Source organism: Haliotis rufescens, unplaced genomic scaffold, assembly GCF_023055435.1.
Source record: "Haliotis rufescens isolate VD_foot unplaced genomic scaffold, xgHalRufe1.0.p SCAF_30, whole genome shotgun sequence".
In the NCBI taxonomy this organism is placed as follows: Eukaryota; Metazoa; Mollusca; class Gastropoda; order Lepetellida; family Haliotidae; genus Haliotis; species Haliotis rufescens.
The window spans coordinates 5,349,117-5,405,784 of NW_025964002.1; the positions used below are offsets into that span (position 1 = coordinate 5,349,117).

The 56,668-nt window shown below is 41.1% G+C and overlaps 2 protein-coding genes across 2 annotated transcripts; both read left to right on the plus strand.

Moving 5' to 3' along the window:
- The first annotated feature begins 6,188 nt into the window (after positions 1-6,188).
- On the plus strand, positions 6,189-26,325 carry LOC125371741. The gene is made up of 4 exons (XM_048380469.1): positions 6,189-6,296; positions 14,367-14,810; positions 17,252-17,296; positions 25,472-26,325. The coding sequence occupies exons 1-4, from the start codon at positions 6,236-6,238 to the stop codon at positions 25,822-25,824; spliced, it is 903 nt and encodes a 300-aa protein (XP_048236426.1). The 5' UTR covers positions 6,189-6,235; the 3' UTR covers positions 25,825-26,325.
- A 9,671-nt stretch (positions 26,326-35,996) lies between these two features.
- Positions 35,997-50,403, plus strand: LOC124143294. Its single transcript, XM_046512209.2, has 4 exons — positions 35,997-36,115; positions 45,400-45,843; positions 48,338-48,382; positions 49,844-50,403. The coding sequence occupies exons 1-4, from the start codon at positions 36,055-36,057 to the stop codon at positions 50,134-50,136; spliced, it is 843 nt and encodes a 280-aa protein (XP_046368165.1). The 5' UTR covers positions 35,997-36,054; the 3' UTR covers positions 50,137-50,403.
- The last annotated feature ends 6,265 nt before the right edge of the window (positions 50,404-56,668 follow it).

The window sequence follows — 56,668 nt, forward strand, 5'->3', positions numbered from 1 at the left end:
GACTTGGCTTTTTGGGGGGCTGGTGATTCCGGATGCTTCCATTGTTCAGACTGAATTTTGGTTTCTGGTTGAAAGTGATGAATCCAGGTCTCATCCATGGTTACAAATCGGGCCAAAAACTCATCGGGATCTGCTTCAAAACGGCATAAATTGTCAGGGGACGTCAGGAATCTGACAAGTTTCTGATCCGCTGTCAAGAGCTTTGGCACCCATCTTGCAGAACCTTTTGTCATTCCCAACTCGTTGGTGATAATGTGCTTAAACCTCTCATGAGAGATGCCCACAACACTGGCAATATGTCGAGTGGTCAATCGTCGATCAGCCATCACCATGTCATGCACCCGGGTAATGTTATCCGGAATGGTTGCTGTTGAAGGCATTCCTGGACGCGGGTCATTGTCAAGGCTCTCTCTGCCACGCTTGAATTCCGCAGCCAACTTCTTTACAGTGGAAAAGGAAGGGGCATCATCCCCTAAAGTGGGGACCATGTCAGCATGTATCTGTGTTGGAGTTAGCCCTTTCAGTTGCAGGTACTTGATGACTGCCCTATAGCCAGTTTTGTCCAGTTCTGGTGATTTCAATGGGTAGGATAACAAGATGGTCTGGTACAAAGACAATAATATCACTACAGTTGCAGTTCTTATGTCTATGATTCATTAAATCATTGTACTTGTTGGTGGCAAAAGTTTGTTTCAATCCGATTGAGATATCCCACTTAGGCTAAGAACTTTTCAGCCAGCCCTCGTACATTGCTGCAGGGTCGATTCGTATCAGCGACAAGTACATGCCGGATAGGAAGGTGAGGTGAGGTGAGGTGAAAAATATTTGCCAAAACATGGGCCAAAAAAGAAGGGGAAACTTTTGAATGTCTTTCAGATGGGGTTAAGTCAGTGCGTGGTGTTGTCATTGGTAGAATGCACAGACTTAAAACAGAACTAGGGGGCGGTCGGGTAGCCTAGTGGTTAAAGCGTTCGCTCGTCACGCCGAAGACCCGGGTTCAATTCCCGACGTGGGTACAATGTGTGAAACCCATTTCTGGTGTCCCCCGCCGTGATATTGCTGGAATATTGCTAAAAGCGGCGTGAAGCCATACTCACTCACTAAAACGGAACTAGAAAAAAAACATGCTGCCCCAGCCAGCTGTCAACCAAAGTCTGGCTGCCCTACATGAAAAGCTTGTAGTTGTTCCCACTGAGAAGGCCTTAAATGACATAACCATTATATGTAAGCATTACAACATGAATTGTTTGTTCAAAGAACTTGGTATAAATGACATATGAAATAATGACACAAATAAGGCAAGTATGTTGACTGAGGAAGAAATCTCCCCAAACCATGCATCAACGTTTGACTTGACTCTAAAATCTGAAAACATGTCCACGCCTCTTTTGTACTGGATTACAAAGCTTCATAAAAATCCGTACAAAAGTGAGAGACTTATTACTGAGTTCAGCAAATGCACCACCAAATTTCTGTCTCAAAGATGAGCCAAAATCATTAACACAATCAAGGAGGGGTGTCCTTCATAGTCACAGAAGTGAGACAAGTGGAATTAATACCACGTGGGTTCTCAAAATACTCAAACGGTTTGCTTGACTTTTTGCAATCTCAGAAAAGAACCAAATCCCATTCTGTCAAAACATTTGATTTTTCAACTTTGTACAACACTATCCCACATGACAAAATTAAGGGAAATCTTCATTTCTTGATCCATGGGGCATTTGTTACAAAACGTGGTGACCACAGATACAGTTACGTTTCTATATTCAGAGGTCCAGGACAATTTGTGAAAAATGAAAGCAAATGCCATCCGAAGTTTACTGAGAAAACAATATGTGAAATGATGGACTTCCTCATTGATAACATCTATATAAACTTTGGGTTTAAGACATTTAGGCAAGAAGTAGGCATCCCCATATGCACCAATTGTGCTCCCCTTCTTGCGCATCTGTTCCTTCATGCAATTGAATCGGAATTTCAGCTCGGACTGGCAAAGTCAAAACAAGGTCATTTGGCCAAGAAGTTTAACTGAAGCTTCTTGTATATCGATGATCTGTTATCGTTCAATAACAATCAAATAGCCAATTGTCTTTCAATGATTTATCCAACTGAACTAGAATTAAAGGAGGCCAGTGATACCTCCTCATCTGTTTCATATCTACATCTATGCGTAAAGATTCATTGTGACCAAACACACTCCACAAGACTGACAAGGGGGATTACTTCAACTATCCAATAGTCTACTTTCCCTTCATGTCGAGCAATATTCCAGCAGCTCCAACTTTTGAGATGTAAAAGAGCGTCACACGACTCTTGCTCAGAAGTTACTTGATCAAGAATACAACATTCAAGGCCTAAGTTAAGCTTTCAAAAACCGTGGAGAAGATTTCCAAAATTGACGCATCAGTGCCAAAAATTATGTCCGATGCAATTCCCATTTTTGACTTGTACCATATGTTCCCGGTTTTTTCCAGGTGAACAATTGACTTGCCTGTGTATGTGTCTGTGACGGGTGGCACCGATGGGGCATGATACGCTCACATTTACGCTCACATCACATTTTGACAGTGATTCATAAACACGTGTTCATCATAAAGTCGGAATCGTACTATCGACTCTGCTTTATGCAGAGATTTCTATTGTCTATGGAAAGGGTTTTGTCGCTTTATTTGAATATGTTTATGAAAGTAATTACGTCATAAATCGAACCAATCAAAACCGTCATTAGTCCTGAAGAAAGCCTTTGAAAAAATAATATCAGGATTCTTACCAAAGTAATGCTAACCACATGACACTTACTTTTGTACGCAATCCTATATGTGCAAATCTTCATAAAACAATACATGACGTGTTTAAAGAGATATACTCTTTGGAACAGGATTGAGCAGGAGCCCAAATGTAACCATGATGAGATAAATACATTTAATTTAAATTTATGATACGGCAGTAAGTTCAGCTATAGCTAGTCTGATTTGAAACACTGAACGGTTCGTCGGTTCTTCTTGCTGAGGTGAAACATGTCTGAATGTCCGAATGGGCGTTACCTAGTTGGATACATGAACGCATTGTTTGGCTTGGTTAGCCAGTCAGATGCCAGGGAATCACTTGCAGCTTATTTATCAAACAATTTGAACAGTCAACAGACGTGTTGCCTTGGAAATCCTCAAATAGCCTATGCCTGATACAAGGTTTTCTCGAATGAGCTTATGAATGATGAGGAAAATGAACCCAACCCTCATTTCGAGCGTTTGACTTGCATGCGTATTTTAGCGATATCCAATCCATATCACAGGTGGGGGGTACGAGAGATTTCCAAATTTGACGAATCAGTGATTAAGATGGTTTCCCATCCAGTTCCCTATTTTGACTTGTAACATTATATTTCCGTCTTGTTTGTTTCTGGTGAAAGATTGACGTGATTTTGCATGTGTTTGTGACGGATGCCACCTGTTGGGCAGGATACGCTCACCCTTGTCGCGAACATCTTGTATCATCACTATTTGATAGTGGTCCATATACACGCGCATGAGTCGGATCGTGCACTCCATTCAGCTTTCAGCAGATATTTCTTTTGAATATGGAAAGGGTTTTATATCTTTTATTCGCGCACAGACATTGATCACTTCACCGTTAACCACGGCTGCTACACTTCGTTTTGTATGCAGTCTCTACCTATCACTTAAAACTACAAAATAGTATTGCTGGAATATAGTATGCGCAATGAACGCTTGTTACAGGCCGAACATTCTGCGGGTTGGGGGTTTGGGGCTTGCGTCTAAGAAGATAAATCTATTCCTGAAATACTTTAAAAAATAGTTTCACTGGACACGGTTGATGGTCTGAAACATTATTCATTGTTGGTTAACCAAAACAGAATATCAATGTTCGGTCTTCTTTGTCTGATGACCGTAAATACTTAAACACTCTTCTATATTAAAAAAACTCCAAATACGGTCAATCAGCATTGTGTCGAACTTACGGTTGTCTCAAAGTAAATGCTTGGTCCCATCGCTGAATGTATGCCAAGTTCATTTTTGGTTGTGTCGAACCTTGGATAACTCGAATTATTTACGTATGTCCCTTCAACGTCGACACAACGGTGTTTGACTGTATTAGTAACCCCTGAAACCCTTAAATATACATGCCTCCTTGGGGAGAGGTTATTCTCATGAATAGCATTGTTGAATACGTTCATGAGAGATTTGCATCTACATAAGCGGCATTTCGTAAAATAAAAGGTGACAGAGTTGGAATGCATGTACACTGTTATAAGCAGAGGAACCTCACCAGTTCAAAGGGTACCATATATGTTCAAATCTTCCAAAAGCACTACAAATGCTTTTACTCTTGGAACATTACCTAATCATATTTTAGCTCTTGCCAATATGTCACTCTGTAACTGGTCTCAAGTGTCCCAAAATCTCAATGCATCCAAATTGTGCATCGATTAACGAGCATGAGATATATATTCAAGCAAAACATGGTGAAACAATGTGTTTGTTGCACAAAAGCAATTGTTGGAAGTATCGCCAGGGGGCAACTAATTTTAAGTGAAATCAAAACCAATGTTATGTGGGCGCGAAACGGTCGCATTTGGGGGCATGTCCTTCAGAAACTTATAAGAATTAGATGCTCTTAAACGATATTTCCTGCATTTTGGGACCGTTTATGTCAGATTTTATATGATACAAATATTAGTAATTTATGGATTATTTTTTTTTATTAGTTTATATATATTTTACGTCTTTCATTCAAGAAGCAAAGGGGCGGTCGGGTAGCCTAGTGGTTAAAGCGTTCGCTCGTCACGCCGAAGACCCGGGTTCGAATCCCGACATGGGTACAATGTGTGAAACCCATTTCTGGTGTCCCCCGCCGTGATATTGCTGGACTATTGCTAAAAGCGGCGTAAAACCATACTCACTCACTCACCCAAGAAGCAAAGAAACATCTATGAAGACAACTGAAATTTGAACATTAAAACCAATCAATAATATTACTTTTAGGTGTTTTGACATGTTCATTCGTAGTATGTGATGGTTATTTATATTTTAATATATTAATGCAAACGATTAAATTTGATGATTAACGCCAAAGATTGTCGAGTATTTCCTAGCCATTTGGAACACAATTCAAGACTCCTTTCTTACACGCTGGTTGTATGGAACAATTACTGCTTAGACGCGTTCGTGGATGATAGCATGTCGATATTTGAAGAATACTGAGAACAGAGATCAGAATGGCTGTAGGGCATTATGTTGCTTGTTAACAGCATGGAAGTGCGGTAGTGATATTTTTAATTGGCTATTAAGGCTGAACGAACGCAAGCTCCAGAAAAGAACCACTTTGAGAACAAATGTGTTGTTGCGTTACATTTAAGCCAAACTGAAAAAAGAAATTGTTGTATTATTCTGTCTGTATTGTTTTACAAAGCAGAAGTGAAAACGCTAGGGGTCTGTTTTATTGACTTCTTTGTTATAAACTGTTCCCACGGTTCTTTGTGTCTAATCCCATATCAAGCTATGTGCCACGATCAGCATTAACGCATTATCTCTCACATAATATTTGCACTTATTAGTAGGCGCATCTTCAAACAATAGTGTATGGGATCTATACGCCTGTCTGTGTCTTGTGCATGCGTGGGGTGTATTTATTATACCATCCAACTATGATTTGTTTTGTTTGTTTGCTGTTTTAGACAACGCTCGGCATTATTTCAGTATTCAGCATTATTTCAATCGATTATTGGTCAAACAAACAAACCAGTGGTCGATAGTATGAGTAACGTCCCAGGCTGTAAGGGTACGGTGATATAAAATCAACCACGCCACGGAACCGGATCGCCCGATGCTATGTAGGCGTTTCTCACTAATACTTACCTGAAGTTATATCGAAACATCAGACACCATGTATAGCAATTAAAAAGATACGCATGCTCGTTGGCTAGTGTTGAACTGATTTGATACAACAATAATGTATCGAAGTCAATTAACAAGATGATTGAAGCTAATAATCAATGACAAGATCAATGACGTCAACAATATTCGTCACGCAGCATAAGTTATGAAAGGACTCAGTGTTATGTTGTGAATGTTAATAAATCGATCATTCATCAAAGCAATGTTATTGTTTTGTTATAATTAGTTTCGTGATTTATCATGTAGCGACTCACAGACAAGTAAGGAAGCTTTTCCAAGATTTGGAGGTGTGTACACTGCGTTTGTCATCGTTTGTAAACATGAAGACTACGGCAAGCGTGTCGACCCTTCTTGTGATGTTCGTGAACGCTGTTGCGGCAGGTGAATTGTATTTTAATACTTTTATATGTGTCTTTGGTTTATTTGTTGTTTAAAGCAACACTCTGCAACATTCCCGCGTTCTGACAGAGGTCTGTAATATTGAAGCTATGGATGTATATACACAGTGTCATAACATTCGGCCATGGGAGCCGTGCCAAGTTACACTTGTCAGAGGAGTGACTGTAATGATAAAAAGTACGAGAATCTGTACTTTACTGAGAAAGTGTTATCCCAAATATAATATTTGTTGCATTTGACAACTTTCTAAATGACATTGTGTGTTCATAGCTCTCGGCCATGGGAGCCGTGCCAACTTACACTTGTCAGAGGGGTACACAAAGTACGTGATCTAGACTATCAGTTGTCGGACTTTCATTTTTATGGAAGCCTCGGTGGCTTAGTGTGTTAGATCACTGACTTTGTGTGCTGGCGATAAGGTGCCTCGCTCTGGGACTGTGGGTTCGAGTCCCGTATAGGGATAAACCCAACAAAGTAATAGAATATGTACTTTACTATGAAAGTGTTATTCCAAATATAACGTTTGTTACGTTTGACCCCTTTCTAAATGGCATTGTACGTTCATACCTTTCGGCCATGGGAGCCGTGCTTATTTATACTTATCAGAGGGGTACACAAAGTACGTGATCTAGACTACCAGTTGTTGGACTTTCATTTTTGTGGAAGCCTCGGTGGCTGAGTGGGTTAGATCGCTGACTTTGTTAGCTGGCAAAAGGTGCCTCACTCTGGGAGTGTGGGTTCAAATCTTGTCTGGGACTCAACCACAAAAGGTACGAGAATCTGCACTTTTCTAAGAAAGTGTTATCCCAAATATAACATTTGTTACATTTGACCACTCTCTAAATGGCAATGACATTCATCCCCTGGAAGATGCATAAAACGTGGACCACTCTTTATTACCAGAAGGTTTGAGAACGTTTCAGTTGCTTTTTGGACACTTTGTCATCTGTTCTCAAACAGCTGTTTGTTTGGGAGCTTGACTTTAAGCCTGACATGGGAAAGCCGGAGGAGGGCAATCGCCAATCGGCCTCATTGAAGCTGGATGGAGCATGCCACGAGTTGCCAGACACTTTGGTGTCCATCATTCCAAAATGTACAGGCTTCGGGAACTTCATCAGACCATCAGTACAGATTATCTTCCAGGAAGCGGCCGACAGCAAGTGACGTCAGATCGGTGCATGGTGACGTCACACCAACACGAAACAATAAGCCCATAAATGTATGCTCGTTAGCAAAGAAGGGAATATTCGGAAATAAGAGGTGACTACAGATATACAAAAGGTATCCAGCGATGGTAATTTGTGGGTATGAACAAGGAAGGACCAGGTGTAACATGACACTCGCCAGAACAGGCTGGTGGTGTATTGTAAGGGTACAAACTTGATCAGTAAAGCGTCCTGACCCCACGTCTGGTCAAACATTCGTTCACACGGCGTTGTATGGTCCGATTCAATGTCCCAATGACTATTTGAGGGAGTCTTGTCCACTCCTCTTCAGGGCCTGGCCCAGTTCGGCTAACATGGCGGGTGGTGTTTGATATCGGCATACACGTCTCCTGAGCATGTCCCATGTATGGAGGAATGTGTCAATTTCCTAACGATGGTACAACACGTGGTTGCTGAGCTTGCAGATTAGCTGGTCAGTAGCTGGACCTACAGTTGCCTGGATTTGTTTTGTTCACCTAGGGCGCTCTCTGCAGGACAGATCCTTAACATTTTGTGTCTGCATGAAAGTCTGAAAATCACAGACTGAGACACATTGAACATATTGACATCCATCACCTTGAAGACGATGCCTGCATTCTGATATATGATATCAAATACTGACGAATGCTGACGTGTTACTAATGAAAATCAGCAATACTAACGGTTCAGGGTAATTTGACGACCTTTCATGAAGAATCACGATCAAGAATGCTTGTGTTGGGGCGTGAGGGTTTGATTTCGAAACCGTTCCATTTCAGGCAGTCGTTTATTAAAGCAGTCAATATTTATTCTGACGACCTAACATAACATGTATATTTTATGATCCCTTACTTGTGTTTGAGTATACATAACCTGTTATATTAGGAACAGAATTATACACGATAAATGAATCACAGATTCCCCATACGTTACTCCATGACGGGCTGGAAGCAACGTTGCTACATTAGCAAATGTATTGTCAAATACACTAAAGCAACAAAACAAGTAAGATTTTTTATGTATAATTTATAAGTGCCCAAACCAGGCCAAGATTTCTTTTGTCACCTGCTAATCCAAATCAAAGATAATGAAAAATATCCTGTACAATGCATTTTTATTTTTGTTCATCAAAATCAAAATTCCTAATCCAAAAAATACCTACGGCACTCAAAGCACTCAATTGTAAGAATCCGACTAAATTATATGCAAGTTTTTATTAATCACTATCAAATAGTGTGTTCGCGAAAAGGTGAGAGTATCCTGCACCACCAGTGGCTACGTCACAAATACTTGCCAAGGCAAGTCAATTGTTCACCTGATAATACGAGAGAACATTTGGTACAAGTCAAAAAAGGGAATTGCATCGAACATCATTTTTTTCACTGATGCCTCAAATTTGGAAACTTGGAATATAATGTAAAATGCCAGGTCAAGACGTTGCCAAAGACACACAAACGCTATACACGTGTCATTTGTGTTTGTTTGTTTGTTATTTGACGGCGCACTAACCTGATGGCAGCTTGCGTGTACTGTTGATTAACAATGTGTATGTGTGTTCTTGGGCTGATCGAAATCCCACTTTACGCACCCTGCCTCCCAGAAGACAGCACTCATTGTATTGAAGACCCCGTCAATGATATGCCATCACCACTGAAGCTTTCCCCTTATGAAAATGTAATCTCTTCACCACATTTAGCTCGGACGAATAGGCATTTCCCCTTAAGGTTCAGTACATTAAGCTTAACTCTAATCACTACAGAAACAGACAGACATAAAGTGGTAAACAATAGACAACAGAGGTGGGTTTCATTGCTAACATTTTCAGTACAAAATCATGTATTTAGAAAATACATGTTTGGAATGAATGAGATAGTTCTGAAAGACGTTGTATTCGTTACACTTGTTTACAAAATACATGTATGCAGTTTATAAATCTAATATTGATAGTGCGTGTATATTTACAAAGGTAACACAAGGACAGACAGCGTATCATCTGTTTTTGGCGATCGCATATAATTACGTGTTTCTAAACAACTCTATTGTGCTTGACATTTGGATATATCTTGTAGATTAAAACCTGTCACTCGAAATCCATAGGCTACCTCGGCCATTTTAGGGAAACATTACAATTATTGCAATTGCAAGTTTCATAAGTTCATGTGACTATACAATTACACAACGCATTTTAGTGGCAGTCGTGACGCGTACATTAGTATGCCATATTTCCTGTATTTCCATATTTAGTGTAATCGGGTATGATCAGGGTTGTATGAACGATTTGCCCCCGGACCTTGCGTGTTACATTTACAGTTACATATATACAACAACACTGGGGAGGACAGTTACATATATACAATGACACTGGGGAGGACAGTTACATATATGTCATGACACTTGGGAGAACAGTTACATATATACCACAACACTGGGGAGGACAGTTACATATATACCACAACACTGGAGAGGACAGTTACATATATACCACAACACTGGGGAGGGCAGTTACATATATACCACAACACTGGGGAGGACAATTACATATATACCAAAACACTGGGGAGGACAGTTACATATATACCACAACACTGGGGAGAACAGTTACATATATACCACAACACTGGGGAGGACAATTACATATATACCACAACACTGGGGAGGACAGTTACATATATACCACAACACTGGGGAGGACAGTTACATATATACCACAACACTGGGGAGAACAGTTACATATATACCACAACACTGGGGAGGACAGTTACATATATACCACAACACTGGGGAGGACAGTTACATATATACCACAACACTGGTGAGGACAGTTACATATATACCACAACACTGGGGAGAACAGTTGCATATATACCACAACACTGGCGTGGACAGTTACATATATACCACAACACTGGTGAGGACAGTTACATATATACCACAACACCGGGGAGGACAGTTACATATATACCACAACACTGGTGAGGACAGTTACATATATACCACAACACTGGGGAGGACAATTACATACGTACAACACTGGGGAGGACAGTTACATGTATACCACAACACCGGGGAGGACAGTTACATATATACCACGTCACTGGGGAGGACAATTACATACGTACAACACTGGGGAGGACAGTTACATATATACAACAACACTTGGGAGGACAGTCACATATATACAACAACACTTGGGGGGACAGTTACATACGTACAACACTGGGGAGGGCAGTTACATATATACCACAACACTGGGGTGGACAGTTACATATATACCACGTCACGGAGTAGGACAGTTACATATGTACAACACTTGGGAGGACAATGACATATATGCCACGTCACTGGGGAGGACAGTTACATATATACCACGTCACTGGGGAGGACCGTTACATATATACCACGTCACTGGGGAGGACAGTTACATATATACCACAACACTGGGGAGGACAGTTACAAATATACCACAACACTGGGGTGGACGGTTACATATATTCCACAACACTGGGGTGGACAGTTACATATATACCACGTCACGGAGGAGGACAGTTACATATATACCACGACACTGGGGAGGACAATTACATACGTACAACACTGGGGAGAACAGTTACATATATACCACGTCACGGAGGAGGATAGTTACATACGTACAACACTTGGGAGGGCAGTTACATATGGTTCTTAAAGTGAAACTCAACACTAGTCTCTGAGAAAATGGCATCATGCGTCAATATCTCGTGTGTCCGCCATGTGCATTGATGACTGCGGTTGATGAAGGCGGTTGATGAAGGCGGTTGATGAAGGCCATGTAGCCCACACTCTGAGGAACGCCTGACGCAGTTCAACTGCAGTTGTCGGCCTTGGTCGGACGTCATTCAGCCGTCTTTGAATCTCGTCCCAGGTGTTCAATGGGATTTATATCGAACAGGGCAGGCCACTGCATGGTTCTGATGCCATTCTGCTGGTGGAAGTCTCTTGTTGCTCTCGCAGTGTGGGCACGGGCGTCACAATGCTGAAATTCGTGGTAGGTCTCAAGACTTGATCAGTGTACCGAGCTGCTGTGACACCATTGCCTCTCCCTGGACCGATGTTCTGGAAGGCCACAAAGCCGACCCTCTGTGCAAGACCAATTCCACCCCACACCATGAGGCTCGGACCACACCACGAGTCTCTCTCAACAACACAAGCATCCGAATAACGTTCCCCACGGTGTCGCCAGACTCTCTCTCTCTCTCTCTCTCTCTGCCATCTGCTGTTGAGATACAGTAATGGCACTCCTCTGAGAAGGGGACTCTTCTCCACTGCTGGTGGCGCCAAAGCTGGTGCTGTGTTGCCCACTGAAGACGGTCCCGGCGATGACGTGGTGTCAGAAGGGGTCCTCGGTGTGGCCTAGGACAGTGGAGGTGTCTGTTCGTCAATCGTCGACGCATAGTGTCCGCACTAATGTGTCGCTGGTGTGTCCCTATTGTCTGTCGCGCAGTTTCCGCAGCGATCTTGAAAAACTTGTCGCACAATCTGACGATCCTGACGTCAAGTGGCGACCCTTGGTCTTCCACTACGTCGTCGGTCATCCGTATTTTTGGTGGTCTGGTACCTTTGTTGGAGCCTTATATGGTACTTACTCGTACGTGGACTTGAAATGCATTGGCTACTTGCCGGGCGGTTTGTCCAGCTTGAAATCGTTCAAGGGCTTGGTGTTGCTGATTTCTTGTCAATCTAGGCATGTGGTAGCAATTCAATAACGAATGAATGTTAACCGACCTGGGTAGATTTTTATAGGGCAAGAAATGGGAGAACGCACGTGCATAGGGTTACCATGGCCGCTGCCCTGATGCGTTAAGGCGATCGGTTTTATTGTCATCTGCAATGTCATTTTATCATCAAATCTATTTTTTCTGGACAAGGTAATGTTAAATTTATAAACTTTGACAAAAATTACCCAGATATTTAAATGACAACTTTTCATGCAATGTTACTTTTGCGGTTTATTATATTACTTTATTCATTCATCAGTGTGTACTTGACAGTGAACATATTACTTTTTTCATTCATCAGTGTGTATTTGATAGAGAACATATTCCTTTATTCATTCATCAGGGAGTGTTTGACAGTGAACATATTACTGTATTCATCCATCAGTGAATGTTTTATAGAAAACATATGCTTTATTCATTCATCAGTGAGTGTTTGAGAGAGAACGTATTACTTCATTTATTCATTAGTGTGCGTTTGATAGAGAACATATTACTGTATTCATTCATCAGTGAATGTTTTATAGAAAACATATACTTTATTCATTCATCGGTGAGTGTTTGACAGCAAACATATTACTTTATTCATCAGTGTGTTTTTGACAGTGAACATATTACCATATTCATTCATCAGTGCGTCTTTGACAATGAACATATTATTTTTTCATTTATCAGTGTGTATTTGATGGAGAACATATTACAACATCCATCCATCAGTGTCTGTTTGATAGAGAACTACTGCCTAATTATTCATTCATCTGTGTATGTTTGATAGAGAACATAGTACTTCATCAATTCATCAGTGTGTGTTTGACAGTGAACATATTATTTCATCCATTCATCAGTGTCTGTTTGATAGAGAACATAGTACTTTATTCAATCATCAGTCTGTATTTAAAAGTGAACATATGTATTTATTCATTCATCAGTCTGTATTTGAAAGTGAACATATGTCTTTATTCAATCATCAGTGTATGTGTGTGTCTTTGATTGAGAAAATGTTACTTTATTCATTCACCAGTGTGTGTTTGATACAGAACATATTACTTCATGCATTCATCAGTGTCCTTTTTCACTATTTCTTTATACTATAAACTTTGAGTATCCAAAGGAATAATGAAAGCACATTTGCAATCCTATATAGATGCACTATTGCTGGAGATATTGATGACCATGTCCCCTCTTCGTTTTCATATATGTTTGACAAAATATTCGTGTTGTCGTGCAAGTTGTCTGGGTTTTTTTCACAGTTTAAGGTAGTTATGACAACAGCTTGAGGGACCTGCTGAAGAAAATGCTGATGTTAAAAGTTTTTCATGCCGTCTTATATATACTGCAGGTGGGAAATCACCACGACGCAGGGTCACTGAATGTGTATATCACATCACATCAGTCCTGTCCTCAAAGCACTACATTGACTTCCAATCTCTTTTCGTATAACTATAAGATATGTATCATCACTCACGACTGCCTCAACAATAGCGACTATCCAGACTATCTCAAAGATCGTATATCCCTGTACTCTCCAGAGCGCGCTCTCCGATCCTCTGGTGGAACTCTACTGTATCAGCCTCTGTCTACTTCTGCTATGTCTGACCGTGCCTTTTCCTTTTGCAGTCCACAGTTATGGAACTCTTTGCCTTTGAATCTGAGAAACTCTGCTTCTAAGGAAACGTTTAAGTCTCTCCTCAAAACCCACTTCTTCACTTCAACTTTTCAATAGATCTCCTGATTGTTGGCATATGTACATAGACATTACTTTTTAACTTTGTCACAGCGCCAGTGAGCAACTGTCGATGGATATAAGGCGCTTTATAAATCAATTATTATTATTATTATTATCCGCGTCATTCGACAATGTAGGACTGGGCTTAATGTGACATATACTGATAATAATCTAAAGCACACGTTTGTGGCAAAGAATTCGATGCAGCTTGGGTGCTACATTCGAGGGTTCGAAATCACATACCGGAAGATTATCTTTAAATTGTATTTTTATGAGCAGTTGTTTAGTGTAATTGTCGCGATATAGATGTGCATACAAAAATGCGACAACGAATATACAAGAACGTATTGTGCGTTAGATCACTAAAACATATTTCTTTTTTTATATTTAGCGCAGCTCAACACAGCAATAAAAAACAACTATGCAGATCCATACGGTCTCAACATCATCGGCCACTGGTCAGCAAAGGTTGAACTGAAGGGATGTAAGAACATACAGTTTGGGCTGTGGGGGCCGACCAAGTCAACATCCAATGGCTACAACATCGATCTGAATAAAGACACCGGTGGACAGTATTTCTCGGCAGTCAGGAAAATATGCTCTGGTTGCCCAGGGACACCAGAGTCTCAGGTGAACCAGGGAGGTTCCTTCTTCACGTGCGACTCGACCTTTCACCCCTACTGGGTCAGCTGGGACCAGTGCACCATCAGGATGGGCAAGGGGACAGTCATCGGTGGCCAGCAGATCATCAGTTGGTCGGACGCTGATATCATTGAGGTCAAGTACATTAGTGTCGGGGCATCGGACGGATCAAATGTAGTCTCCATGCGCTTTGGTGAGTGGTGGTGATTAGAAATAATGCTGGGCAGCTGACAGCAAATAGCACTACGAAACTGTCACCGTTCACATTTGTACAAACTCGTATTTATCCCCCAAGTTGCAACTGTGTCTGTAGTAAAGTCTCCCTTTGATAGATTATGCGTTGAGCTCTATTCCCTATTTAGACTTGTACCATATGTTCCAATGTTTTTTTCAAGTGATAAATTTGACTTGACTTTGCATGTGTTTGTGACGGATGCCACCTGTGGGGCAGGATACGCTCATCTTTTCGCGAACACCTGGTATCATCACTATTTGATTCATAAACACATGCTCATGCATTGAAAAGAAAAAAATCGACATTGAAAATGACAGTCATACTGCATCCGATATTGGCCTGACAGTTGCCCCAATTGAGGTAGAGTAGCAATAACAAGCTTTCAACGTAATGGCCAAAGGGCACACACATCTAAAATAGTTCACAATAATAGAGTGTATGACCACCCCTGGTACAAGACACGCAAAAACTCTCCGGCGCACAGAAAAAGTCAGTAGTGTGATGACGTCACGCGGGATACGCTGCCCTTCTTTTTGGAGGGTCTGGATCAGATCTTGTCGGTAAGCTTGAGGATGTGGTCGTTATCGACCATGACGATCTATGACATCCCAGAGGTGTTGTATGGGGAAATGTCTGTGGAGCGTGCAGGCCACGGCAACACGTTGACGTAATACGATTCGGCTCTACGGGGTCTGGCGTTGTCAGGGGAATATAACGGGAGAATAGTGCGTCTAGGGTGAGAATAAAGGCCAGCAGCAACCAAGCAGATATAAAGAGAACTCGACACGTGTTGTTAAGTTTACCAAACCAGCGTTCATGAGAAAAGATAACGTGCACTAGTGTGTTATTTCATTCATTACCTACGTTCATATTTATCAAAATGTAACAACTCATAACAGACCGCTTGTCAAAATTGGGCTACGTTAACATTTCTATGCATCATTAAAGTGTTCTCGCTTGTTTCGGAAACACGAGGTATCATCGCTAAATGGCAGCGTTTTATTCCTATGATACGGTTATAAATTAACTGTGCATCCTCCGCAACCATATCTAAAATGTAATTTATGGATAATACTAAATCTTTTTTGCTCAAAATGTAAATGTAACTTTTTTCATTTTTTTTCTTGATTTCACTTTTAGATTGCCATTGCACTGAAAGCTGAAGCTTCTTATCAGCATTACCCGCCATTTTGTTAAAAAGTTCATATATGTGAAGATAATAGTGGAGCTCAACACATATGTTTCGGTTTTGTACGATGTTTTAAATTTCAACATTTTGTCTCGGAATTACGATATGGTGTCCGGAATATTCAGTTCGAACGATCTCATTCACGAACTCTTTGGGAAACAGTGCCATAGAATATACTTCGTTGTGGACACTTATGGCACATTCGTGTCTACAAATATCTTCGATAAGCCTCGTGTTTTGTCAGCGAAGTCAAGGTTATTCAACAAGAAAAGCAAGTCAACCGTATACGACACACGGACAAGATAGCTCTTCATTCCCGTGGGTCACAACTTCTCTTTTATTAAATTGAGGTTGCGACTTTCAACCTCGACACTCTTGTTCGACACAAGGGTGACAATTAATTAGTGGCGACTAGCAACAAAGGTCGCCCTTTGGTTTAGTGTTCGGACAAGATGGGTATTTTGCAGTGATCTGAACTTATATGTTCAGAGTAGATGGGAATTTAGGTGATGATCTCGGATCTCAAGATTGTAACACGGGAGAAGGGACGTCCTCATAATTAATTTCATTTTATCATTTAACTGAAGCATTTATCCATGACATAAGCTTATGACATAAAAACATGTATGTCATACCCCAATGACATAAGTATGCAAATTAGATATGCAAATTAGGTAACCGGAAGTGGGACTTTTTGCGCCGGTGCACGTGAGAAGGTGTTTACAAACAACATTGATACCTTTGATGTTGGAGACATTATTTCAATTATTCTGCAAAAGTCTGTTCAAGTATTTTGTTTAAAATAATCCGAGGAACTTTTTTTCTCAGCGAAGGAATATGCCATAAAGGAGTTAGGAGGTTGTTTATTTTGGTTTACACGGCTATGGAAAACATGTATCACTACGCACGATCTATACGTAAGATTTCGACAAGTTGCTGATGTTAATGTTTAATGCAATTATTCCTTAATTGGGAAGCAAAAATGTGAAAATGATAAATAGAATTCATCACGAGTGTTTTTTAATATGGGAAATATCAACCTCGTCCCGTTAATCGGTATTTGCCTCGCCAAAGGCTCGGCAAATACCGATTAACTAAGACTCGGTTGATATTTCCCATATTAAAAAACACTCGTGATGAATCCTCTATATAAAACACGTTGCATGCTTTTGTCTATATCCGTCACTGTTTCAGTTTTTCACTCTTTCAGACCAAACGACTAACAATGCAACTGTCGACACCGTTCAAAACTGCGGTAAGTATCAACAATTAGTTCTGTAACCAAAGTGGTAATCTCATTAGTTTTTATACATCTACAAAATACGCGATGAGGGACAAAGTTGCTTCCCTTGGTCACGCCTGAAACCTTGGATTCGAATCCCGGTTTGTATTAAGGCAACATGTTGCCGTTATTGACTTGCAGGAAGTTTTGGGTTGATGTTTAACGCCGCACTCAGCAATATTCCAGCTATATGACGGCGGTCTGTAAATAATCGAGTCTGGACCCGAAAATCCAGTGATTGATATCATGAGCATCGATCCACGCAATTGGGATCGATGACATGCATCAACCAAGTCAGCGAGCCTGACCACCCGATCCCGTTAGTCGCCTTTTACGAGAAGCATGGGTTGCTGAAGACCTATTCTACCCCGGATCTTCACGCGTCTTGCAGAATGTGGCGGACGATACGCGTTGCAGATATAATCGTGGTGTCAAGTTGAAACAAGATCTGTCAAACTATATCGTCGATGTATCGCTCAGCAAAAAAAATCCGTCTTTTCCTGATCACGTCCAAATACCCCGGCGCAAATCATTTCGTTGCCACCTCCGAATTGTAGGTCTCCTCGCATTACTTCGAGCTATGCGTTCTGCGATACTACCATCTACTCTGAAGAGCTGAAATCTGCTCTCACGCGAAGACAAGACTATCTGCCAGGTCCTGTTCTACCATTTTTATGTAGTGCGGTACCACCTGACTTATTGGCGTTGATGTTGACGTGACAACGTCATGATCATTCCCCCGAATACCACGGTGGCTCAGTCGTCGGGATCCTGTGCAGAGACTGACAGAAGAAGTTCTTTCTTAAATGAAGAATGCGCAAATTGCGTCTTCGTTGGGTGTGGTGACACGTGTTCTACCTGTCCTTGTTATGTCCAGTGTCTGTTCTGTCTTAAGGTCCCTGTCTTCCCTATCTGACCGGTTGCTGTCTTACCGGTCTGCTGGTTTCGTGCCAGTGTCCTGGTTATTGTTGCACGAGTGCAACCAAAGAGTCTAGCGACGGTGTCATGTCTAGCTCCTAACTGCAGCATACCAATGGTACACTCTCTGTTCTGCCGAAGGGCAGTCGGGTAGCCTAGTTGTTGAATCGTTTTCACGTCACGCCGAAGACCCGGGTTCGATTCCCCAAATGGTACAATGTGTGGAGCCAATTTCTGGTGTCCTCTGCCGTGATATTGCTGGAATATTGCTCAAAGCGGCCTTTAAACTATACTCACTCACTCACTCACTCACTCACTCAAAATGTAACAAATGGTTTCATTTGGGTTTACACTTTCTTGGTAAAGTATAAATTATATCTAACGCATTAATATCTGAGCCTCAGTGGGAGGCTGAGTCGGTTAGATCACTGACTTTGTGTGCTGGCGATTAGGCGCCTCACACTGAGATAAGATTTAACGTCACATCGGCAGTATTTCAGCGAGAAGGACATTAATAATACATAGATTTAGACTAAATAAAACGCTGTCAACGATGGACAGTTCAATAACTAGAATATCACAGATTCGATCCAAAACTAGTTTAGAATATATAAAAGCCATAAGTATCAGTGAACAACACATTATAAAAATAGGCTAGAGATCGTCAGAAACTAATGGGAGATCACCACACCAGGGACCATGGGGACTTACAGTGCCTTTGCTTCCTGCATGGACCCTGTCTGGATTTATATCATCCCTTCAGTCACTGGCGATAGTTTACCAGTTAAGCCTAAGATTAACATGACAAAAATGCTACGTTTTAAAAGTCTGGTATGCATAAAAATACTTCGAATGATTTGGAGGGGACACGGGTGGCCCAGTCGTCTAAGGCGCCGCGATTCGCTGATTGTGAGTTCGAGTCCCGGTTCGCCCTGATTATGTTTCTAGGTTTGTCAGCACCGTACCCGTGCTCGCGGGTTTCATCGAAGTGATAAACGTCTGAGACCTGCATCACTTCGGGCTCCCACATTAAGCTGACACGCCGCGATATAACTGGAATACTGTTAAAAGCGGCGTTAAACACAACTCACTCACTCACTCGAATGATTTGGGACTTACATACCCTCTTAGGGGGACAATAATTTTACGCTACTTCAATCCCCCTCGAGGGCAAGCCACTCACAATATAAGTTATTAATAAGCACTACTAATTAATAAAATAATACATTCAGTACATCAGAATTTATGGACAAGTTCGATTTATTTTAAAAAGCATAATGTTAAATGAGAATTAACATCAGTAAAAAGGTCCTTAACTGTTTTGACACTAAAATATTTATCCCTTGTGATGGAAAAATCAAGCAGGACATGCTTGACGGTGATTCTTTCATCACAAGGGATACAAAACGGAGGATCCTGACCTTTTAATAAATATTCCTGTGTATATCTCGAATGGCCAATACGACATCGTCGCATAATGACCTCTGACAGCCCAAGTAGGTGTAACCGATATTTGGTTTAATTTGATGTAATTTATTGATATCTACACCGTACTTGGGTGTCCCACTTCTTTTGCATCAGATCACGGATGTAATATCTAATAACAGGTTTATAATCAGTGTATGGGATAAGAAGTGGTGTCACAGATTTGTTGAGTGCTGCTTTTGCAGCAGCATCGGCCATTGTGTTACCAATGATACCAACATGGCTTGGTAACTAACAAAAGACGATGTCATAATCGCCACTAGCAAGATCATTAAATAATTCAAGAATTTGGATTAAAAGTGGATGTTTGTATGATATATTTTCATTCGCCTGAAGGCACGAAAGAGAATCTGAAAAATTCATGAATTGTTTGTGTTTATATTTGTTTTTGATATATTTTAGTGCGGTAAAAATGGCCTTTGCTTCTGCTGTAAAGATGGAACTGTTATCTGTTAATCGCGAAGATATTGTCCTGGATCCAATGACAGTGGCACTAGCAACAGCACCACCATCCTTGGAACCACCAGTAAACATAGATTTATAAGTGTCAGGAGTGTTTCTTAATTGATTGTGTTCTTGTTGGTAAATTAGTTGATTAGTGTCTGATTTCTTTAATTTGGTTAATGTGGTCTTACCATTTGCTAAGGAGGTGATGAAAACAGTTGAGAGGGAGCAATTTCGTGCAATTTGATATAAGAAGCAAACATGGCAGACTGGATTCTTATTCCGAAGGGTGGAACAAGAGATGATTTTTTATTGTAAATATCTTGGTAAAGAGGATTAAAGACGCAATTAAAAGCTGGATTTGACAGATTAGAATATAATTTAGTGACATATTGTAAAGATAATTTCAGACGGCGTTGTTTAAGAGAAGGTTCATCCGCTTCTAAAGGTTAGGATGCGCGCGCATAACCGTCACCAGGTTAATGCAGCGGTTGCGTCAAACAGGTCGGACAGCAGACAGGCCGAGAACCGGGAGACCACGGGTGACCACGCCTCTTGAAGACCGCCACTTCCGGGTACTTCACCTTCGGAACCGCTTCGTAACGGCGACGTTAACGGCACGGACGGCACTGGGACACGTGATACATCGACAAACCGTGTACAGGAGACTGCGGGCACATGGTATCCGAGCACGTCGCCCCTACCGCGGAGCGTTCCTGACACCTTAACACCGACTTAACGGACAGATATGGGCCAGGCGACTTCGACGGTGGCAACGGTGGAACTGGGCACGTGTCATGTTCTCTGACGAAAGCAGATTTTGCATCTTCAGGAACGACGGCCGGCAGCGTGTGTACCGAAGAGTAGGTGAACGTTTGGCACCGAACTGCATCCATCAAGTCAGGCCATATGGAGGCGGAGGTTTTATGGTTTGGGGTGGAATCTGCGGTGACGTCAAAACGAGACTCGTCGTTATTCGAGGAAACCTGAATGCGCAGCGTTATCGTGATGACATCTTACAACCAGTTATGGTGCCATTCATCCAACAACAGCCTAATGGTATCATTTTCCAGCACGATAATGCGAGGCCTCACACGGCAAGGCTGACCCAGAACTTCCTAGCAAACGCCAACATTGACGTTTTACTATGGCCGGCATGTACACCGGACAAGAACCCAATCGAACACATGTGGGACATTCTCGGCCGCAAAGTCAGGAATCGCCCTGTGCCTCCAGTTAACCTCCAGGAATTGGAACAATGCCTCCTCCATGAATGGCAACGCATCCCCCCCAACGTCATCAGACGTCTGACGTCATGAGCCCGTAGACGTGTACTAGCGTGTATTGACGCTCACGGTGGACATACCCGGTACTAACGTGACTTTGAGACGTGTGTTGTGACATTTTCCACACTTGACTCATCAACTGTGTTCAAATGGACGCCCCGCGTCTTTACATGTCTGTCCTCATGATTGTAAAGGATTTATTACAATGAATTTTTTACACATACTGTGAAAACATTACTCACAAGTCATATACCAATTTGCAATGTCTGTATCGTTTAGTTTTTTTGTAATGGCCTTTTAAACACGTGGTATCGTTTCTTTTGGACATTAGTTTACATACAGACTGTGAATTGGAAACGTTCTAAATGTTCCAAGGCAAAGCCACAGGCCCTGATGATGGATAGTATCTAGGTTTTTTAAGTTACTTTTGCAGGCTCCACCATAGACGACGGAGCCGTAATCAAGTTTTGAACGGATCAGGGACCTGTACAAGTGCAAGAGTGTTGTCTGATCCCCTCCCCACTTCGAATTAGAAAAGACTTTAACAAATCAAGTGTCTTCAGGCATTTACCTTTTAGGTATTTAATATGAGGTAAAAAAGTTAAATGGCTATCGAAAATAAGTCCCAAGAACTTGGCCTCCTTCACAACTTTGATAGGGATACCATTTGAATACAGTTCAGGGTCCTTATGCGGCTTATATTTTCTGCAGAAATGTATACAATTAGTTTTTGATGTAGAAAATTTAAACCCATTTTCAAGGGACCATTTATGAATTTTACTGAGACAGATTTGTAACGGCCTCTCTATTGTATGCATATTTTTTTCCACGGCAAGAAACATTAAAGTCATCCACGAAAAGTGATCCATCCACTGAATCACTTAAAACCTTTGAAAGACTATTTATTTTGATACTAAATAATGTAACAGACAAAATACTTCCTTGTGGGACATCCTGATCCTGATAATAATGGTCAGACAGGGTGGAACCCACTCGGTCTTGAAATTGTCTGTCTGATAAAAATTGTGATATAAAATGAGGTAAACGACGTCTCAAGCCCAAATCATGTAAATCCTTTAGAATGCCATGCTTCCAGGTAGTATCGTAGGCCTTCTCAAGATCGAAGAAAACTGACACTACATGTTGTATGCTTACAATAGCATTTTGACAAAGGATTCTAGTCGTACTAAATTATCTATAGTACTTCGATTTCTGCGGAAACCACATTGAATATTTGTAATAAGATTATTGGTTTCCAAATACAATACTTATCTATTATTCACCATTCGTTCCACGGTTTTGCACACGCAACTTGTTAAAGATATAGGACGGTAATTTGAGGGATCTGTATGATCCCGACCAGGTTTTGGTATGGGTACTACAATGGCATAATGCCACGAAGGAGGAAAATTCCCTGAAGTCCATATTTGGTCAAAGATATTTAAGGGTGTCTCAAGACATGATTCAGGCAAATGCTTCAGTAACTGATAGTGGATATTATCATCACCCCCTGCAGTATCATGAGCTTGCTCAAGAGCGGTATGTAGCTCATGCAATGAAAATACTGCGTTGTAATCTTCACCATTATTAGACTGAAAATTAACTTCTTCTTTTTTCCCGTTGTTTCTGATATTTCTGAAATTCAGGGACATAATTTGTTGATGAAGAATCTTGGCAAGAGTTTCGCCAAGTTTATTTGCAATATCTAATTTATCAGTTATTTATCTGTCACCTTTTTTTAGATGGAGCACAGAAGATTTTGAACCTTTGCCTTTTATTCTTTGAACTATGTTCCACACCTTGGATATGGGTGTACGTGAATTAAGTTTGGAGACATAGTTCCTCCAAGATTGACGCTTATTTTGTTTATAAGCACGTCGTGCCTTGGCACTAGTAATTTTAACAGTATTCAAGTTGTGAACCGTAGGATGTTGGTGAAAATATTTTTTCCGCTTTCTTCCTACACTTTCTTGCTTGTTTGCAATCAAAGTTAAACCATAGTTTACGAATATGAGGATTTGCAGAGGACTTAGGAATTGATTTGTCAGCAATTACCATTGAGTTGACTCGAAAAAAACTGGATGAGATCAGGAACATGTATGAACGTGTCAGATTTAAATATGTCAACACGTAAAGTTTCATACAAGGACCATTTGGCCTTGCTAAAATTCCACCGTGATGAAGGCGGGTCATCATCCGGTGTTACAGTATTTAAGACAGTAGGGAAGGGATCACCTCCACATAGGTCGTCATGCACAGACCATTCAAAGTCATTGTAAATGTTTGAATCTGTGAGGGACAGATCAAGGGCAGAATAGGTTCCAGTAGCAGGATGTAAGCATCTGCTTGAATCATCATTAAATAGACATAAACTGTTAGCAGAAATAAAATCTTCAATAACTTTCCCCTTGTTGTTTGTACTTGCACTCCCCCTTAGAGTGTTATGCCCGTTTAAATCGTCCATGATGATGCAGGGCTAAGGGAGCTGATCATATAGATTCTGTAGATCAGACTGTCGAAGAGCAGATGAAGGTGGGATATACAAAGAGCACAAAGTAAATGCAATGTGCAAAGTAATGCGGATAGCAACAGCTTTAAGATCAGTATTTAAATGTACAGGACTGTGAATGAAGTTCTGTCTGACTAAAATAGTAGAGCCTCCACTCGCTTTACCACCTGGAGGACAGATTGACACTTGCAGTTGTTGTTGGTTCAGGTGGAGTCTGACTCGCTGCTGATTGATAATAAATTGAGGGATTGTTGTTTCCTTACATATTCAACAAGAAGGGAGGCAGGACGAAGTCGGGCCTTTTTTTCACATCTCCACAATATCCATGAATGGCTTTATAAATGGCAAAGGGGTTCAGTTTGATGGGTTCAAAGACTCTAGGCAATTAATTCAATCAAAATATTTTGAGTTCGGACGAGTTAAACATGAAAAAGACAAAAATATACATTAAAATATAACACACGTGTGCATATACAATATTACGCACAGGGCTTGGCATGGCCAGCCGATTGATAGGATCGGGCCCATCCTACCACCCGTCTAGGCGAAGGAAGGGTCAAAGTAGTGTGTTGGGCAAAGGAACACTGCTCCTGGAACCAGTGCCCTCAACTACCAGACTCCCGTCCTCCACCGACACAGGGGCGCAACCCACGGCAAACAGGTTGCTCAATTCAGTCGCCTTTTACGACCAGCAATGTGGTGCTGTGGACACATTCTACCCCGGGTCCACACGGGGGAAGAGCGATAAGCGTTACCCAGCACTCACCACGGGGAGGTTGCTCTTCACGAGTGCCCTTCACCCTACAGACATTAGACAGTTTAAAGATGCAACAACACAGTAACTATCAGGTCAAAGTGCATAGCAATCCATGATGACACTTTTCCCTTTGACCTTAACAATAACCTTGACCTTCTATGTACATGCCGTTGACACCTGATATCGTGTTTAGATATTTGCAACTATCAAGTTTCATGCTCATGGATATGCCAGCACTTTAGAAACTGACAATGATGCTTGCATGTAACCTATGTCTTGACATGAATTATGACCTCCACCTTTGACTTATATTGACTTCCACCTTGTTCATAACATGGTGCCACAGAGGTTATAGATTGTGGTGGTACAAACATTAACAAACGTCTAAGACAGTGTGGCATCACTTAGTGACCTTGTTATTTGCAAGTTAAATTGCTTTTTATTTTATCATTCGCACGCATTTAGAGCACACAAGTTCGGTGAATGGTATATATCTGACCAGGAACAGCCGCTCGTGGGTTTCAATCTCACATTCATCATAATAATCATCTTTGTTCTGTCAGCATCAAACATGTTCTCGTTCGTTTCTCCAAAGTTGTAAACGTCGACAAAACATTTCTCGTTCGTTTCTCCAAGTTGTTAACGTCGACACCCTGCGTCATTCAAACGTTTACCCCTACATTGAACTGATCCACATGTCATAGAAATATTGTTTCCATAGAAGTTGCACTCAACTGGTTTTGTTTCAGAGGAGCTGACGTGTGCTGCCCAGAGTCGACCGGCGGTGTCCTCAGGGTTCCTGCCCTTTGTGTTCCATATGTCCGGTGTAGGGAAGATGATCAACAACGCTGACCACGTCATCTTCCAGGAAACAGGGATGACCACCAAGGAGTGCAACTACAAGTGTCTCTGCACCACTGCTTGCATCGGGTTCAGCATCTCCACAACAGGCACCTGCAAACTGACCGACAAGTGTGTTCCATCACTTGCGTATGAAGCAGGCTCCAATGTCTACACGCTTCAATCCTTTGGTAGTCCATTGGTCTCCACTGATTATGTTATGTCAGTGGGAGGTGATGTATATGATTATTTTGTAGGATAAAGCACGACTCCGAGGTTATGGTCGGGAAAGTAAGACCTCGGCAAGAGGGTATCGGCAAGGTAAGATCGAGGCGCGAAGCGCCGAGGTCTCACCTTGCCGATACCTGAGAGTCCCGACGATAACCGAGGAGGAGTACTTTATCCAACTTATAAACCGTAAAAACAGCGTTAATAACATGTTTTCAGTTATTCGCTACGGTATTATGCTTCGCTTAACGGTATTTAGGGGTACAACGAGGAATGGGCGATTTCTCGTCCGCACCGTTAGTCACGTGACTTTTTGCACGAGCTTTTCGTGGGCACTACCTAGTGGCACATTCACGCTGAATGCAGTAGCCTAGCGGTACACGATGGACGACACGGATAATGATTTTATTTCACGTGTAACTTCTGAAGGTATTTAAAATATTCTAAACACGTTTAAAGGTGTTTACATTCTAAACATGTGCGGGCGATCGGGTAGCCTAGTGGTTACAGCGTTCGCTCGTCACGCCAAAGACCCGGCTCCGAATCCCGACATGGGTACAATGTGTGAAGCCCATTTCTGGTGTCCCCCGCCGTGATATTGCTGGAATATTGCTAAAAGCGGCGTAAAACCATACTCACTCACTCTAAACATGTGCAAAGGTGTTTAAATTCTCAACATGTTTGAATTATGAGGATGTTGCGTTTGGGTGGTGTTTAGGCCATAGGGCGATAACTTATTTCATGTATTTAGACCAAAACTTGTTTAGACAGAACACACTAAATGTGCATACCGTTTAGGATTGAAACACATTCGTAAACATGGCTTGTATGTGTTTACTTTGCTCTTAGCAAACTTCGTGAGTGGCGGATGCTTCCGGTATGGAAAAACATGTCTACCGTTTTCGCACCCGGTGTCATCATGATTTTCAGGGATTCATTCATATAATGTTCGCCACTTTTTGCCTTTTCCGACCAATGGAATATGTCTGGACGGCTAATCGTTATTTCCTGGCATTGTCGTGTGTTAAACTTTCCGACACTAATAATCATCACACATTTTTGTAGTGAAATGTATATGCCATACATCATCAATGTTCTTGGATGTGATATACACTTTATAACCAGTTTGTGAATCACTTTGTATATGTAGGTACTTACCTGTTGTCATGATTTCACAATAGTGTTATCTAGCTGCATCCCAATTAGTTATTGATCTATCACTGTACATATAATGAATCATGCATACGATATCTACTACCAATAGTACCTTAGATGTTTGGTCTGTTGATTTTCTAATCATACTGTGCACTGTCCCGACAACTGTCCATGAAAACGACAAAATTAGGCATTATTCGTCAAGAATGAGGTGACATTTGAACAATAGCCAAAGGGTAAAACAAAGCTTTGTTCCTCTGTATGGGCCTACAATTCTATTATTACATACAGTAAACTACGGTTATAACGAACACGCTTATAGCGAACTGACGGATATAACGAACTAACCTTTTGGTCCCTAAAATTTGCTGTAGTTATGCTGTATATATGCTTATAACGAACTACGGTTATAACGAACTAAAATTAGTGGTCCCTTTGAGTTCGTTATAACCGTAGTTTACTGTACTTTAAAAAGTTAAGGAACACCAGTTCCTTTCATATTTCTTATAGTAAATCTATCATACCATGACAGAACTAAGAAATTAAAAAACCTGCTTCTTTCTTATTACTTATTGTTATTCTGTCATACCATGACACATTGTCTATAGTAATGTGAAAGAATCGGTTGATCTTTAACTTGTTCTAGTAATGTATTTGGCACAGCACAATCTATTCCACGGTTTGAATGTTAAGATACAGCCATAGTCCTTTACCAACTAGTACTGTTAACAATCATATTTGTACTTATAGAATTATATGTGTAGAAGTAGAGTATAATCAGCCAATGGAGAACTTGTGAATCAGTAATGCAACCGATTCCAGCTGTTCAAACGACTTACTAAATTCGGTGGAACGCATGAACAGAAACAAAGCATAAAGCTGACCTTGTGTAAAACAATGTATGTGGTCCAATGCTGTGTCCCCCTCCAACTGTCACTGGTGATGCTCGCATTAGAGATGCTCATATTAGAGATGCAAATGTATTGATTTGTCTAGTGTCTTGATGTTGCTCAAAGTATATATGTGTCGGAAGCAGGACGTTTCTGTGATAATACAAACATTCAGTCATTGACCTGGGTTGTTTCTTATTTTTAAAATAATGGACCAGTATTAATGCTTTGAAACGAATTACTTCTAAACATTTCACCTATTTTCATGGTCTGTTATTTGTCGTCCTGATATCCCAATCAGATACGTATCATGGCTTGTGGTTTAAATACGTGCTGTGGTTTAGATACGTGTCGTGGCATGCGGTTTTGATACGTGCCATTGCATGTGGTTTAGATACGTGTCATGGCATGTGTTTTTGATACATCTCATGGCATGTAGTTTAGATACGCGTCATGGCATGTGGTTTAGATGCGTGTCATGGCATGTGGTTTGGATACGTGTTATGGGATGTCGTTTAGATACGTATCATGGCACGTGGTTTAGATTCGTGTCATGGCATGTGGATTTGATACGTGTCATGGCATGTGGTTTTGATACGTGTTATGGGATGTGGTTTAGATACGGGTCATGTCATGTGGTTTAGATACGTGTCACGGCATGTGGATTTTATACGTGTAATGGCATGTGGTTTTGATACGTGTCATTGCATGTAGTTTGGTACGTGTCATGGCATGTAGTTTTGGTACGTGTCATGGTATGTGGTTTAGATACGTGTCATGGCATGTGGTTTAGATACGCGTCATGGCATGTGGTTTTGATACGTGTCAGGGGATGTAGTTTAGATACGTGTCATGGTATGTGTTATAGATACGTGTTATGGCCTGTGTTATAGATACTTGATATGGCATGTAGTTTAGATACGTGTCATGGCCTGTGCTATAGATACGTGTTATGGCATGTGGTTTAGATACGTGTCATGGCATGTGGTTTAGTTACGTGTCATGGCCTGTGTTATAGATACGTGCCATGGCATGTGGTTTAGATACGTGTCATGGCCTGTGTTATAGATACGTGTTATGGCATGTGCTTTAGATACGTGTCATGGCATGTAATTTAGATACGTGTCATGGGATGTAGTTTAGATACTTGTCATGGCATGTGGGTTTGAGACGTGTCATGGCATGTGGTTTAGATACGTGTCATTTCATGTGGTTTAGATACGTGTCATGGCATGTTTTTTAGATACGTGTCATGGCATGTGGTTTAGATACGTGTTATGGGATGTGGTTTAGATACGTGCCATGGCATGTGGTTTAGATACGTTTCGTGGCATGTGGTTTTGATACGTATATACCAGTCTTAAAGATTGGCCCTTTGGTCCACTTATCTAAACTCCCTTTCTCACCTGTCCTCCCGAGCATTCTGCATGGACTTCTATTCCAGATGAGAAACATTTCAATATTCATATTTTTTCCAACTTGTTCTTGAAACAAATATATTCATAGAAAGGGTATCGCATCTTTTCTTTAAAGCAGAATATATTTAATTACATTATTATTTAATTTATTCTAAATAAATATTGCCAGTATACACATTTATGTTACATCTATTGAGCACATGGTCTTCAACAGTATACTTCAACAATAAACTTCCCTGTAAAATTTATAATGATTTTCTGTTAACTTAAACTAGATTGTATTACATATTAATAGGGCGGTCGGGTAGCCTAGTGGTTAAAGCGTTGGCTAGTCACGCCGAAGACCCGGGTTCGATTCCCTACGTGGGCACAATGTGTGAAGCCCATTTCTGGTGTTCCAGATATTGCGGGGATATTGCTAAAAGCGGCGTAAAACCATACTCACTCACTCACTCACATATTAATGATGGAGGGAGCTCTTCTGTTTCCAGCTTACCTCCCATCATCTGACGCGAATGAAATTCATCTTCATTCAACTGCCTCATGTTTTGAGTAGAAGCCCAGTGGCCGGACACACACGCACCACGCCCTGCTACATGTTCATGAATGTGTTGCGGCTGTATTCCTATTAGAATTTCTCTAACACAGGAAGCTGACAATGATTGGTTTGTATGTTTGTTGTTTAACGCCGCACTCAGCAATATTCCAGCTATATGACGGCGGTCTTTAAATAATCGAGTCTGGACCAGACAATCCAGTGATTATTATCATGAGCATCGATCCACGCAATTGGGATCGATGACATGCATCAACCATGTCAGCGAGCCTGACCACCCGATCCCGTTAGTCGCCTTCAACGACAAGCATAGTCGCCTTTTACGGCAAGTATGGGTTGCTGAAGACCTATTCTACCCCGGAATCTTCACGGGCCTGCTGACAATGAAAGTATATCATATTACTACTTAAACTTTTCAAGTTAGTGACGATAGGCCACCTAATGAAAACTACTAACTGATTAGTAAGGCCTACAAACATGCTCGTGTCTGAGTGGACAGTTAAATTCACCTTAAACTTTACACACTATTTCTGTCAATGGACATATCGAAATTATCTTGTCTAATCAAACACAGCGGTCCCCTCTACACCTTCAGAATCAAAATGAAATGACATATACTAGAGTAACCCAAAATTGTGATTTGTGAAATGACTAAACACAGTGATAGCTACGTGCATGTTTTTGAAGAGAATCGCTGGCTGTAGGTTTTCACCTTGCTCAGTACCGGTGGTGGTTGAAGATCCATCCATCAACCACTCACATTTTGCCCTCGTTGAAGCCAGTTGTTCCCGAATCACGCATTCACGCAACCTGTCTGCCAACAGACATAAATAAGATTTCAATATCATGTTTTTAAACAGTTCATGTATGAGTGAGTGAGTTTGCAATATTCCAGCAATATCACGGCTGGGGACACCAGAAATGGGCTTCACACCTCGTACCCATGTGGGGAATAGAACCCGGGTCTTCGGCGTGACGAGCGAACGCTTTAACCACAAGGCTCCCCCACCGACTCAGTTCATGATTGAAGATATTGTTTCTTCGCTCCAGTTATATAGTTCATGAATGCATGTATTCAATCGTATGGTCGTGGTTTATAGTTATGAATACACGACTAGTAAGTGAATGTTGATTGACGAAGTTTTTCAGGCGACATGTAGGAATTCAGGTGGTTGACATCAGGAACAACTATCCAAGTCATCAACATAATATCCGGGTCACAGCTAAAATCCTCATTTGAGTCTATAACAACAATGGCGTACATTATATTAATAAAAGTATGCCATTTATATCGCGCCGTATTTTCACATCCTCCATGGGCATGTCCAAAGCGCTACAGTACTATAACCCCGGTCAATCGATCAGTATGCACTCAGTACCTTTCTCAATTCGCTGGGGGGTTTATAACCCAAGTCACATTACCATCTCATCCTACCGTGTAACTACTGGACCTTATTGTCAAAATAATCACCACATGGGAATTCCAACAGTTTGATTGGTGGTTGTTATACCCAATCAATCAATCACCTATCTCCCTCACTATAAGACACCGGATTAGAATTGGTTTCCTTGCTTGTCGTAAAAAGCGACTAACGGGATAGGGTGGTCAGGTTCGCCGGCGTGGCTGTTTCATGTAAATCGATGCTCATGACGTCAATCACAGGATTGTCCAGTTCATACTCGATGATTTACAGGCCGCTGTCATATAGCTCGAATATTACTGAGTGCGGCGTTAAACAAAAAAGGCACCTAAAGACACACCAGTCGCTCGCAACGCATCGCATCGTCGCTTGGTGACACATCAGCCGCCCAGCTCACCTCACCACACTTCACAACACCTTACTTAGCTTCACTACACATCAATCAGTCAAACAGATTAACTCCAATCATAACAAAGGAGAAAGCATATTGGATGATATATTATTCAAAGGTAGAAGAGTAAAAGATGTATTGAAGACGTATTTAATGTAAACGTTTGCTTTTGGAGTGGCCTTCTCTCATGAAAGTAGTAAATATCCTAATAACTGTACCCCCTGATTGTCCTACTGAAACAAACCACCTCCTGAAATTATACAGAATGCATTACGATCTTCCTCAAAAGCAGGGGAGGTCAGGTAGCCTAGTGGTTAAAGCGCTCGCTCGTCACGCTGAAGACCCGGGTTCGATTTTCGACATAGGTACTATATGTGAAGCTCATTTCAGGTGTCCCCCGCCGTGATATTGCTGGAATATTGCTTAAAGAGGCGTAAAACCAAACTCACTCACACACCCACTCTCAACAGCAACTTGACAAGGCATATCAATATATTGTTACATATTGATGTGGATTGAGCAGGGATTTGGAAACATAACATTTGAATCTTTGGGGCTCCACAACAAAGGGATGTACAAAATACCTCATGTACATACATACTCTACGTTTAAGCAGCAGTTTGTGTGTGAAGATCATCTGCCTTTAGTTATGTAAAGACATTCTTTTAATCCCTTGTTCCGACCAGGTTGCTGTGACCAAATGTTTGATAACTACGGTAAATGACACGGACAACTATTATAATATATGTACATTTTGTACTAGAAAACTGCTGAAGATAAATTCCACTTAATGATTGTATGTCATATGAGTTAACAAAAATAAATACTTCCTGAACATCAACCCTTACGTCGTAAACGTAAACAAACATCTCCTGTTGATTGTAAAGTTCTTGAAATATTGCTATTTTATGTTTACCATGCTGTCAAAAAGAAAATATACTGAAACCTTGGTCATATCAGTCCATATCCAACAAAAACACATTTTGCACCAACCAAGCAATCGTTTAGGAGAAAAACATTATATTTTTAGATATTATCAATGAGTATTCGATAGACGGACCAATTTCAGTTCTTGATAAATGTTAGTAAATTGGATTCGAAGCTTGGAAGTATTTCGGTCTTTTCACTCACTATGAATACTGGTATTTTTAGTATCTTGTTTGTCAATCCTAAATTACCATAACGTTACAGTAGCTGAAAACAAATTGATCAACTAGCTCACTATCGAATGACATTTTCAGCCACCATTGAAGATGCGTGTGTAATGTTTTGTTGTCTGGCAGATTAGAATTCGACTGACGTTTAAATATCGACAATCAAATTTATTAAATAACAACAATTCTAACATGACAATCAAGAATGCTTGATTCTGATTTGTCAAAAAATATTAACCACGTACCTACATCCATTCCATACTTCGTCGCCGCGAATAGCAGAATGTGTAGAATATTCGACTAAAAACCGTCGGGAATCGATTAAGGGAAGCAGGAATTACAGTTCGTAGACTATTACGTCATAACCGTCAACTTTGCCGAAATCCACATGTATTGTCCCCGCAACAATGGGGAAGTGTTGATTTCTGTGATGAGCAACAAATAAAACAGGTCAGTGAAACTGCATCATCTGTGTGATATTTAGATGTATGCATACATATTTTGAGTGACTAAAAACTATCCACAAGACTGTATGACAAGAGGTCAATGACGTCAACTTTACGATAGTCATTAAAACAAATAATTGTCCAGATGCCGACCAGACAAGGCTAGACTTGCTTTTGGATATATATCTAGATTGGTTTTGATTTCATAAATAAAATTAATTTCACAGTTATGATGCAGGATTAAACAGGTATCATCACCGTTGGGAAATGATCCATAAAGTCACGCCCACGATATAGTGTCTGAATCATACAATGGACCTTAATGGATTTCAGTGACTCTTGTTTGATCAAGGTTACAACACCCAAGGCCCGAGCAAAGCTGTCCCAATGTTTTTTGGTAGATATGTGGAGGACATTTCAAACCTTGACGTATCAGTGACAGAAATGTTGTCAGATGCAATTCCATATTTTGACGTGTTCCCGTGTTTGATCAGGCGTTCATGTTTCTGTTGTCAGGAGCCAGGTCATGTTGGTGCATATAGGAGCTCCTGTTGTCAGGAGCCAGGTCATGTTGTTGCATATAGGAGCTCCTATTGTCAGAAGCAAGGTCATGTTGTTGCATACAGGAGCTCCTATTGTCAGAGGCCAGGTCATGTTGTTGGATACAGGAGCTCCTATTGTTAGAAGCCAGGTCATGTTGTTGTATACAGGAGCTCCTATTGTCAGAAGCCAGGTCATGTTGTTGCATACAGGAGCTCCTATTGTCAGAGGCCAGGTCATGTTGTTGGATACAGGTGCTCCTATTGTCAGAGGCCAGGTCATGTTGTTGGATACAGGTGCTCCTATTGTCAGAGGCCAGGTCATGTTGTTGGATACAGGAGCTCCTATTGTCAGAAGCCAGGTCATGTTGTTGCATATAGGAGCTCCTGTTGTCAGAAGCCAGGTCATGTTGTTGCATACAGGTGCTCCTATTGTCAGAGGCCAGGTCATGTTGTTGCATACAGGAGCTCCTGTTGTCAGGGGCCAGGTCATGTTGTTGGATACAGGAGCTCCTATTGTCAGAAGCCAGGTCATGTTGTTGCAATCAGGAGCTCCTATTGTCAGAGGCCAGGTCATGTTATTGGATACAGGAGCTCCTGTTGTCAGAAGCCAGGTCATGTTGTTGCATATAGGAGCTCCTGTTGTCGGAAGCCAGGTCATGTTATTGCATACAGGAGCTCCTATTGTCAGAGGCCAGGTCATGTTGTTGGATACAGGAGCTCCTGTTGTCAGAAGCCAGGTAATGTTGTTGGATAGAGGAGGTCCTGCTGTCAGGAGCCAGGTCATGTTGTTGGATACAGGAGATCCTGTTGTCAGAAGCCAGGTCATGTTGTTGGATACAGGAGCTCCTGTTGTCAGGAGCCAGGTCATGTTGTTGGATACAGGAGATCCTGTTGTCAGAAGCCAGGTCATGTTGTTGGATACAGGAGCTCCTGTTATCAGAAGCCAGGTCATGTTGTTGGATACAGGAGCTCCTGTTGTCAGGGGCCAGGTCATGTTGTTTGATACAGGAGATCCTGTTGTCAGAAGCCAGGTCATGTTGTTGGATACAGGAGCTCCTGTTGTCAGGAGCCAGGTTATGTTGTTGGATACAGGAGCTCCTGTTGTCAGGAGCCATGTCATGTTGTTGCATACAGGAGCTCCTGTTGTCAGGAGCCAGGTCATGTTGTTGGATACATGAGATCCTGTTGTCAGAAGCCAGGTCATGTTGTTGGATACAGGAGCTCCTGTTGTCAGGAGCCAGGTCATGTTGTTGGATACAGGAGCTCCTGTTGTCAGGAGCCAGGTCATGTTGTTGGATACAGGAGCTCCTGTTGTCAGAAGCCAGGTCCTGTTGTTGCAGACAGGAGCTCCTGTTGTGAGAGACCAGGTCATGTTCTTGCAAACAGGAGCTCCTGTTGTCAGAAGTAATGTAAGATTGTTGGATACAAGATCTCCAATGGTATCCGCTGATTCGGGTTCGATTCTCGACATGGGTACTACATGTTAACCCCATTTCAGGTGTCCCCCGCAGTGATATGGCTGGAATATTGCTAAAAGGGCCATCCGTGCCACCCGTGCCGCCCAAAAACCAAGAAACATAATCGAGGCGAACCGGAATCGAACCCACAATCATAGGTTTCTGACGTGCCCAAGGGACGCAACTCTGCACAGCGAATTGCGGCGCCTTAGACGACTGGGCCACCCGTGCCCCCTGTAATATCGTCGTAGATTCCTGCACATACGAGGTTCCTGCGGGCACCCTGTGGTGGTGAGTTGGAATTCTAGAATCGCCCTGTTCATGATTCATGGTTCGTCAGCGCCAGACGCAGTGGCCTGCGCGTGGGGATCACATAAGTGGTGATCGACTTGCATCACGTTCAGCTGACGCACCGTGCTCTTGCTGAACTACGGTAAAAACCAGCCTTACACCAACTCACTAATCGTTAAATGCAATCGTATACGCAGCATTGTGTCCCAAATCAAACTACACAAAAGATTTTTTCATGTAGCGTAAGACCTAACAGAAGTTTTGAACACAATCATAAAGCAATACTTTCGTAAATATCTGTTCGAGTTTTACACCCCGCGCCTCAGGTAGTAAACACAAAATATAGTTAGGTTAAACTAAATTAAACTAAGTCCTCCGGGAAAACAAAATGTTTCTTCAACAAATACCGTTCATTACGGCATTATATATTCTACTTCATGTGTATTCATAAGGGAGTTTGCACACGGCTACAGCACAATCTGAGAAGGCTGCAGTTAGCGGACAGACGTGGCGGGCCAGCAGAATTGATCTGCTTTCGCAAGAATGGGAACAGCGGCAAGAGTATGGACCATTCTTATGATGTTCGTGAAGTCTGCTTTTCCAGGTGAATTTCCATTCTTTAATCCAGTGAAAATGAATCTATGGCATTGGTATAGCTTTTGGAATTTTCTTAATGGATAGTTCATACTAATTTGTATTTTATTAAACTGCACAAATTTGTTCACTTATATATTCTGGTATTCTTTATTAGGAACCCGTATCATTGATGAGAAACATGTTTCGTTGTTTCAATCTTCGTTTGTCGTCCCTGTCACTAACGGTGTGTTCCAATGTTAAACCGGGCCTAGTGGTTCAAGCTTTCGCTCGTCACTCCAGAGGACCTGGTCGGATCCCTACATGTGTACAATGTGTGAGACCCATGAATGTTGTCCCCCGCCATCGTTTGCTGGAATGGTGCTAAAAGTGGCGTAAAACCATACTCACTCACTCCACAATCTAACCGTATGAACTCCTGCACGTTTAGGTTATAACTCATTGGAGCATATAATTATTATCAAATGGGACAAAAAAATCATGAAATACAAACAGTGAATCTATGTCTAACGTGAGTTTTAGCAAATTGGGAAGATACGTGTGGTTTGACCGACAGTAAGACAAGCTTCTATTAATATAAAGCACTAGCTAGACCATGTAATTGATCATATTATTTCTATATTGTTGAATAAACTCTGAAACTGATTAAGCAGAAAGAAATTTCACTGTGGCGGTAGCCAAGATAAAATAGTGGAAGAGATCAACACAACATGTACCTTACTCGAGGCATTATAATCGGAAATCTAATATGGCTGACTGCGGACATATTGGAAACTAGATTCGTCATACGTATAACATCTTCTCCTCAAACACTACTGGACTAATGAAGCTGACACGTCACAAGCTATGACGACAGATTTGCTGAAGTGGTGAGAGACTCTGCCACAACAGCCATATTAAAAACCCTAGCCATTACTCTGACTTTGTTGCTCAAAATGTTGTTGGTAGTGGAATTCACCACATATGTTCCGCTTGCTTTGTTCAACAGTTTTTTTTATTAACATGATTTGGCTCTGCTTTGGGCCATGCTCTTAAATGTTTCAAAAAACATTTGTGTGAGTAGCAGTCGCTGCCGGTATGGCAGGACATGCTTACCCTATTCGCGAACACCTGGTGTCCTCACTGATTTACAGCGGTCCATTCATATAATTTTCAAGCTTTTGTGCCTTTAACGTCAAAGGGAATTTGTTCTTGCGGATAATCTAGACTGAATATATTCTCTTGCATTATTTGTATTTGTTCTGTAGACGTCATCTACTCAGAAACCTCAGTGGATCTTATGTTTCACAGGCTAGCTCCCACAAATGACAAGAATGCCACTGAATGATGGTTTCTATATCCAGTATGGCGTCCACGTTCGCCATATTGAAAAACACATGTACAGTAAAGTACGGTTATAACGAACTCAAAGGGATTACTAATTTAAGTTCGTTATAACCGTAGTTCGTTATAAGCATATATACAGCATAACTACAGCAAATAGTCGGGACCAAAAAAGTAAGTTCGTTATATCCGTCAGTTCGTTATAAGCGTGTTCGCTATAACCGTAGTTTACTGTAGTTATTTTTGTTCCACATAAGTGAAGTCTGGTATGTATGTAGTAGTGGTGGAACTCAGTTATCCTCTATATATTAAACAGAACATGTTTTTTTATTAGTTGGTTTACATATTTTATTTAAACCCTGACGTCGTTGGTCGATAAAAAGGCGAACGAAAGCACTAATTGTCTTGCATTAAATTTTGAATAACGTTTGTGCCTTTTCATGAAAATACGGTAAGTGGGTATTTGCAAAAAAGTCTGATAGAACAGTGACGTTCCCGATGTGCCTCTTTCCACATCCGTAAAAAAATAATTAAAAAAAAACCTTTTAAGGACATATATTTCCCCAAGTCATTAGCTTTTTAGTGTTGTCTTTAAACGTCCTCATATATATATGAAGGGACATAAATGAATACAGTAATAATAATGAGTGAGTGAGTGAACATATGTCTTACACTTCAATTATTCTGAGAACGACATACAGTGAACTACGGTTATAACGAACTCAAAGGGACCACTAATTTTAGTTCGTTATAACCGTCGTTCGTTATAAGCATATCTACAGCATAACTACAGCAGACAGTCGGGACAAAAAAGTAAGTTCGTTCTATCCGTCAGTTCGTTATAAGCGTTTTCGTTATAAACGTAGTTTACTGTATCAGTGATGGTGTTCTTAACAGCAACTCTCCGTACTGACATGTATAATTGTTAAGTTCATAACCAGAGAGAGAGAGAAAGAGAGAGAGAGAGAGAGAGGGAGGGAGAGTTGAATTCACCCACTAAATAAAACATCAAGGAGAATAGTTTTGCATTGTACAATTATGTTAAACACAGGTCATGACTAACACGCAGTTCTTCCAGTATTCAGTGTTATAAGTACCAGTATTCACCTCGGGCAGTGATGTGTCTCCGTCAAAGGAATTAATTAGATTGCACACAAAGCAGATCTCGAAGAAACCCTACACAAATGCTGTACACTTTCAATTGAGAGTTGTATTGTCTTGACGTAACATTGAACGTCAACACAGCATGTCATCGTGCTCACATAGGGACTGCTGACCATTGATTGTTTGAGCTGTGTTAAATGGGAAAAGAGCCAACACTCGGTTATAATCTATACATTGTAGTAATTATGTGATCGTGTTCTGACACCGTAGATCACTTGGTAGACCCCTGACGTACTTGCTAAGTATTATTGATTATTATACTGTGCCCTTTGCCTAAGCGCTTATAAAACTTTTAAAGTCCTTGTTTGGTGTTAAACCAAATGCACTCTGGCAGCAATGGTGTCATGGTTTAGTAAACATGTTCTTTTCTTTAAATCGCCTTAAGCTGCTTCAAAGGCTACGTGTGACGTGTTAGCTTTATAACGAAACATATCTGTGTTTTTGAAACCGAAATCGATTATCCAATAAAGTGTTTTGGGACTCCTCCGAGGAAATAGGTAATTGAGTGCCTCTCAATTACTTCCTCTACGTCTTTATGCCATGTGATGTCAACCAGAACGTCTACCAATTATATGCAAAGATCTAAGTATGAAACAAGAGACAGTTCAATTGGGCCATATGATGTCAACCAGAACGTCTACCAATTGTATGCAAAGATCTAAGTATGAAACAAGAGACAGTTCAATTGGGTCATATGATGTCAACCAGAACGTCTACGAATTGTATGCAAAGATCTAAGTATGAAACAAGAGACAGTTCAATTGGGCCATATGATGTCAACCAGAACGTCTACCAATTGTATGCAAAGATCTAAGTATGAAACAAGAGACAGTTCAATTGGGTCATATGATGTCAACCAGAACGTCTACGAATTGTATGCAAAGATCTAAGTATGAAACAGAAGAGACAGTTCAAATGAGTAAATCAGTGGAAGGAAATTGGCTATTTGATGGTTATTTAACGATACCAGATCATTAAGCTAAACTTCTTTGACAAATTACCTTTGACTTTGCCAGTCGGAGAAGAAATTCCTATCCTTATGTATTAAGAAACAGATTCCACAATAAAGTGGAGTAACTCGTAATATTTACCGCTTGTTTTAATCTTTGCTTATCATAACATCAACTATACATGTATTTGGAAATTTTAATCAACATCACAGTGAGTGAGTGAGTGAGTGAGTGAGTGAGAGCAATATTCCAGCAATATCACCGAGGGGAACACCAGAAATGTTCTTCACACATTATACCCATGTGGGGATTCGAACCAGGGTCTTCGGCTTGACGAGAGAACACTTTAACCACTAGGCTACCCGACTGCCCCCTAAATACCATAATAGCAAATGGTGGATAGCATATTCAATGCAACTAGTTCGACACGAACAATTATTTTTGTCTGTATCGCTGACTTTGTGTGCTGGCGATTAGGTGCCTCACTCTGGCGGCGTGGGTTCAAATCCCGGATGGGACTCAACCCCAAAAAGTAGGAGAATTTGTACTTTTCTTAGAAAGTGTTATCCCAAATATAACATTTGTCACATTTGACCACTGGCATTGTGTGTTCATAGCTTTCGGCAGTGGGAGCCGTGGGAAGTAACACTTGTCAGAGGGGTACACAAAGTGCGTGATCTAGACTACCAGTTGTCGGACTTTCATTTTTGTGGAAGCCTCGGTGGCTGAGTGGGTTAGATCGCTGACTTTGTGTGCTGCCTCACTATGGCGGTGCTGGTTCGAATACGGGACTCAACCCCAAAAAGTACGAAAATCTGTACTTTACTAAGAAAGTGATAACCCAAATATAGCATTTGTTACACTTTGACCACTTTCTAAATGACATTGTGTTTTTAAACGTCTTGGCCAAATTACCTTGTTTTTGACTTTGCCAATCCGAGCAGAAATTCCTATTCATATGCATAAAGAAACATATGTGCAAGAAGGAGAGTACAATTAGTGATCATGGGGATTCCTACTTCTTGCCTACTTCTTACCCCCAAACTTTCCATAAATGTTATCAATGAGGAAGTCGAGCATTTCAAATATTTTGTACATTGTTTTCTCTGTAAACTGCAGATGGCATTTGCTTTCATTTTTGACAAATTTACCTGAACCTCCGATAGATATGTAACAATATGTATGGTAACCACGATTTGTAACAAAAATTGTGCTTTTAATATCTAACAGCTTGTGAACAAGAGTCTTTGAAATTCATTGAAGTCCAATGTACCATACATATGCAAAGTATTTGAGAATCCCTATCAGATAGTAATGATGCAAGGTGTTCACGGTTCGCACCTGTCACAGACACATGCTAAGGCAATTCAACCTACGGGGTACAGATAGCGATATCGGTATCACCGATACCCCATTAGAGACGAATACTTTACAAATGTAAGCCGTGTACTTTTATATTCAATTTTTTTTTTTTTTTTTAATTTGTGGGAAGCCAGTGCTATAGACATTTGGGGATTTATCGTCACTGTATAAATTTTCATCTACGCTAAAATGGAACATTTCAAGGTCGTTGTCAGATGTTGCTGCGGTATAATTGGAGTAAGAAGATCTTTCCTTTCCTCGATAAACCTTTCTAATAATAACAATGTGATCACGACAAACATCATTTTACCATCTGGTTGAATGATGTCATGTATATTTCATGAGTGTAATCTTAAGTAGTAACTGATCAGTGTATGGAGAACTGTGAAACGAGCGAGCACTATAGTCCTATCTCCATTAAGTACCTTTGTCGGGCATGTTTACCTGTGATATGTGCAGTAAATATTGATACACACAAGACACTCATGTCAGGTGTCATTGCTGTCCCAGAATATCCCTCCCCAAAAGAAGACAGAAAGTCAGGTGGTTTAGATTGGAAATTCACATATGATCTCTTTTGGTTTCTGAAAACATGCGCTCAATTATATTTTGCTCGTTCAACTCCTTTATAACTCACGATTCACGAAACCCATGGGGGTAAAGGATTACCCAAATCACCATTGTTCAATATGATTATTTTGAAACAGGTGCTGTTGTGACCATCCATTTTTCATAGAAGACTAGACTAATGCAGATTAATGCAGAATGCCACGTTTTATAGAGAAAGTGTCACATCGTTTTTCTTTGAACTATTCTACACGAAGTCCACGTTGACTTGTAATGGTGAAACATAGAAAAGGATGGATTTTATGAATCTTTAATGACGATAAGACACTTAGGGGGTCCAACGACTTGGAGCGTGCAATTGAAGTACAAATCCCTTCAGTATCCCGTACTCTCTTGGTATTTGCGCCATTGCCAACGTGTAAATAGTACCGGGGAACCGCGGGGACTTATCCACTGGGCGTAGGTTAGTTCTTTGTGCCAGAGAGTCCATTATTTAAGAGGATATACAACCAGTAGGTCTTCATAAATTATGACAACAACCAGGGGAACAACAAAGGACATTGATTTCCAATGACATATAACTCGTAAAGCTATAAACACCTTCTAACAGACTGACCCAATGTCAGCCAATCAAACAAGGAGACGTCATTGCACACTTTCATCATCATCAGTTGTGGTACAGTGTTCTCCACAACCCCCTTGATGAATAATAATAATTCATATGTAATGCGAACACTCGTCTTGTCGAAAATTCACATTCATAAACTAACATCGGCTTTTGTTTTTTAATATTTTTTCCTATTTGATACTAGTTATAATGGAGTCGGTATAACATGTTATTAAATATTTGACATTTCTAGTTCGAGTTCGAGATACATAAATTCAATGGAGTTGCATATACATGTAACTAAATGTTCGTTGAAACGATGTCGAATATGTATGCAACCCAATAATGATTTTGACACATTCAGCTATACATATGGCTCAAACATAGATTACAACTTAAAGCATTTCTAACTTAAAAAATCACTGAGAATGTTATAGAAATTTAATGAGTGCTATCGACCCAGCACAACAATAATGCATGCCAGATGCGATGCTGTCACAGTTGCTGTTATATTTGTATGTCTACGTTTTCTTAAGAAGTATATATGCAGCATATCTGTACGTACATCAATCAATCTTTATTTGCTTTTTTAAGAAGCCAAATAGGCACAATGTGTACAATCCAATACAATCAAGGCTGATGACTGTGGTGTTTATTCTGCTCAATATTGCATGGTTACTATTATACATAGACAAGTGGGTCTGTTGGTTAGCCCAGTGGTAAGGCGGTCGCTCGCTCCAAGATATTGCAGGAATATTACTAAAAGCAGCGTAAAATACTCACTCGCTAACATAGAGATCCTGTATATAAAGTTTCGGTGTGAATAGTCTGTACATTACCCATGTCGAGGTTTAGAAAGAACTATTGTTCGATATATTAACGACAAACATTTGATTAGAATATGGACATGATGCTCATAGTTGATACATCTTATGTTTTGCATCCAATCATTCCTGCATGGCTACTTTCTTCCATTAATAGTTTAAGACAAGTTTTATTGTTGTTTTTTAGGCAAACATCAGGTACAATATTTCAATATGTATGTGTCTAAATTGTTTGATAGGCATTACTTAGAAGTTGACGGATGAGAAGGTGACAACGGTCTAAGGATCTATACCGAAACGTCGCTTTTTACAGTATTAAAGAAGTAAAAAATAGTGTGAAGATGCAATATTTGATTATCAAAAAATGCAAAAGAAACACTTGGAGAATTGGAAATAAATGCACATTTAAAGAGGTTCAGCGAAAGACCACTATGATAAAATGAAGAGAGGCTAGTGTCACCTTCAAGTACATGAAATGGAAGTGCCCATAGCTATGTTGCAGTTGTGGTTTAAACCCGTCTTTAAACATAACCAAACAACCCTTGTTTGATACATATTCACATCTGTGGTTGTTTTACATCTGATACTGTCATTACAATTGCAATATAAGCGACAAAACTCTTTCCATAATCATACGATTCATGTTTTCGTGTTTCCTCATGCGAACTAGGCTTGAAGTACATGGAATGGAAGTGCCCATAGTTATGTTGCAGTTGTGGTTCAAACACGCCTTTAAACATAGATTACAAAAGTGTGTTATTCCTGTAGCCAGTGCCTGCAACCGCCACATTCCCGTCCTCCCTCGACACAGGGACGCAACCATCGCCAAACGGGTTGCCCAATTCGGTCACTTCTTACGACTAACAGTGGGATGCTTGGGACACGTTCTACCCCAGGTCCTCACGAAGGACTTCCCAGGGACCGAGTGTGTTCCCAGGAAGGCGAGAGCAAGTCTGTAGACACCTCACTTACTTACTTACTTTGGAGATTTAACGTGCGCTTTCCGACTGATGCGTATTTCGCACACGGGCCCGGCCAGGCCATTTAATGTGTTTCCGAAAGGGGCGAAAGTGGTCTGTGCAACCCAAGAGGGGGGTTTAGGGGTTGCTTATATAGAATTTGGGAATTTTGAGATTTGGAATAGATGCCGATGGGGTTTGGGAGGAGAACTAAGGGAGCTGGGTATGGTGGATGTTTGTTTGTTTATGTGATTTTGATTTGGTAGGCTGTTGTGTTTTTAGATGCGTTTTATTAGTTCCGTTTTTATTAAGAATACGCCTAAGGCCTTGAAGTTTTCTAGTTTATTTTGTGGGTTAAGTATTGCTTCTAGAGTGAGAGCCTTGTTTAGATTGAGGGTGGTTTGTAATGCGGTTCGATGTGTTAGGTAGTGTGTGCAGTGGATGAGTGCGTGTTCTGGGGTTTCTTGTTGTTTGCAGTGTGGGCAGTTACCTGTAGTGTGTTTTTTTATTAACTAGCTGGTGGATGACATATATTTTATTAGCTTATTAGCCCAGTTAATTAACAATAAGTGGTGTTGACAATGTTATTTTAGAAAATACTTTAATAGTTGGATTATGTTTTGTTTTCATTGATACTTAGATACCACAAAATACGTCATAGCTTACATGGCATTTAGATTAAACAGTGTTTCAACAGAGACACCTATTGAATGTTTTGGTTTATGTGACGATGTATTTATGGTTTAACATTTAGAAATGATATTATATTTCAATTCTCGTACTATGTGTTATTGAATGCATAACGAATAATTACCAGTGTCTGACAATTATTTTAGTTTTAAACCTCAAATATTAATACAAAACTCATGTTCACATTTAATGTCTATGATAGTATATTGGCAGATTCTGAACCATTTTCGGCAAACATGTGTGCAATGAGGTATTGGCATATTTATTTATGAAAACAGTTATTCATAGACAAATGACAAATCAACATGAAGGATTTTACTTTGTGTCTCAGCCTACCGGCAAATCTCGTTATGTTGCACAAGCTGTGGATGATGGAATAGGAGTGAGTGAGTGAGTGAGTTGGGTTTAACGCCGCTTTTGACAGTATTCCAGTTATATCGCGGCGTGTCGGCTTAATGTGGGAGGAAAGCCCGAAGTGGTGCAGGTCTCAGACGTTTATCACTTCGGTGAAACCCACGAGCACGGGTATGGTGCTGACAAACCTAGAAACATAATCGGGGCGAACCGGGATTCGAACCCACAATCATAGGTTTTTGGCGTGCCCAAGGGACGCAACTCTGCACAGCGAATCGCGGCGCCTTAGACGACTGGGCCACCCGTGCCCCCCGATGGAATAGGAGGCTGCACTCTTGTAAACCCTGATGCATCTTTACTCAGTCACAGGTGTATATGTATCATGTACGCAAAGGGGATCGATGTCTAAACCCGTTGGGTATTAATACAGACAGTATTACCCTTCCATTTCCGACAGAGTTGTACTTCATTGAAGCATGTTTTTGTCCATTTAGCTCAGCTCAACACAGCATCATATAACAACTATGCAGATCCATACGGTCTCAACATCATCGGCCACTGGTCAGCAAAGGTTGAACTGAAGGGATGTAAGAACATTCAGTTTGGGCTGTGGGGGCCGACCAAGTCAACATCCAATGGCTACAACATCGATCTGAATAAAGACACTGGTGGACAGTATTTCTCGGCAGTCAGGAAAAAATGCAGCGGTTGTCCGACGACACCAAAGGTTGAGGTGAACCAGGGAGGTTCCTTCTTCACGTGCGACTCGACCTTTCACCCCTACTGGGTCGCCTGGGACCAGTGCACCATCAGGATGGGCAAGGGGACAGTCATCGGTGGCCAGCAGGTGATTAGCTGGATGGACCCTGATATCATTGAGATCAAGTACATGACTGTCGGGGCGGCGGACGGATCAAATGTTGTCTCCATGCGCTTTGGTGAGTAGTGTCAAGACATAGTCATTGTTAGTTTCATCCCGATCTTCTTGTCCTGATTTGACCGCCTCCGTGGTCTAGTGGAAGAGCGTCCGCCCGGAGAGTGGAAGGTCCGGGGTTCGATCCCCGGCCGCGTCATACCAAAAGACGTTAAAAGATGGGACTTGTTGTTACCCTGTCTGGCGCTCGGCATTAAGGGGCTAAAACAAGGACTGGTCGGCTCGGAGTCAGTATACTGTGTCTGAGTGGGGTATTCATGTTAAACTGCGGCATGCTATCTCAGTGAGCTAGAACTATAAATCGGCATCAGTCCGGACTAGTACAAGCAGCCACACAAACACATACACATACATGCACGTCGTTATATAAGTGCAATAATCTTGGACGCGACGTTAAACCCCATTTCACCTCACCTCTTGTCCTGATTTAACTTTCGTCTGTCAACTCTGCTTCAAACCCGAGCTTCTCACTTGTTGAACAAAACCATTTGTTCGCATGAAATGCTAATGGTTAAGGCCCTCGCACACACAAACATCTACGACATTAACCTCCTTGGAATGAATCCACGTTAACTGATATACAAATAATCTCACCCGAGTGTCTTTTGATATCAAATACATCAACGAGTGTTGATATATTTGATATCAAAAGACACGAGGATGGGATTTTTTTTATCATCCGAAATCATTCGTCCAACCTTTTCAGTTTGTAGACAGTAATAAGCAGTGTCTTAAGTGTAAAAAGTGCTGCAAACAGCTGCAGTAGCAGAGCCATTAGTGATGTCATTTGATTGTGACGTCATGTAACAATGACGTCACAATGGTCTGCAAAGCATTGTGATGCAATTTCATTGCAGCTATATCTACCCAAAGCGATATCTCCTGTGGGAGCCAGTTTTTGATGATTTTATAATTAGTCGCATTCCTCGGAACGTGAGTCAGAACTGTCCGATAGGTTAACAATGGCTGGGTTAACGTGACTGACGTCAACCCATCCCGCCGACGGTACTTCTGTTCAGTACGTATTATACTGCCGAACGTTCGGTGTTATCCATGACAATGATGATTATGTAACGAAATCTTCCAAAATGGATAACTCACCAGTGGAGTTGTGTCGATAAGTCAGCCTAGGTCATCCTATAGCTAGGATTTTCTCGGATTGAGGCAAGGTCAATGAAGTGAGGCAAGGTTAATGTATACAATGTACATAGGCGGGTCCTCAGGATCGAACCCCAGGCTTCGCCTCTCCGGGCGGACGTTCTACCACTAGACCACGGAGGCGGCTGAGAGGATTTTGATAGTTTGGGCCCCTCAGTTTTAAAAATGCTGGTATAGGTGTTTCATTTACTCTGTTTCATTTTCTCCACGAAGTGCACCTTTGTCTTAGACGCTATGTAATCGACATTGGGAGTTGTAAGGTATTCTTCCACTGTTGCTCTTAAACCGCTTGGGGTAAAGGTTTTAATTTCGGATTCACGGATGTTGTGGTTACTCTATCACTATCACCCTTGTGATGTCCAGCCGTGGAAGAAGTCCATAACCAAACCCTTCATGGGATAGTGTTTCATTCAGTTCTCTGTAGCCATCACCCTCCGATTTCTTGGTCGTACAACTATTGATATGGCAAACGAGTGTCTTGCAGGTTTTCCTGTTGTTTGACAATGTAGTTGCTTACATTGCGTACAATTGTACAAACGTCAGCTTTAAAACCATATTGTGACCGAGTTGGATGCCTCCGTCACATTAAATCTTATTTGTGTATTTTATTTTTATTTTATTTTATTTTATTTTATTTTATTTTATTTTATTTTATTTTATTTTATTTTATTTTATTTTATTTTATTTTATTTTATTTTATTTTATTTTATTTTATTTTTTATTTTTTTTATTTTTATTTTTATTTTTTTCGTAATGTCAAACAAATACTACTACCGTCCGAGGAATATATCCCCAATATATGACCCCAATAATATATTGCAGGACATATATCCGATAAAAACATGACCCCAATAATATATCACAAGGCTGAAATGTAAAGAGTTGTATGATAAGAACATGAGCTGTGTCATTGTGCCTATTGCTAGTTTGTTTTTTGTTTATGCGAGGCTAGTGTATATATCACAATGTTCAGGTGCTCTTCGGAGTTGTTAATATCTCGCGTGGGCCTCTCTTGTTAAGTGTGTTTTTTTTCTCTAGCCTGCACGTCATACTGATCTTTTCGCAGTTAGAGCTACTTATGTTGTATCGTATTGTGTGAACGTATACTTAGTGACCTCATCTCTTGCAAAAAAGGGGCGAAAACTGTTTCCATGACTAGCTTCTTAAGAGTAGACGTGGCTGTTGATGTAATCTACATCTGTTATGCCAGACCTGCGTGTAAATCTACATGTACGTACCATCACTTGAGGAAATGTACTTCTATGGTTTAACATATGAATTCCTTTGCAAACAACCTTCGATGTCACATTGAAATGAACAGATAATTGTTATCCTTCCAGACCCTACAACTGATGATCTGACTGTCAACACTGTTCAGACATGCGGTAAGGATTACAAACACTTCATTTACCATGATATTAACCATGTCATTTACCATGCTATTTACCATGCCATTTACCACGCCATTTACCATGCTATTTACCATGCCATTTACCACGCCATTTACCATCCCATTTACCATCCCATTTACCACGCCATTTACCATGCCATTTACCATGCTATTTACTATGCTATTTACCATGCCATTTACCATGCCATTTACCATGCCATTTACCATGCCATTTACCATGCCATTTACCATGCCATTTGCCATGCCATTTACCACGCCATTTACCATGCTATTTACCATCCCATTTACCACGCCATTTACCACGCCATTTACCATGCCATTTGCCATGCCATTTACCACGCCATTTACCATGCCATTTGCCACGCCATTTACCATGCCACTTGCCATGCCATTTACCACGCCATTTACCATGTCATTTACCATGTCAGTTACCACGCCATTCACCACGCCATTTACCACGTCATTTACTATGCCATTTACCATGCTATTTACCATGCCATTTACCACACCGTTTGCAATGTCATTTACCACGCCATCTCCCAAGCCTTTTACCATGGCATATCCCAAGCCATTCACTATTCCATTTACCAATGGGAATCTGAGTAAACGTTTTAATTTAGAACCTATTATTACAACGGTAGAGTTGTATTATTAAATATTCCAATGTCTGAACTTCAGTAAAACATAGGTATAACACATGTTATCTCATTTTAAACTGTATGCTCATACATATTAATATATATGTTAAAATGTTTCGTATTTGTGTAACACATTATTGTTATGCTCAAGAAACTTCGTAAAAGTGTATAGAAATTGGAAACAAGAGGAAATAAATGGTTGTTCGACTTTCACCTGGACGTGTGTATCCATATCCTGATGGTTTTGGTCAGTCGCCCAATGATCTTCAGTGTAAAGATATGGTTACATTAACTGACTAAGATCCGATGGCAGTTGGTTCAGATCCCAGATGTTGGTTTCTCAGGGCCTTATTTGTGCTCGGGATATCACCAAAATAGTAAACGTTTCTGAGATGTGCCAATTTCCCTTCCTCCCTAGGGGGCACGGATGGCCCAGTCGTCTAAGGCGCCGCGATTCGCTGTGCAGAGTTGCGTCCCTTGGGCACGCCAGAAACCTATGATTATGGGTTCGAATCCCGGTTCGCCCCGATTATGTTTCTAGGTTTGTCAGCACCATACCCGTGCTCATGGGTTTCACTGAAGTGGTAAACGTCTAAGACCTGCATCACTTGGGGCTTTCCTCCCACATTAAGCTGACACGCCGCGATATAACTGGAATAATGTTAAAAGCGGCGTTAAACCCAACTCACTCACTCACTCACTCACCCTTCCTCCCTACAATAAACCAACACGCTGTCATGTAACTTAATACTCTTCAAAGGAGTGTTATACCTGACTCTCCGACCACGATGTTTCAGCGGAACCCACTTGTGCTGCCCAGAGTCGACCGGCGGTGTCCTCAGGGTTCCAGCCCTTCGTGTTCCATATGTCCGGCGTAGGGAAGATGATCAACAACGCTGACCACGTCATCTTCCAGGAAACAGGGATGACCACCAAGGAGTGCAACTACAAATGTCTCTGCACCACTGCTTGCATCGGGTTCAGCATCTCCACAACGGGCACCTGCAAACTGACCGACAAGTGTGTTCCATCACTTGGGGATGAAGCAGGTTCCAATGTCTACGCCGTTACATCCTTTGGTAGTCTGTGATCAGTCTTATTCGACAGGCTGAACCATTAATGCACATCACAAAATACCAATTTGATGAGATAAGTTTGCAAATCATTGTTGCTGAAACTGAATTTTTGATGAGGTTGTTGACTCGCCGGCAAGATATGATACATATGTCCTTGTTTCTCAAAGGTGGAGGGGGGCACGGGTGGCCCATTCGTCTAAGGCGCCGCGATTCGCTGTGCAGAGTTTCGTCACTTGGGCTGCTAGAAACCTATGATTGTGGGTTCGAATCCCGGTTCGCCCCAATTATGTTTCTAGGTTTGTCAGCACCATACCCGTGCTCGTGGGTTTCACTGAAGTGGTAAACATCTGAAACCTGCATCCCTTAATTCGGGCTTTCCTCCCCCATCAAGCTGACACGCCGCGATATAACTGGAATACTGTTAAAAGCGACGTTAAACCCAACTCACTCACTCACTCACTCAAAGGTGGATTCAGCTACTTCTCCAATGCCCCTTTTATTTCTGGCCATCATCACAAACATATATATATGTATTTATTTAAACTATATAAACTGATTTCAGGATCGAGAACAAAGCAGATATACAATAACTGATGTTGATATAACTAACAACGACAAAACCCTTTCCATAACCATAAGAAATCTCTATTGTGCAATTGCGACTATATAATGAGCATGTGTTTATAAATAAAATATTTCTGATACCAGGTGTTTGCTAAAAGGTGAGTGTATCTTGTTCTACCGTTGGCACCCGTCACAAACGCATGAAAAGGCAAGTCAAGCCAAGTTCGCATGAGGAACACGAAAACATGAATCGTATGATTAGGGAAAAAGTTTTGTCGCCTATATTGCAATTGTAATGACAGTATCAGGGCGTAAAACAACCAGAGATGTAAATATGTATCAAACAAGGGTTGTTTGGTTGTGTTTAAAGACGTGTTTAAACCACAACTGCAACATAGCTATGGGCACTTCCATTTCATGTACTTGAAGGTGACACTAGCCGCTCTTCATTTTATCATAGTGGTCTTTCGACTGAACCTCTTTAAATGTGCATTTATTTCCAATTCTCCAAGTGTTTCTTTTGGATATTTTGATAATCAAATATTGCATCTTCATACTATTAAAGTAGTTTCACGCAATGCACACCTACCCTTATCTATTAAACAGCGATCCCACTCTTTTGTCTCGACAAGTGATTGTGCCCATCTCGTGGTATTTCGTTACCTGTGATATGTAGTTGAGTAGACCTTATTACACACACTTGTTTCTGGCAGCTGCTTCGTAGCGAAATATGTATGATCACGTTGCTAAGCAACACGCAGATAGATTTCTGTGGTCGCCATCTTTGCATTTTTTATTTGTTCATAATATAATTACACAATGTCGTTGTCTTCGCATAAAGCTGACACATTACGTGTCACATAAGTCTCAGCTTACGCCTTTTATGGTGTAATTCCGTCATTCTGCGCCTTAGAGGGTACGGGGGGCCCAGTCGCCTAAGGCACCGCGATTCGCGGTGCAGAGTTGCGTCCCTTAGGCAGGCCTTAGGTTTGTCAGCACCATACCCGTGCTCGTGGGTTTCACCGAAGTGGTAAACATCTGAGTCCTGCATCACTTCGGGCTTTCCTTCCACATGAAGCTGACACGCCGCGATATAACTAAAAAATAACTCACTCACTCACTCACTCACTCACTCACTCACTCACTCACTCTCTCTCTCTCTCTCTCACGTCTGTACCTGATGGCATGGCGTGCTGCTGACCAGGATGTGGTCTGATATCTACCCTGGGGGTAGTTGCTCTAGGATCCTACACTCGAACAAAAGAATAAAGTTAACTAAAATATCCTTGGTTGGTTAATACAACTTGGCAATTACATCACGAAGTTTTATGTTCTTCAGATTGTTATTGGTTGTGGACTCTAAACAGGGTTACTTTAACGCACATGTTTAAACCACCATCAATTGACATCGCACTCATATAACATGTATTTATTTACAGTAAAATACGTTTATAACGAACACGCTTATGACGAACTGACGGATGTTAAGAACTCAATTATTGGTCCCGGTCATTTTTGCTATATATATGTTGTATATATGCTTATAACGAACTACGGTTATAACGAACTAACTATAGTTATCCATTGGAGTTCGTTATAACCGTAGTTTACTGTACTATTTAACAGGTAATGTTCTTTTGCAATAGCTGACGTATTTTTTGGCCTTACGCCTGATGTCGTCCCTGATTTTCGGTAGCCCATTTGTGATATTCACGCTGTTTGCCTTGTGTGTCCACTAGAGTCTCTTTCGGAGATTGGTTGTTTTCTGCCGTTGACGTTTTATATTTTTCGTAAAGTCCATTCCCATCGAACTTGACCCCCACTGTGTGGTGAAATGCGGTTTAAAGTTGCTTTCAAGACTATTTTATTCATATAGCCACGCGCATGCACGTGTGTATGTGCTTTAAGGAGTGCGGACTGATGCCCATTTTGTTGTGCTGTCCCACTGTTACTGGTAGCTGTTGTTGTTGTTGTTGTTGTTGTTGTTGTTGTTGTTTTGTTAACGTTGCACTCAGCAATACTCCAGGTATACGACGACGGTCTGTAAATAATCGAGTCTGAACCAGACAACCAGACATCATGAGCGTCGATCCACGCAATTGGGATACGGTGACATGTATAAACCAAGTCAGCGAGCCTGACCACCCGATCCCGTTAGTCTTATGAGAAGCATAATCGTCTTTTAAAGCAAACACGGATCTTCACGGGCGGCTGGCCCACTGAGATACTATGCCGCAGTAAAACGTGGATATCCCATTCGGACACATTTTACTGACTCCGAGCCGAGCAGTCCTTGTTTTCGACCCTTAATACCGAGCACCAGGCAAGGTAACAACAACTACCATCTTTTGACGACTTTGACGAGGCCAGGGGATCAATGACCGATATTCTCCTCCACTTCCGCTTTGTGAACACCATTATGTAATGAATTCTTGTAACATACACATTTCTATCTAAAATTGTTTCCTCACTGTTTAACATTGTGACGTCAAGAAAACGATGTATGTTTTAGAAGATAAATCTTTTTCAATGATATGCTTCGTTTGTGTCATTATGATTGATATTAACGAAAGACATTGTTGTAGTAGTCACATAAACAAATTTGTTATTCGCAAGACCGTTTCTTTTTTGACGAGTCAGCTGTTTGATGTTATGTAAAACCTTGTTCCTTTCTCATTGTATGCTGCTTCGGTTTTCACTATTGCATATTTCAATAGCCCCTACACAGCTATAAATATATATATATATATAACTCAGGCATTTATCCATGACATAAGCTTATGACATATATGTCATACCCCAATGACATAAGTATGCAAATTATATATGCAAATTAGATAACCGGAAGTGGGACTTTTTTCGCCAGTGCACGCGGAGAGTGAGTGAGTATGGTTTTACGCCGCTTTTAGCAATAGTCCAGCAATATCACGGCGGGGGACACCAGAAATGGGCTTCACACGTTGTACCCATGTCGGGAATCGAACCCGGGTCTTCGGTGTGACGAGCGAACGCTTTAACCACAAGGCTACCCGACCGCCCCCGGTGCACGTGAGTAATGTGTTTACAAACAACATGGATACCTTTGATGTTGGAGACAATGTTTTAATAGATCAAGGGGGAAGTGCTACAGTGCTATCAGTGTTGACAAAAGAATATCACAGGTTACGGGTTGATGATATCGAATTTGAATTTGACTGTCATGAAAATTCCCTATGACCCACGTCATCGAAACATAATCACCGACACGGCGAAGCAGACGACATACACAAAGCCTAAAGTTGGCCAAGTAGATTTGTGTCTGTCGAGGACGACATGATCGATAGTGTGATCCAAGCCAATCAAATCAAAAACAAAACCAAGAAAACTTTGAACGATTTGAAAACTGTTTGATAACATTTTAAAAGTCCAAAATGAAATACGCCAAAGGCATGAAATACCCTGAAAGGACCTAGACACACTTCTATGCAAGTTTATCATTAGTGTTCGAAAAACAAATGGGGAAAATTATGAACCAAACAGTCTCATGGGTTTACAGAGCAGCATCGACTACAACGAAGGGGGTATGGCTTTTCACTAACGTCATCTTTAGAATTTTCACGATCACGGGAAGTATTAAAGGGGTGGAAAATTGAACAAAAGAAAGACGGGCGTGGCAACTACCAAGGAGAGCTGACCCGATTGATGATGAAGAGATCGAGTCCATGTGGCTTTCCGGATCTGGATCTATTGGAATCAATAATCCAATGAGCATAATAAACTGTCTATGGCTCTACAACAGAATCAATTTGGGTTTAAGAGGTGTCAGTGATCACTCAAACGTGTGTTGGGGGTGTAATATACATTTTGTATATGTTGACCACATCTACCGGATACAGTGTGTTTGTGACATTGGTATCCTGGAGAGTGATCTCCCCTGACTAAACGCTCTCCAGAACACACGGCAATCATCGTGTTAGTCTCATATGTTACAGGGAGACAATACCTTGCATGTTGATGGAGACGATCAAGAATATCTTAAACTGTCCATGAGTCAAGACAAGAATAGGTCTGGTGAGAATCCTCGTGATTGTCGCGACGTGAGGCCCAAAATGTGGTCTAATGTTGCTGATCCCTCTCGGTGCCCTGTGCAGTTGTACGCCTCCACGTGTCCTCCCGACATTTGTCGCGATGACTATCCCGTTTCCATCGGTACACACACTTTAAGCATGCCTAGACCTGGCGATCAGTGGTTTATCCGCTATCGTATTGGGAAAAAACAAACATTCATCTCTCATGAAAAACATGTGCGATGCCGCCAGTCTCCAAACATCGAAACGACTCACTAATCACTCTGCGCGCAAACACCTTGTGCAAAAGTTGAATGAAATAATGTTCCGCCAAATCAAATAATGCAGATAACTGGTCACAAAAACATCCATCCTGTGAATAATTACTGCCATATTAATCCTGACCAGCACAAGCAAATATCCAACATCATCTCGCCTATGTCCAAACCGCCAAAAGACAACACAGTCAGCGGTCTCAGGTTATAAATGTTTCTGGTGGTGTCAACACTATGTTTGCTGGCAACATTACTGGTGGAAACATAACGATTAATCTCGTTAAACCTCCAAGCCCGGTTCCAGTCGAAAGACGCTGGATTGTCAGTGAAATTAAAAGTGACACCGACTAAAGCATACTCTGACCTTTCCTCCTGCGAAACATTTTTCAAGTGAGTGAGCAGTTTGATTCGAAAGCTCAATATCAATAGAATTATACCAGAGATATAAACAAATGACACAGAATCGTTGTTGTTACCGTTATTGGAGTTTCAATTATTCTGCAAAACTGTGTTCAAGTATTTTGTTTAAAATAATCAGAGGAACCTTTTTGTCGCAGCGAAGAAATATCTCATGGGAAAGTTGAGAGGTTGTATATTTTCACACGGCATCACTACGCACGATCTACACGTAAGATTTCGACAGGTTACTGAAGTTAATGTTAATGCATTTTTTCCTTAAAAGGGAAAAATAATGTGAAACTAAGACTCGGTTGATATTTTCCATATTAAAAGGCCACCAGACAAGAAATGGAACATGGAACACAGATAGCAACCCGTTCTTCTCTGTGAATGTGAATATGACCGCCTCTGTGGTCTAGTAGTAGAGCGTCAGCGGAAGGTTCGGGATTCGATCCGCGGCCGCGTCATACCAAAGGCTGTCAAAAGATGGTACTTGTTGTTACCCTGGCGCTCGGCATTAAGGGGCTAAAAAAAGGACTGGTCTGTATACTGTGTCTGCGTGGGATATTCATGTTAAACTGCGGCATGGTATCTCAGACACACACACACACACACACACACACACACACACACACACACACACACACACACACACACACACACACACACATGTACATGCAGGTCGCTATATAAGTGCAATAATCTTGAACGCGACGTTAATCCGTCACATAGCTGGAATATTGCTGAGTACAACAATAAAGAACAAACGAATATTAATAATTGATTGTGCCATTGCGTATCTCCAGTCAACAGAATGCACACATTTGTGGACCCAGTTTCGCGAAGCAGAATAATCTACCATGACGCAATTAATCGCTATCCTTCGTCTCCTCTGAAATATGCATGTGCAAATTATAATGTGTGGTCGGGGATTTGCGAAGTGAATTGTCAAGTGAGTTCCAACGGAACCGAGTCTTGGAGACGTAACGTATGAAATAAATATACATAATGGGGTTGTATATTGTAGTTCCGCGAGGTCACAGATATCTATCGTTTGTGGAGAGTATCCCGCACTGGTTCCACCTTTAGGGGAGAAGAATTCTCAAAGGGTAGCATGAAATAGCTCTGTTAATACACACGGTAGCGTATACTCCAGTGTCCCAGGTAGCATGACGGTAAGTTGATGTGATCACGGGGGAAGTAGCTCTGTTCAAACACTTGGTGACGTATACTCCAGTGTCCCAGGTAGCATGACGGTAAGT

Coding starts and splice junctions, on each gene's coding strand:
- LOC125371741 (XM_048380469.1), top strand. CDS start 6,236: ATGAAGACTACGGCAAGCGTGTCGACCCTTCTTGTGATGTTCGTGAAC. Junction 6,297..14,366: donor CGTGAACGCTGTTGCGGCAG/GTGAATTGTATT, acceptor TTTTATATTTAG/CGCAGCTCAACACAGCAATA. Junction 17,297..25,471: donor CGACACCGTTCAAAACTGCG/GTAAGTATCAAC, acceptor GTTTTGTTTCAG/AGGAGCTGACGTGTGCTGCC.
- LOC124143294 (XM_046512209.2), top strand. CDS start 36,055: ATGGGAACAGCGGCAAGAGTATGGACCATTCTTATGATGTTCGTGAAG. Junction 45,844..48,337: donor TGTTGTCTCCATGCGCTTTG/GTGAGTAGTGTC, acceptor TTATCCTTCCAG/ACCCTACAACTGATGATCTG. Junction 48,383..49,843: donor CAACACTGTTCAGACATGCG/GTAAGGATTACA, acceptor ACGATGTTTCAG/CGGAACCCACTTGTGCTGCC.